The sequence below is a fragment of the Eucyclogobius newberryi genome, unplaced genomic scaffold (assembly GCF_026437365.1).
Source record: "Eucyclogobius newberryi isolate DKJ021-1_F unplaced genomic scaffold, fEucNew1.0.hap1 SCAF_167, whole genome shotgun sequence".
NCBI lineage: Eukaryota > Metazoa > Chordata > Actinopteri > Gobiiformes > Gobiidae > Eucyclogobius > Eucyclogobius newberryi.
This window is the reverse complement of record NW_027315798.1, coordinates 130977-203065: the sequence shown is the minus strand read 5'-3', so window position 1 is coordinate 203065 and position 72089 is coordinate 130977. Positions and strand designations below refer to the sequence as shown.

At 39.9% G+C, this 72089-nt stretch overlaps 1 protein-coding gene across 2 annotated transcripts; it reads right to left on the bottom strand.

The window, feature by feature from the left end:
- Positions 1 to 27717: 27717 nt before the first annotated feature.
- Positions 27718 to 57529, bottom strand: LOC140362376 (TANK-binding kinase 1-binding protein 1-like). Of its 2 annotated transcripts, none has more exons than XM_072448473.1 (9): positions 57270 to 57529; positions 46810 to 46932; positions 44919 to 45023; positions 42758 to 42905; positions 39684 to 39886; positions 37594 to 37658; positions 31066 to 31181; positions 29402 to 30162; positions 27718 to 28593 (listed from the first exon to the last, which is right to left on the bottom strand). In XM_072448473.1, exons 1-9 carry the CDS (start codon positions 57516 to 57518, stop codon positions 28465 to 28467), a joined length of 1899 nt encoding a protein of 632 aa, XP_072304574.1. In that variant the 5' UTR covers positions 57519 to 57529; the 3' UTR covers positions 27718 to 28464. The 2 variants fall into 2 exon arrangements, with proteins under 2 accessions (XP_072304574.1, XP_072304575.1); XM_072448474.1 differs by having other exon boundaries at positions 37594 to 37655.
- Positions 57530 to 72089: the final 14560 nt, after the last annotated feature.

Genomic DNA, 72089 nt, shown 5'->3' with positions numbered 1-72089 from the left:
CAACCCCAGAAACAAACAAGCTGCCACTTCCTTTCGCCTATAATTAGCTGGTAATCAATGCTGGGTGAGTTTCTGTGCCGTCAGACGTCCCGGCAGCCATTCAGGGGCAATACTAGACCCTCAGCTGTACCATTTACCCCTCTCGCATGTCAATCTAACATAAAGACCCCACTCAAAATGGCCCATCAAGAAATCATTGATTGCCAATTAGCATAAAATGAGAATTGATGGTGTTTTTATATTTTAAGATGTTGGAGCATATCCCTGCAACTATGGGCCTTAATTGCAGATATCAATGTGCATCAATTAATCAACTAATAGGACGAGACGCCTTGCGCCAACAAAAACTCTCAAAACTATGATCAGACGTCATAAGACCAAGTATTTATCTGTAAGTTTAAAACACAATTCACTTCCAAATCTCAAACTAACTCACTCCATGCCTTATAATCCACCCTCATAATCACAATAAGGAAAATAAGGTCAACCAAGACTCCTTTGACCAATTAATCGACTAAAAGTCCACTGCCATAAGAGGCATTAATTAATGTGATTATCTATGTTTTTGAACAGTGTAATAAGCAAGAAAAAAACAAATTCACCATCATGTCAAGTTACAGGTCATATCTATGGAGCGGCGACTTTGCTCACAGTAACAACACAAAAACACCTATGATTGACTTAACGCAGCACAGATACGTTTCATGTCATGTCATGGAACATTCCAAGTAAAGCAATAACATTTCCATATATACAAGCAGGTAGCACACCCCCTACCAGAAAAATTACAAAGTGCACCGCTACTTCATTATGGAAGGAAACTCTAAGTAAAAATAGCAATTCATACGTGTCTGCTTCTTGTCACATTACCAGTAGTGTAAGTTTTTCATTGAAATGTCATTGGCACTTGCGGTGTTGTGACCCTTCAGGCACTTGTCACTTTCTCCAGAGCTTGTTTAAGAGGGGAGGAGTGTGATGGAGGGAGAGTAATGGGGCAGCCTGCACTCTCTGCATGGCCTATGAACCTTTGTTAACCCCCATAAACATGAGCAAGACACGGCTGAGCTGCAGAAGACACTACACGAACAGACCCCAGTATTACAAACTATATTATCAGTGTAGCAACTAATATATTAGCATTTTTCTGTCTGAATTTGCGATGCATACTTTGAAGGACATACAAAAAAACTCCATCAACTAAAATGATTGATAAGTTGCAATGAAGGCTACACTGCAGGTCAAATCTGATACATTTCCTTTCCTGACAGTGTAATAAGCCCAAATCAGATTTTTCTTTTCAATTCTGAGCTTTCATTTATGGCACTAAATCAGATGCAATACAATTAAAAAATAAGAAATAATTAAGCAGCAATGAAGCTAGAAAGTGGAAATAAAGTGAGGTTTTAAAATTGATTTGAATTTTGGGGAAGAAAGTGTGATGAAGGTAAAATGTAACGGTGAAATATACAGAAGCATCGAAGGTACATATTGACAAATGGTGGTTGCTGACAAATTTTATTCTAAAAAAGTCCTAAATGAAGCATAAAACAGTGTGTGTCTTGTATTAATTATCATAATTTGCTTCCCTAAATTGAATCCATCTCCCTAAACTTTAAATGCAGCACGGAGGCCAAACTCTAAAATAAACTGGACCGTGGCCTGTGGATAGTGTTACTTTCAGAGCCGTCTTTAACCGTAATAGATGGTGCCCATGTAGGTTCATTCATGCTGGGCTGTGCATCTGGAGCTCGCGGATCCTTGGGAGGTCCTGGGACATGAGCGCACAACACTGCCCCGCTTTATGTTACGGGACAGACAGACAGGCAGAGCAGGGGGCGATCTTAGCAATGACGAAATCAGACAGCTGTGCATTCGCCTGCATTCCTCCGGCTTGCTTCATGAATACAACTGTATAGCCCCGTACCAATCCCCCAAAACATTGTCCGGATTGACTTACAGGACCTCTACTGTACCTCCCAGAATGCACCCCTCAATGACCCCCTCCTGCTCCCTCTTTTCTTGTCCGGGTAACGGCGTAGTTACACGCGGGCAAACTGTCCCAGTGGCTGCATTAAGAAGTCATCAGCCTTGTCAGCTTCACGTTGACCTCAGAGCTAGTGTGGGGTCGGGCGGCCCACTGTCTACTACTACTGTTTGGGGTCGTGTTTCAAGACAATCAAAGGGGCTCCTATTAAGCGAACACAAAAAGAAACAACTGCAGTGTAAATGTAATCTCATAATGACACCAAATTGAGTTTCTTTGTTGGTGTGTGTTGCAACCATTGGCTTTGGTCCAAGAGAGTTTGGTCCAAGAGAGTCTCCTGACAGGAACAGATGTAATATGTGTGGTCATTCCATATTTGTCATTTCTATTTAGCTCAAAATGTAAATTGGGGGTGTTTTTACGCAGAAGTCTATTTTTATTTTATTAGTCAATTCTTAATTTGATCTATACCAGTACCTTATTTTATATATTTTGCTATTATTATCATTATTCAGTGTTACTTGCACCTTCACTGACAATGGCAAAACATTTTTTTCCTGATTCTTCTGATTCTGATTAGTTTTGCCTCAATGCAAGTCTGAAGTTATCTTATAGTGCAGTCAATCACAATATGGGAGCAATACAATTTAATGTTGATTTTATGTCCTTTTAATACTATTTTAAAAGATACAGTAAACATTACCAAACCTTTATAATGATTTCTAAACAATACTGGATCGTAGATTATGAATATTCATCTTGTCTTCTTTAATAGAATAGTTTTGTTTCTTTTGCTATTTCAGACAATGCATTAAAACATCCATCTCTTACTTGTCTGCTATAAGAAAGAACTAAAATATTTGATCATCTCAGTTTAATTGTGCACTGACACAGCATTTGTTGAAAAGTTATTGCCTAAGCGAATACACTGTGTCCCGTTAGTATTAAATGATGAGACGATTTTGAACATACAGTAAAGTACATTCTTTTTCCTGTTTTAGGTTGCTTCTTTTTCTGTTTCTGTACAAAGTAATGTCTCGTATGCTTTTACTTTACGCCTGCTTTGACACTGCCCTGAATGGAAAACAGTATTATTTTTCAGACATTGTAGCCTGAGTTGCCTTTGTCAGCTGTCACTCTGGAAAACGGCGCTTTTAAAGACTCATTATGAGCCATAAATCCTGCTGGACCCGTGTCAGTTCTCACCATTAGACCCTGGAGTTCGTGTCACCTAACCGCACGGACAAAGACACCATAGAGTTTATTCAATAATTCATATGTGACAATAGGCTCAGAGTACTTCACTTTGCATCTTGCCACACAAGTCTGAAGACGGATGAAAAATGATGGTATTATCCTGACGTATATTATGTTACAATGACCACTGTGGGAATGTAAGTTTGCAGCCAAGACTATATGTAACGATTATATGTGCAGTAGCGGGACTTGTTTGAATGCTGGGAAACACAAAATACAATAGAAAGTAGAAAGTTAAAGGTTTAAATGTCTCCTAAAATGTGTCAAGAATGTTTCACAATAAAAACTTGTTGATATTGAATGTTTTATTATGTACGCATTTATTGCTCAAAAATGTGGAAAAACATGTATTCTCACTCTGTATTCTCACCTCTCCACAGATCTGACTTGTTACTTGGCCTGGTGGCATCATGCGCCCGCTCCTCTCCGTGGAGATTCATAACTTTAATGCCTTACCGTGGAACATTCCTGGCACATCAATGACAGAAAGCTTATGGCGGGCCCTCAACCAGAAAAGTGATACAGTACACTTAAAGTTTCACTATTAGTTTGTAAATAAAAACCTAATTGCTTAGTATAATTTGTACTGAGGGCTAAATTCACAAGATTTTAGGTAGATTTGTCATAATGTTTCATTCAGAAGCATTAAACTGTTTGGTGTAAACCTAGAAAAAATGTAATGCATTGGCCTAAACACTTTATTTCATATTGCTAATTCACTTATTTTGTACTAACGACTAAACAAGAACCTTTAAATCAGGCATGTCCAAACTAGGGCCCGGGGGCCAAATGCGGCCCTCAGACCAATTTTTGTTGGCCATCCAGCTTCCTGCTATGTTGGCCCAAACAACAAAAAGTAGTTATTTTTACTGTGAAATTGGTAAGATTCAGACTTATTGATGTTATACCAACCTAATATTAATGTTCTAGGTCTAGTTTAGGTGTGGAGGCTCATCGCAATTACGTGAAATGCAAAATTTCGAATGATTCACTTTGTCAAGTTGTTTGTGGGCCTCTGCCCCGTTTAAGTTTCAAAATGCGGCCCTTGGAGAAAAAAGCTTGGACACTCCTGCTTTAAATAGAGCCACTCTCTTACTCTTGGGGTCACTTTAACTCAAGTGTCCTTGTTTATTCTTCCAAAAGTTATTCCGACCACGCAGTGATCGCATTAACTCAAACTCGGCTCTCTGAAAAGCTCTTCCCTGGAAGGTGCTGCCGATATTTACTTTTGAAGGAAATCTGATCTGAGAGCTGTATTAAAATAATCCAACGGGCTACAAGCGGGATGCTGCGGGCTTTGATATTACAATCACTGTAATAAAGCCAGGTTTGATTGAATGATTGGCACTTCGACACATGTGCCGGGAGTGACCTGAGCCTGAGCCCAGTGCAGTGGACATCAGAGGAATGTGGTGCCTTTTGTACGTGTGTTTATGAATAATATCTACATAAGTGACGCACAAGGCTTGAAATCAGATCAGAATATCTATTTAGCTTTTTAGTAGTTTTGACTAGTTAAGATGTACTGGTATTAAGTTTGTTGCTCTTATGTATATTTTCAAACCTGTTTCAAGATATTTGTTTTGACTGGTGTTAACATATATTTTTTAACATAAAATATATAAAATAATTTTTCGTAAACATAGACAAAAAAATTATAAAAACAGAACACAGAAACACCTTGAGACAGTTAAAAATGTAGATCCACAAAAAAATCTTAAAACTTATATCAAGTTTAGTATTATTCAAGATGCCTGAACTCTCGATTCTCTTTTGCAGTGTAAGTGTCCATTTAAGTTGCACAGTCTGTCTCTTGCTCCTGGGTGCGCGCTGGCATGTGCGGTGTGTGTAACGCGAGTGTATTTGTGTATGCATGGCTTGAATGGCAGCAGTGAGAGGGGCAAAGTGAAGGTTGGTGAGATCACACACGTTTGTTCAGACACACTCTGGGCTTTGAGCTGCGCTTCATCTGACAACAGCTCGCCAACAGAACCCAACCAGCCCCAACTAAAGCCCTATCAGTCCACTGCCATCTCTATCAATCATTAGAAATCATTTATTTTTAGTGGGATGTGGCCTCTCGCCCTCCTCGCTGCCCTTTTGCGCCCCCCCAGTCCCCGGTGGCCCGCAGCCCCTCACTAATGAGTGTCAATCTGCCGCGCTGTGGCACTTTTACTGCGGACACCTTCCCTGACAAACGCAGGGCTTCAGTCAACATGAATCACACAACTAGACGCCGGCTAAACTGACAGTCGAGCCATGTCCCCCGCCTTCCCTCCAGAGCGTTTAAAAAGTTTCCCTCATCCAAACCGCAGCGTTACGGCACCTTCTGTTGTTTTAATAGACGCAGATGATGGACAAAGCCACAAACACAGACAGATTGAAGTTCTTTATCAACACACAAGAGGCCGAACTACATGGTGTTTATGGGATATATTTAAAAAGACAAGATGCACAGTGTTTCAAACAAAAAGTGCAATTCAGAAATGAACAAATTCATAAATGGGAATAAATATTACCTTTCTTGTATGTACATAGTTATGACATAAGATTTTAGCTTCATCTTGTAGGACTTTTAGGACATGTACTTTTTCCACATTTCAGAACGTTTGTCTGTGCTCGTGTGGATGTTGAATGTTTCCCGTCCTAAAACCACAGGCGTCCTGTCTCTAATTCATAATGATTTAAAAATCAATGCATAGTAGGGAGTGACATCACAGCCAGGCTTGTGCAACTAATCTGTTCAATCGGGTTTGGAGGTCAGTAACCGGTCAGCCCAAAACACGACTCCTCTGCCCATAACTAATAATAATATCTAGTTTTAACCATCTCTTTGCACATAACATAGACAAAACAAGTCAATGACATCAAAAGAGGACTAGAACAGAGTCAAACCAAGTGGAACAAAACAGGCATCAACACAAATCAAGAGTGAACACCGCTACAGTGTCACATATGTGTACACTGTACCTCTGTGTCTTTACATTTGCAGCACTGTTGTTTTCTAGTAACCATTGGGACGTCAGTGATCTATTCTGGAGGGTGGATGCGACAGCCGGCCAGCAACAGCAGCAATGCAAGGGGAAGGAATGCTGCGCGACCCGGGCCGAGCGATTGCTGATGCTGGGGGAGGAAGCGGAGATGTGGCTATACTGTTTCAGAGAAAGGCGAGAGAGGAGAGAGGGACAGACAGTGTTGATGAAAGAGCAAAGATGGAGGAGTTAGGAGAGGTGTCCCCGGTGGTGGAGGAGCCGGGGGCGGAGGAGGAGGGTGCTGAAGGCATTTGGTTTGGTGCCAGTGGAGCCAGCTTTTTGGCATGCCGCATTCCTGGAGATCAACACCACGGTATTTCCTTTCAGCCCCCAGCACACGTCCGCCACACAGCAGACACTGACACAGCCAGCACTGATTTCTGTCACAAAACATGTGTATGTAATAATATATTTTCACAAAAAAATAAATAAATATAAGCAACATAGGATTGAAATAACAGTAGGTAGGGCTTATCTCAAATAATCTCAAGCCATATGAAGTTATTTATGAAAATGTATGACATAGATGACAAATAAAGACCTAAGGTGACATTTCAAAGGACAAAACCCCAAACTGCCCCAATGTCGGACTATCAGCACAGGATCTCCACTGGGCTGTGTACTTTCTCCTTTGCTCTTCTCCTTGCTGCACCTCCAGCAACGACTTCTTAAAACTGATCAAGTTTGCGGACGACCTCACTCAACATCGTCGGGCTCATCTCGGACGGGGATGAGTTTGTCTACAGGAGGGAGGTGGACCGGCTGGTGTCCCGGTGAAGCAGTATCGACCTGAAACTCAAAGGCCCAGAAGACAGTGGAGATCTGAGGAACGCCAAAGTGAATTTTGTTCACTGACATTGGAAATAAACCTTTTTCTTGATTCTGATTTTACTATGCAAATGAACGTCACGTTCCTGGAGAAACAATTGATTTGGGAAACATTTGAGAACATTTAAGTTGGTCATTGTAACTTCAAAGGCCATTTTCAGCCCTGAAAGTAGCCCCTACACACACCAAATTTTACACTTTTGCACTTAAAGAGATGTTGATGGATTGAACAGAAGGATTCCTTGACTGTTCAATTTTAACTTTTTTTTTTTCACACACAAAATGGCTTATTTGTATGTGAAAATATTACATGATGAAAAACATCTATATTTATTTAAGTAAACTACAGACCAACAGACTAACCCTAAGTTTCAATTTAATCTTTTTCCTATTCACTTGCAGTGTTTTGCTTTACTAAGCAGACAGTACATTCTCCATTGGAATCCTTACGTAATTGCAACAATATATTTGTGCTTACAATATTTAAAGGAATGCCCAAAAGAAAACTGGGTAGTTTACATACTTGATACTATAACAATCTTTATCCTGTTTATTTATCAAAGCTGAAGCTGAAGGGAAATGACATATTAATTGATCATTACGCCAACTTTTAAACCACTTAATCACTATCAAAGCTATTAACTATTTTGCATTTAATATTGGTGGCAATGAACACAAATTTTCGTCCATATATTTTTCTAAGAGGTGATTATCTTTCTTGTGTTAAATAAACCCCTGTGTGTTTCCCCTGGTCGTGTGGCGCCCTGTCAGCTGAGGTTAACCTGACGCTGTGGCCCCACCCCCGGGCACTGAACCACCCTCTCTCTCATCAGCAGCATTAGGCCTGTGTGCGTGATGGCTGCTGACCGCTGGCACTGCTCTGCTCCGGTAATATGTGTAATATGGTCTGAGCTGGTGTGGACTCCAATAATTAAAAAAAAAAACTAAAGCAAGTCCCTGGCTCAGTTCCTGCCTTCAGCGGCCCCCACTCTGCCCCTGTCACAGAGCAAGTGGAGGGGCAAAGATGGCACGTTGGGTAATTGGTTTTGGGCGTCATCAAGGACACTCTGTTAAAATTGCCCCATGTCTCTGAGTCACAACTAATGGAGGAGATGTGTCAGAAACTATGTGCAAACTTTTAGCACTGCATACAAATATGTAGCAGCACAGAGTTTTAATTACATTTGCAAAAGTGCTTTTCACTAAACATAAAAAGTAAAACATTCCCCTTTTCCAATGAATAAGGATAAATGATAAGCATTTCTTGCAATGTAGCTGTTTGGGTATTTTGTTGTTGTGTTATTGTTTTTTTTTGTCCATATACAATTTGAGTTTCTTTGGCATATACAAACTCACAGATAAAGTAAATGCAGATAAAGGTCGCAACATAATCGAGACACAATGGGTAGAATCCATGCAATTAATATGCAAATCAATGGCATTCTAGCAAGCAGAAGATTTGCTTAAACTAGTAATCTTTTAATTTCCATTCGGCCATGATAACATGGTTATTATTCCTACTGAAAATTTTACACCAAACAATAACATTGAAACTACTTTCTGTCACTGAAACAATAACCTCAAAGCAGAAAAAATCACGAAAACCAATTAAAAAAATTATGTAATGAAAAAACTGCAATATATAAGTTGTTATGGATATAATGAGGCATATATATCTTACTCATTCAACACTTTACAGCTCAAATATTATTGTACTAGAAAAAATAACAAACTTTTCCCCACTATTTCAAAGAAAAATGTACACACAATAATTATTGAACGTATGTATGTATGTATGTATGTGTATGTGTGCGTGTGTGTGTGTGTGTGTGTATGTTACTTTCTTTGCACAGGCCAGTTTGTTTTATGTACATTTTGGTTGTTTTATGTTTAAACAATAAATATAAAACTGTTGCATTTCTCCCTAAACCTTCTAAGAGCAGAGTGTGCATTGCAGGCGGGCAGCAGGTGCACCACAGGGGGGACCAACAGGAAATGACCTCTGCCTCTAAATGAAAACAATGAAGACATAAGAGTTTAGCATCTGCGCAAATATGAAGTGACCGAGGCCAGTTTCTGTGTGGAGATTGACAGGTATAGCCTCAGGGTCAATCAGCTAGGATCTAAAGCCAAAACTAGGTCGGGGGGGCATGGGGGCAAATATCGAGTCAATGCTTGTATTGTTAATAGGACAATAACTACATCTCGGTTATAATTAGGCATTGTTTGGCAAGAAAAAAATGTGTTGGTAAATTAGAGGAGAGACCAATGAGAGAGAACAATGCATTCATAATGCACTGTTTTATATCTTAATGTGAATCCATTTTTAAAGATGAAAGAGTCTTTATTTCTATCCTATTATAGGTCAATATTCTTAGATGTTTTCACATCCACTTGTAGAGTTTTTAATATGTGATATACATACAGAAAAAGAGAAGTAAATACATGTACCAACAATACATATTTAGAATACTGTCTTCCTGTACAGTCAGCTCTTCATTTGGTGGTATTCAAGTACCAAAATCAAAGGAATACATAGGTATTTTTAGCCTTCAAACTGCACAGAATTAATTAAAAAAATACAGTGACCAAAGCTTGTCATAAATATAAAAAAACAAACAATAAAAACACATAAGTTTTAAAAGATCCTGTCAGTATGTCAGTATGACAGTTCATAATGCAACTTCAGTTGAAAGTATTCAGAATACAGTGTAATGCTGCTATTCAGTACTCCATGCATAAATACATTTCTTCCCAATACCCAGTACCAAATCTGTGATCTGAAACGTGAAAAAAATGGCAGATCAGTAACGTGTGTAGAGTCAAATATGATATTTAAATTGTAAAAAAAAATTTGCCTCACAGGAAAACATTCTGGTTCTTGTATTATTTCATTTAGCCTGTTTAACAAACTGGTTGTTAAACTTATACATCTGGGATCATGATGAGATGAACAGCCGCAGAACCCTTTTCCCCAGAGGAGCAAAGGTCTGACCAGTTTCTCTATTTGGCCTGTATTTGTCATGGGCTGACCCGCCATTTAATTAATTAAAATTAGCATGTGTCCCCTTGGCATTGACTTGTTACGTCAGAAGAAATCAGCTTTTGTACTCGGCCCCCAGGCTTACTAGTCTTAATAAGGCATAGGATCCTAATTAGAAGACAGAGGAAGATGATGGTTGGGTGCAAGGGCCGAGAGGAGGGAGAGGGGTCTGAGCAGGGGGCACAGAGGGTCCTGCTGGGATGAACTTGCCCCAAGGCTAACGGGGTATTTATACTCTGACCACCTTAACCGGAGAGGGGGGTGTACAGTCTTTTCTTCCTGCTGTCTTTGTTTGTATTTGCTCCCACAAAGATGTCACTTTCAAACAAGAAAGACGACGTGAGCCGAAACACAACCACAAATAGAAAAAAAGAAAACTATGATATGGTTTGGTTTGGTACAGTAAACTATATATTAAACAAGACCAACTCAACAGAGTTTGAGTCATGTTATAGCACAAATGCTTATTTGTAGTCCCTGAAATGAAAGATGGAACAATCTTTTCTGGGCTCATCATTTACCACATGTACATTTTCTTTGCACCAATGAAAACTGACTTGCATCTCCACAAAATTTACTCATATTTGACTTGGAGGAGGCCTCCTTCTGCTTGTTTCCATGGAAATGTTGTTTCTTGAGCAATACAATTCAATTCAATACAATTTAATTTTTCTTAAAATTGTATATTGTACATTTTGAAAAGGGTTTTCTTGAATTATCAGGCTTTAAGGTTATTGTGTCACTGGCAAAAAATTGTTTCAATTATTGTGATAGCTTTTGTAGAAATACTGTAGATACCACATGAATTTTTTTACTCCCTTCATGCATGACCTAAAATCTAAATTTCTGGATTGCAATTAAGAACAGAGCAGTGGGTGGAAATAGGGGGTAGGTGAAAACAGGAATTTTCTGAGCGCTCAAGCCTCAAATGCAAGACAATCCAAAACTACATAAAGATACATGAATCAATCCAAATAGGGAATACATGCATCTTGTTTTAATCTTGCATTTGGTATTTGATATTTTATATAAAGTATTTAACATATTTTTTAATTATGCAGTTATTATTCCTACCTCTTCCTACTTTGGCCATGTTGGTTGTTGGTTTGTGTCACCTCCTAATCTCCTCCATGGCTGAGGTCGAAGCGGACGGATGTTAGTGTTTGGATGAAGAGGGAATAGGCGATGAATGCAGACAGGACGTGGGCACTGTGCGGGAGCTGAAAGACATGTGTCAGCGAGAAGGTAAGACAGGGAAGGACACTAAAAGACTTGAGACTTAAGTAGTCCTAGAATCCTGTTGTGGAGGCAACATGGAAAATAATGCAAAATCGGAACTAAATAACCAAACTCAAAATCCACAAATGTAAAATTTCTTCATTATTTGTTAGTGATTGCCGTATTCATTTTATGGCTCGAAGTTCTTTTAATGTACATCAATTCCATCTATTGATTTGAATAATTTCACCACTTTCTGATAATAAAAATAATTTCCCTTTTGTTTATTTATACTGACAGAGAAGATGTCCCTGGTTTGTGTTTGTTTCATGAAGATAGGTTCAGTAATTACAGAGATGAACCAGGTCAAGAAGTTTAACAAATAAAACCACTGTGGAAAACTGTTCTTTTACTCAGTTTCAAACTAGACTCTTTTTAAAGTGTGATGTCATGTGAACGCAGTATTATATAGACACAACAGCTTTCTCTCCGGTCAAAAAACCTGCGCCTGGTAATGGAACTGACTTTAAACTGCCCATAGTCAATGAGAGCAAGTGTTTATCAGTCAATATATGCTTCTGGCAGTCCTGCAAAAGCTGGCAACTATCGAGGGGTCAATTGCAATCATAAGGCCTAAAGATAATTGAATAGGCTTCAGTTTCTAACAGAAATTATAATAAATAGCCTCCATACTGAAACTTGCTTTTATGGACATTTCCTGATCATCTTTCTAGTGCAACTCTTGTCTCACAATTTTTGAAAAGAAGAAAAGTTTACAACAACTTGTGACTTTGTGTGGAGTAATGCTGAAAACTTTTTTGAATTTGAGATGCAGTCATCCAGTCAAAATTATTTAATCTTTGTAATCAAGATCTCCACAGCCATCCATCTGATTTGTCAGTGAAAAAAAAATGGTTTGGCGCTCGTTTGTGTTAAATGGCCCTGATTAAAAGTGGATTGTGCTTATGTTTATATTTAGGAAATCACAATTGAAAAAAAAAAAAAAAAAATTCAAAATCCTTTTCAGTCGCAAATCGACATAAAAAAAAAATCAAAGTAGAAAAAAGAAGAAAAAACATATTCAACCGAAGTCAACCTCTATTCAATAAATAATATCACATGTTAAAAAAATTTATGGAAGTGCACAATTTATATACATTATTCTGATAAAAACAAAATGATTCAAATGAATAAATGTGAAGCAATATGATAAACAAACAAGCAGCATGTGTGCACATCCGCCAGCGCCGTGAGGAGCTCCTTAAGCCAGTGGTCCGGTGTCTGTCAGCTGGCAACCGTTCTCAATATAAGCTCTCTAATTGCTCAGAAAATTACACTTAACAATGATCGCACCTGACACGCGCTGACATTACGGTGACAACATGATGCCCCGTGTGCCAACCCTTCCCCCGGATAGCCACCGTCCCAACACCCTCCTCGGCGTGTTGTGCCAGACCCCATTGACCAGAGCGTTGCCCCCGGTGACCGCAGTGTGCCCTCTGTTTGTTGAAGCTGTCCAAAGCAGAGATGTCACAAAGTTCAACCCGCTCCGGCATCGTTTTCTGCCACCCCCCATCTGTCAGGCAAACCGTTTGAACCATGATGCCGGCGTATCCGTGAGCTTTATGCACGGTCTGAGCTCGATAGGTGCATACAGGCATGTGAGCCCACCTATGTTGGTAAATATTGATGTCTTCTTTGCATGTTGTGGGTTGGAAATGGAGTAAGGAATGGGAAATTATTGACTGATATAGTACATTTTGGAAAAAATTCAGTTGTATCATCTGGACTCTGTTTTTTTTTTTTAGAATGACAAAACGTTTTGACTCACATCCAAGAGTCATTCTCAATCTGCAAATTGAGTCTGGGAACTCAGGTTTTATATCCTACTCTGTGTAAGCCCCGCCCACCGAGCAGGACCTCCCGATAGAGGGAGTTTTTGGTTTCACTTGAGACTGCGCTTCTTTATTTTCTAACAGTCCTGTAATGGGCTATCTACAACCTATTGTAACCTGACTTTCGCTCCCTCCTCACTGAGTACCTGATAAGCATCAGAATGTCCCGGGCAGGTAGATACAGAAGAACAGATCACTTATAGGAAGTCTGAAAAACACTTTCAGTAGAAGATCTCCTATAAATAAATAAAAACTCCCATAGACAAATAAATAAATACATAAATACCATTGCATGTGATCACGACAGTAATTGCACATGAATATGTGTCACGACAACACATGAATTGCACATGAATTCCAACAGCAATTGCACATATGACAGAATTGCACATGGTTAGGTCAGTATTGCGAGTGTTCAGTACTAACAGTTTTGTTATAAAGTCTGACAGCAGCAGGAAGGAAAGACCTGCGAAACCTTTCCTTCACACAGCGAGGGTGGATCAGTCTCTCACTGAAGCTGCTCTCCAGAGCGGAGAGAGTGTCCTGCAGGGGGTGACACTCATGGTCCAGCATAGATGTGAATCTAGCCAGGACCCTCCTGTCCCCCACCTCCTGCACCGAGTCCAGAGCACAGCCCAGGACGGAGTTGGACTTCTTGATGACTCTGTCCAGCCTCTTCCTCTCCCTCTCTGTGATGCTGCTGCTCCAGCAGGCCACACCGTACAGGAGGGCTAATGCCACCACAGAGTTGTAGAAGGTCTTCGGGAGTGGCCCTGTCACTCCAAAAGACCTGAGTCTCCTCAGGAGGTAGAGCCGACTCTGGCTCTTCCTGTACAGTGCGTCTGTGTTATGAGTCCAGTCCAGTTTGTGGTTCAGATGAACACCCAGGTACTTGTATGAGTCCACTCTCTCAATGTCCCGTCCCTGGATGTTCACTGGTGAGGGGGCAGTGGGGTGGCGTCTGCGGAAATCCACCACTATCTCCTTGGTCTTCCCCGCGTTGATGAGGAGGTGGTTCCGCTGACACCAGTCCACAAAGTCCTGCGCCAGTCCTCTGTACTCCGCGTCATCGTCGTCCGTGATGAGTCCGATGATGGCAGAGTCATCAGAGAACTTCTGCAGGACACAGCTGTCCGTGTCATGTCTGAAGTCTGCAGTGTAAAGGGTGAAGAGAAAGGGCCCGAGGACAGTGCCCTGGGGCGCCCCCACACTGCAGGTCCGAGTGTCAGACACACAGTTCCGGGCTCTCACAAACTGGGGTCGGTCTGTGAGGTAGTCCAGGATCCACTCTGCCAGGTCATACTCCACACCAGCCGTCTCCAGCTTGTCCCTCAGGAGCAGCGGCTGGATGGTGTTGAAGGCGCTGGAAAGATCGAAGAACAGAATCCTCACAGAGCTGCCAGGCTTTTCCAGGTGAGAGAGAGAGCGGTGCAGCAGGGAGATGACGGCGTCCTCCACTCCGATGCCAGACCGATATGCAAACTGCAGCGGGTCCATGGCTGAGCTCACGGTGGAGCAGAGGTGGTCCAGGACTAGCCGCTCCAGTGTCTTCATCAGGTGGGACGTGAGAGCCACTGGCGTGAAGCTGTTGAGGTCTTTGGGGCGCGGTGTCTTAGGCACAGGTACCAGACAGGAGGTCTTCCAGACCTGTGGTACCACCCTCAGCTTCAGGCTCATGTTGAAGACATGCTCCATAACTCCACACAGTTCATCTGCGCAGGACTTAAGGAGCCTGGGGCTGATGCCGTCAGGTCCTGCTGCCTTCCTCACTTTAATCGTCTTCAGCTCACTCCTCACCTGTGCTGCTGTGACAGTCAGTGGTTGGCAGGGGGACCGTGTGCTGGGGGGATGGGTGAGTCCAGGCGAAGTGGGGAGCTGATGGTCCGGGGCAGATAAGCGAAGAGGAACAGATGCAGGGCATTGTCCAGCTGTGGAAGAGGGAGAATGCAGCTGTGCAGGGGGAGGGGCGGGTGACCGATCAAACCTCAAGAAGTGAGCATTTAAATCATTCACCCACTGTAGATCCCCCTCTGTCTGGGCAGGGGGCCTGCCTGCCTGATCTTCCTCCTCAGCTCCTTCTGCACAGTCCTCAGCTCCTCCTTGTTCCCTGACCTGAAGGCTCTCTTCTTCTCCTTCAGCAGAGCCTTCAGTTCACGGTTAATCCATGGCTTGTTGTTTGGAAAACACCGCACCGTCTGGGAGGGAACAATGTTCTCAAAACAGAAGTTGATGTAGTCCGTGATGCACTCTGTGATGGTGTTGATGTCCTCCCCATGTGGGTCATAAAGCTCAGTCCAGACAGTGGTGCTGAAGCAGTCCCTCAGAGCCTCCTCGCTCTCAGCAGACCACATCCTCACCTCACGGGACACCACAGGCTGCCTGCGCATGATGGGTTCATACACAGGCCTCAGATGTACAAGGTTGTGGTCCGGGGAGGGAGGGGGGAAGAGGAATAAGCCTCCTTGGTGTTGGCAAAAAACAAGTCCAATGTTCTATTCTCTCTGGTGGGGCAGGTAACATACTGGGTGTATGTTGGTAGAACAGAAGAGGGAGAAGCGTGGTTAAAGTCACCCGAGACGAGGAAGAGAGCCTGTGGGTGCTGTGTTTGCAGCCTACAAGTGCAGGAGAGCAGTGTTTCACAAGCATTTTTAGCATTGGCAGACGGGGCCAAATAGACTGCGATCAAAATCACATGTGAGAACTCCCGGGGCAGATAGTATGGCCTCATGCCAATAGCCAATAGTTCAATATCCCTGTTACATAGCTGCTCCCTCACTGTGCAGTGTTCGGGTTTGGACCAGCTCGTGTTCACATACACCGCCAGACCTCCACCTCTTTTCTTCCCGCATTCTCTCGTTCTGTCCGCCCGCAGCAGATGAAAATTGTCCAAACCTAAAATAGAGTCTGGCATTTCTGCTGTTAACCAGGTCTCTGTGAAAATCAAGACGCTGCTGTCCCTATAAATCCTCTGGGACCGCATGAGGCTCGCTATTTCCGTTACCCATGACTACGGCGGGAACCGACTTCCTGTTTCCTCCTCTCTTCTCTCGGAGTTTACGTCTGCCCGTCTGCTTTGTTGCGTTTTCCTTAGGATGTCTGCTGGGATAACGTGACGATCTCCGGATAAGACGACTGTTCTCCGCAGTTTCATGAGTTCCTCCTTTGTGTAAACGCGGTACGGCGCCGGCCGGGGGGCGGGGCTGGAGCCGGGGGACTCAGAGCCAAGGCACATCGCGACGACACAACGAAAACACTCAATCCAGCCGAATAAAGTTAAAACAAGTCAATTTAAAGCGATTCCAGTGCGTGTCCCGATCGTTCGTGAAGTTCCTCTTTCATTTAAACGTGTATATAAACGTGTACCGACGACACGCCGTACTTTAGCGCGGCCGGAGGGCGCGGGGGGCGGGCTGGTGGGCTCGCTCGGAGCTAGCTCACGTCACAACAACACGATGAAAAACGCTCAAATCCAGCCGAAAAAAGTCAAAAACAGTTGAATTAAAAACGATTCCAGCGCGTGTCCCTATCGTACAGTAAAACAGAAGAAATACACAGGAGATAAAGCACAATAAGTGTGAGAAAAAAGAGAGAGCGTTTACACCGGGCTGCTAGCTGTACCAGCGCCTTATATACAATTATATGTTCGGTTGTCCGGTTACCATGTAAATTTATCCTTTTATTTTTTTCATGCTGATTTGGGATTATTATATAATTTGGCCTCCCAGCAATAAACATCACAATAGTTATTTTTTTTTGCTAACAGTGAACAATGTACAAAAAAGATCAGGTTAAGTCTGACTTAAATGACACTAACATAATTGGATTTACTCTCTTGTTAAAATAATTTAAAATGTACATTACATTGTGTATCACTATTAAAAACAGCAAATAAACAACAACAACAGCTGATGCAAAGTTTCTTAAGTATAGTACAGTATATGAGAACATGAGAATAGGGCCTGCATGAGCATGTCCCTGTGTTCATCTACCCAGCAGCCTTTGGGCACAAACATGTCACCTCTTTGTCTTGTCACTGTTAATGTGAGCATGACCAACCAGGCGTGGGGCAGTGACAGAACCTATAGCCCCGCCCACTCTCACCTCCCGTCATCCCCCCTTGTGCAGGCCTCCTCTTTGTCTCTGCCCCACCAGCCTGTGGAGCAGATCCCCTCTGCTGTCGGGCATCCCCTCTGGCACATTGTGCGACCTGTCCGTCATGGGGCCGGGGCTATGATGTTTCACCACCCAAAGAGATGCCCGGTGGGTGGAGCGAGGTGGCACAGACAATCAGTGATGATCGCTGGAAACAACAAAGCAATGCACAGGGGCTCAAGTCATGGCTTATAGCAAGGATGTCAAGGCAAGCTCTCTCTGCAGCGATTTCTTTAACACGTGCCATGAAGACATTTGATTTTGACTTACTAAATACACAGAGGGTATATGTGACTTTTTCTGTTTAGCAATTATAAGTTACATTTGTGTCTGGTAATTCCATTTTATACACTCTCTTGCACTTGCTTTTGAAAGTAAGTAAAAGGAATCTACTTTTCAGTTACGTAACATTTTTCAGTGTATATTTTTTTTAAAGTGAAGACTTGGCTTTTTTGTCTTGTTTGGCCATGTAAATAATCTATAATGTCACCAGTTTGCAACTTCGAAGCACAGCATTTTGGTTGTGTTAGGTAGAGCATATTGACTAAACATAAAATAATTAATTCACACTACTCAAATTGAGAAAAGTCCTCAGGAAAGATTACAGTTAGGGTAATTGTTTTGGTGAGAGGTTAGTTGATATTAAATAAACTTCCCGGTATAAGATAAGATATTCCTTTATTGTCCCACATGGGGAAATTTCATTGGTGCAACGCAGGTAGATACAGAGGTAGATACAGAAGAACTCTTGGCCACTGAAGAACTTTATGATTTTTTTAGCTTGCGTATTTCAATACGTAAAACAGAACTGCATTTTTAACCTTTGCAAAAGGAAAACATGACATGATTCACCACATTTTCAACAACATCAGATGCTAAATACGTTTTGTTATTGAATATTGCTGTACTATGACATAAACTGCAACTTTACACGGTAAGCTTAAGAACGTGACATTTCATGACTTAAAGTTCAATATAAGCCACTATTGTCGGATTGTAAGCTGTTTCCTGACCACATCAGTGTCTGTGGGAGGAACCACGCGGCAGGTATGTGTTTTCTGACATGATTTTCTTGGGTTTACTCAGTGGAAGCCCCTGAGTCAGAGCTGAGGAAGTGTCAAGAGCTCGCTCAACACCTGATCCACTCACTCTGTCACATCAGTCCAGTATGGGACAGGTTTTCTATGATTAAGACACTTGTAGTCATGTTTCCTGTAAGGTTTATGGGTCTTGAATAAAGGCTCAGCTTGTAACATAAAACATATAGATTTCTCTCTTTACAAAGACTTTTTTCTTCTGTCAAATTGAATAAAAAACATTAACTCATGAACATACTGTATTCCTTTCAAATCCCAGTATAAAGTGGGTTGAGAAGAAGCATATAAAAGGTGAATAATTTAAATGTATAAAATTGACATGGGAAGGGCATATGTAAGAAATGTGGGACTGCACTGGAAGAATAAAGCGCTAAGTGAGATGAAGATGAGACTGAGCTGAGTTAGAGGGACATTATTGACACTGAGGTATGTTCGACGAAAAAGAAAGTTAGACCGAAATGACATTAACATTATAAAATATTTTGTAAGAGGATGTGCTGTCACTCTCTTTCTGTGATGGCGGTGTGGTTTGGGGCTGTGTGATCTGTTTTGACAGTGGGGACCGGGGCTGGCGGGCGGTCACCATGCGGCACCATATTGCCAGGCTCCCCGGGGTCCAGGGATCAGCGTGCCATCCTTGCCAAGAAGTGCTAATAGGCGCAACACGTCTTGCTTTCACACATTAAGCAAGCGAAGGGTGACATATCAGAGCTGTGATACTGCCGCCTGTAAGGGGAGAAAAGGCTGCTGCTTTGCCATGTGGTTCAGGCTAATGACAAAAGTCCCCCAGCCTGGCATTATGGCCAAGAATCACTTAGGTTGATCTGTTTATAGACAGAGAGGCCGGCTCTCTATTTTCTGGCACAGACTAGAGACCCATACACTGTCAGCCTCCCCAGACGCTTCCATATTGTAGCTGACAAAAAAGTTCAAAGTGTTGAAGCGAGATCAACACTTTTGTAGGAAAACGTTAGCGCCCGATGCAGTCTGAGGTCAAGTAGGTTGCTCCGGGCAGCGACACCTTGGCCGGTGTGTTACCGGGACCACAGCTTCGGTGCAGTGTGTCTGTACTGTGGGTTTGGCTGCGGAGCTCCTCCACACTCTTGCACTTGTTACTTCCACTTTAAGACACCATATGCTTGATTTGGCAGGTTCTCAAACACCTGCCTCCATTCATTTCCCTCACATGTGACATGGGCCAATTTGAAAAGGTGCGCAAAAACTAGAGAGCCATGTGTTTCTTCACCGAACCGAGGTGGTTATGGTGTAGCTCATGTTCGTTTGATGATTATTTGCTAGGTTGTCTGCTGCAAAAGTGCTCGATTACAATTTTAAACAACTAAATGGGCCAAAGAACATTGCCACAAAGCTAGAATGTTGTCAGGTGTTTCCGTATAGGTGAAAAAAAGGATGAAGGAGCACTGTTTTAGCAAATTACTGAGCCACAAAGACACCATTCAGAGCAAAAGCCTTTAAAGGCAGTCAATTATGCAGGTGAATGGAGGTCCTACTTGAACAAAATGCATCCGAACTCAAGAAAAACATGTGTACTCCACAATCTCAGGAACATCTTACTGGTCAATAACTGTTTCACCATTTTCTTGAGCTAAAGTATCATGTTGATGTTGCATTTACCCCTGAACTAGAGGATTCATGGTTCATGTCGTTGTCGGAGTACTTTTTTTTGTATGAAATGAATTCAGTTTTAGGCTCTCCTGTAGAAACTTGAACACGAATAGTCCCAGGCATTGAAAGAGACTGCGTTATAGTGTACAGAAGGTTTCAGATATGAGTCCGTCTCTCTTCAAAAATCCACCCTTGAATTCATTGGTGCTGTGTGGTAAGTCTGCAGAACTACTCGCTGCCATTTCTTGATCAAATATTAAAGTGAATGGTGTGCTGGTAGTAAAGCCCAGCTCTTCTGATAGCTTTATCTTATCCTACCACACTTACTGTCCAACACTCATAATAAATAATGTGTCATGGACAAGAACATGCTTACTTAGATAGCTACATAGACACCGCATGAAGCTAAATGTTTTATTTCTATAGCCTCCATAAGATAGTGTGGCGCTAATGTAAAATCAGACAATTATACATGAAAACTAGATGAATTATTAATCCAATGATGGTGGCTCACCTCTGTGTCAACTCTGATGTCTGTAGAAGATGACCTCAAATGGAACTCACGTTTTATCAACAACTCACGAAGGAAACTGAAAATATAATCATTCATTAGATTGTTTTTGTCAGATTACATAATTGATTGAATCTGTCATGGTTGTCTATGTACAGGGCATCGATTCATACTCTTTGAAATGAAGAAAAATGAATTGTGAACATGATAATAATAAACCTACAGAAACATAGCATTGTTATAAGCTATTTAAATAAAGTTTTGCCTGTAGGTTTGGATTAAAACAGATCGAAATTTAAAATAGCCTACAAAATAACCTACACAAGTGAATTATTGTCAACACAGAGACGGGAAAAAAGGCTTTCATCAACTTTTCTCCCTCCCTGAGGAAGAGACTTTTTAAATTAAACAATTTTATGCCTTTTAATGATTTTAAAGAACTGATCAAGGACTACCCGCAGTGCCGATGCACTTGTTTTATATAATTTGATCTCATTGTATGTATAGATGTGTTTTTATGTATTGGTTAATTTTATTGAAAGTTGTATGTGTGTTTTAGTATCCTGTGTTTGTTCATTGTTTATTTTGTGTTGTGTTTTGCAGGGTACCCATGAAAAAGAGAACTTTTCTCATTGGCTTTCCCAAAAATAAATAAATACGATTAATCATTGTTTGCCTATATTTGATATAGGATTTACACATCTTTGTATAGTATAGGAAAAATGTGTTATTTTGGTCTACAGAGGTGCAAACGGATGGGCTATTTAAACCGTTCGCCAATTGAGGCATGCAAAATAATTTGAGTTTAAGTTTTTTGCACACCTTTCAAACTCAGATTTCTAAGTAGATTATTATAGCCTATTCATGTGTTTCAGACTTGGACAAAGATTCCTTCCTGATATGAAAGATTTGACATGGCAAAAGTCCTACGTTGTTGTAGCAGTAGTGCAATTCCAACCAAAATACTGTATCTTTTGAATGGGGACATCCTCACACAACCTTTGAAATCAGGAAGGATTCTTTGCTTAAAACCCATGAATATAAATAAATAGGTTGCATTCACGTTCAAGGGTCTGTGACTCTAAGGGGGTTTAGCAATGCACAAATGTTGAAGTTTAACATCCATTTGTATTAATGGGTTAAAGTCCTCTCAACTAATAACAATATTAGCACCACTTTCTAAAATGATTGTGGAAATGATTGTGTTTATGATGGTATTTATGCTGACAGAGAAGATGTTGAACTTTGTGTCGGTTTTTGTTTCACGTGGATAGGCCCAGTAATTGTGTGCACTGCAATTTGACAATTAAAAAGGACATTCTATCACAGAAATCCGGCTTGTTTCAGCTGTTAAACTTTATAGGCCGACCAGAATGTTGTGATGTCACGTAATGTTAAGGCCACATCACAACTGAAACCATTCAATACTTGTCCGAATGGCATCATAGCTGGAGTAATAACCCACAGCGACGTCACCTCCAAACGCGCACCCTTCTCCCTCGGGTCCCTGCTCCACCCTCTCATCCGTTCACCCGGTGCCCCTGCTGCCGCCTCCTGAGTCCTGTCCCCGGGGCCATGCGCACTCTGCTCGGCTGCTGTGCCGCTGTGAGCGCGCTGCGGCCCGGTGCCATCAATACGGGTGAGTTTCAGAGGTCAGCGGTTCATCCACAGTTCAGCGCATCAGCCCGACACTCGCCGCGCCCCAAACCGCCTTATTATACATATGGAGAGCGCCACATCATAGAAAAAAGGCAATGGAATTAAATTGATGATAGTGCTTCTTTATTTATTTATTTATTTATATATTTATTTATTTTTATTTTAACCTCGTATTGGTTGTTCAATGTGCGCGTTTTGGGCTGTCTCCCCGTTGCCAAAATTGCAGTCATAGCATTGCTGTATGTGCAAGGGGTCATCACCCTGGTCTGAATATAAAATAATAAATACAAAATAAAATACATTATCGAACATAGTTTTACAAAAGATATGTAGGCTGCATGACTGTTGTCTTTGCAGAGATAACATTAGTCCAACTTGAAGTAGGCACAGTGTTATAAATAGTTAAAACGTGGTTAAAATAACAGGAAGTTAATGTTAAACGTGTCTCTGTGGTTTTGTGGTTTATGTGGCCATCTAGTGGACTTAAGCAATAACTCCTGTGTGGGAATGGAAAGTAGGAACACAATAGTCATTTCTAATCTGTCTTAACCAGTAAAGTGGTACTTTTATAACTGTCACTCAGTTATAAAAGACACAAGCCCATTGTACATTTTGAATGTGTTTTATTCATTTTTGTTTTAGATGTATCAAGTGTCTGTTTTTAACTTTCTTTTATTATTATTTACGAGTCTTAAGTTAATCAGTTATATATTAACTGATATTGATCTGAAGTGTCTACAACGACTAGGACAGTAAGAGATTTTATTCTTATTGATACAATGCATTTTGTACAATGTGTAAATCATTATTTTATGGTTCTGTAACTGTTCCACTTCAGGTGTTTCTCTATCACTATTTCAGAGCTGCTCCACACCGTCTGTGTGGTCAGACAGTGTGGAGCAGGCCGACGACAACAAGCTGTATTTGGGTTAAACAGCACCAGGACCAGGGAACATTTACCCGAGGTCGCCCTCACAGGCCCATGAGAACCAGACTTGAGCCATGTAGGATTTGTATTTGGGACAGTTAAGGTGCAGCTCTGTGTGTGCTATGGCTCAGTTGACACCTTTAGGCATATGGGTCAGATTAAGCTCGTCAATCATGTTGGTCTGTGAGCCAGATGCATCATCTCGGTACATTTTGTACGGTTAATGGCAATTAGAGAACCAGCTGCATTATAGTCACATAAGCCCCTTAAGGTTTTACCACAAGTCAACCATTTAATTTAATATAGTCCTGGGATTTCCGTGGCTGAGGCTCCTTGACATATGTTTGGCCTAGATCAGTCCAGTCATTTACTTTGGTTTGTGATCCAATTTGGCACAACTGTCAGCCAAAGGAACTTGGCTATCAGGGAGAGACTCAAGCCCTCCAGATTGCGTTGCTGCACAGGTAAAAATAACTTACCGGTATTTTAAAAACAGGGCCAAATGATCTAAGGCTACTTTTCACAGATGCCGACCTTCACCACAAAAATAGTGCATAGAGTTACAGTTTGACGTACTTTATGTAAATGCTTATTGTTATTAAATGGGAGGTTTTTGTTTATAAGAGTTCTTCTATTGAGAGTGTTTTTTAAACTTCCTATAAGTTATCTGTCCTTTTCCTCTGTATCTACCTGCGTTGCAACAATAACATTTACCCATGTGTGGACAATAAAGGATTATCTTACATACATCTTACATATTCATGATCTTCAGTTCAAAGCAACTTTGTACCAATTATAGGAAAGGATGTGCCTTCTAGGAACCCTGTGTAATTCTTGCAGAGGTTGCTGGTATTTTCAGTCCGTATTTGTTTTTGATGAGCAGAAAATGTGTGTTTCATCACTTATTAACAATGTGCATGTGGTTTTTCTCGTGCAAAGGGCTCTGCCTTCAACTGTGTGGGCCTGTGGTATGAGGCCCCGGATGGGAGGTGCGTCTTTCCTGAGGCGCATAAGTTTGGGGTTAGTGACAACCTGCTGAAACTTAAGGAAATAAAAGTTAAAATTATTGGCTTGTTGACTAAGGATAACAAGCAGAAATAATCAATATTTTTGAATATTTATAGTGTACAATAAATAGATACATTCATATTTTAATAGAATAGAATGTTTAAAATGATAAAAAACGAAAACTCACACCTAAGTGCAATTTCCAATATCTTTATTCAAATATTTACAGACAAATGGGAAACATCTTTATACATTTCTTTTTTTTAAGTGTGTACAGGTTTGGAGACTGGACTATGTGCACTTTACCCTGAACTACAGAAATACTCCTGGATGAAGTTGTACAAAGTTGGTTTTCTGTTGAAAGGTAGCCATTTTTAATCCTGAGGAAAGTGACTAGGGGTTGGACTTTTTGGTAATTTCATTTTAATTTCATTTCAAAGCTGCAAGAGAGGTGTGAGTTGGATTTTTTTTTTTTTTTTGAGTGTGGGAATCTCCTGAGTAACAAAATACACAAAAATAAATTCACAAGATGATATTTTGTTCTAAGCAACTTGGGCCCCGAAACAGCCGTCTTTTCTGTTTGTGTGCATGTGTTTTCAGTGGAACACAGATCAGCAGAAGCGTCGGGTGGGGTCACTCGGGGCGACAGAAGCTAAAAACATCCATCTGCGTAAACCACAGAGCAGCGACTTCCACATTCAAACATGCGCAAATTCAGAATACAGGAAATTCACTTCTATTTGTGCACTCTGGAAAGCAATGGTGAGGCTCCAAAGTGCATTTAGCAGGGTTACACATAGTACCGAGAAATATATTTGTGAATTGTGTTGCTTGATTTGTGAAAGTTTTATTGTATTATTTGATATTCCAATTGATGTAGTGACACAAGGGGCCACTACATTTGCTGATCATATTTAGAAAGTCGAATTTGACATTGGCTTATATGAGGAGGAACAGGATGTATTTGATGATACCAGAGGGAAACATATATTTTTATTAGACAACATGTAAAGCACATCATCACAAAACAAGCCAATGCCAGACATATTTAACTGTTCACAGAAACTTAAACTACATTAAAGTCACGATTGAGGGTTTGTGTTTCAATTTGATGGCTGCAGTAAACGGACATGTCAAGATTATACTTTTTTATGACACAAAATTCAGGTATGACTGTTGTTTTATGGTTTGGCTTGGCAGAAATATATAAATCAATATGTTTTTTAGACAATTCAGAATGGGTCGGATGCAAGCCTGCAACATCCACAGCAGTGTTCTTTTAAAATTTTGATGTAAAGAAATCAAAGCGAATAAAATATGTCTGCAAACAAACGTTTCTTTAATTCATGTGCACCGTGATCAACAAGTCCAGTTTAAAAGACAAGACGTCCCTCACTTTTTTTCACTCTGGTGCAACTTAAAAGAGACCGGGCTGTCAGCAGAAGACACACTACTGCTAAAATGTCGGCGTTATATGCGTTTGGGTGCAAGGATTTGTATAGTAATTTACAGTCACTCCAATTTGAAGTTGGATAAAATACATTGAGCATTAGCCGCACACACTTGCAAACATCTGTACACAGCTTATATTTTACAAGGAATCACAAAAATACATGACAGAACTGTGAGTCAGTGGAAAAACTCTGTGACTTCTTTTAGTGGACCTCCGTAAACCCGGCAGATGTGTTTTGGATGCCCTGCTTCCTCTTTAAAACATGGTAACTGAAAGCCTGAGAGTCGCTGACATCACTGTAACGGTTCAAAAAGAGGTTCTTCGAGAGTTTGTGGTAAAAAAACAAAAACGAACCCATGTACGAAACGATATACAGTAATTAATAATACCCTGCAGTACTAACATTGCAAATGATACAACCAACCGGACGTAGCGTTAGGACCACTCACCAGCCAAGTGAATCCCACAGATAATACGTTAAAGGTGGAAAGGTAAAGGCGCACTATGTCACTTTTCTGCTGGTTTGTGTCCAGCACCTGCTTGTCTCCGTGGAGATTGTCATTGTTTTTGCCTGGAATCCAGTGTGACAAGAAACTATCTCCATACAGACGTGATGGCGCCAGGGTGAGTTACAGGTCAGATCTGTGGCGAGGCGACACAGCTCTCAAGGAATGCATGTTTGTCAAGGTATTTTTGAGCTATAAAAACAGCTGTAGTGAGAGAGAGATCAGTGCTGTATCGTGGATTATTACCAGCAAAGTAATAACGTCTCCATGGAGATGAGCAGTTACTAGACCTGTCACAATACCACATTCTGAAGTGCGATATATTTGTTTATCATGATAAACAATAATATCAAAACTACTTCAAGCCAAAATTAACCCAAAATATAGAATAACATTATAAAAACATGAGCTGAAATAAATACAGAATTACAGAATGAAATACTTTAGTACTTATTTAGTATCCATAACAAGTTACTTATTCAACCATTTAAATCTGTATCAATACAAAAAAAATGACAAAACATTCCCCACTTGTGCAAAAAAATAAGTCCCAAAAATATGGTTCCAGCTGTTATTTCTTGATGTCGATATACTGTAGTAATTATCGTGACAGGTCTAGCAGTTACATAGTGCACCTTTAATATTCTGTCTATATAGTTAACATAAAGTTAAGTTTATATGTTGAAATTAGGAAATTAATGGTGTTTTAAAAAGAAGGTGCATGTGCATAATTAATTACTTTTCCATGGCTTTTCTTATTGGGTAGGTGATCCTAACCTTAACCATGGAGTGGACTGTTTAAACAAGTAGTTGTAGGTGGGATTTTTCCTTTTCTTTTTTGTTGGGCGGTCTGGGCAGTCTTGACATCAAACTATTCGAAGGGCAAATGTTTAGGAAGACCAAGCGAAATCCCAGTTCTATTCTCTGTACAGTAAAGTCCTTCTATGTGCCATGGTGGTTCAGACCTTATATGTACAACAAGCGTCTCTGGTGTGAAACGTGTGCGTCATCACTTGCAAAAATATATCTTCATATTTTTTTGCCTCCAAAAATTACAGCTAAACAATATAAATCAATGTTTTACAGAAGAACAGAAAACATTGTATAGGCTATGCTAACGTAAAGTGCTAAGATACTTTTCAACAGGCCGCAAGCATAAAGGTATATCCGGCAAAAAAGGTCCACCTACTTTTAAAGATGATCTAAGCCCTTTCCTGCAGGGCTCTTCAAACTGGCGTTCACTTACTGCTGCTGTGTCTGTTGAAGACGAATGTTATATGCTGTCGTTACTATTTTTCTGTGGCAACTTTTACAGAACTTTTCTCAGTTTAATAATCTTAAAAGGACTCTGAAAAAATCTGAAATATATGTACTAAACAATGTGGTAATAACAGTCTTGTATATGGATGTTCAAACGGAATTTTACCACAGCTTGTATGATTGTGTGGGATTGAAATAATACTAAAATTTGGTGTTACAGTCCAAACATAATAATCCATTTAAAAATGTTTTTGCCTGAAAACCAGTTCACTGTCCTTGGCACTTACTTCTGCTTAATGTACTGAAAGTGAAACATAGAAAACTGTAGCTGCGTGAAAGCTAAGTCGTGACACTTCTGTTCTCCCTGATCATTTGAATTACTTTAATCATACACTGTAAAAAACAAATCTATAAAGATACAGCAAAACACTGGCAGAAAAGGTTATCAGAGCGTTTCTGTAAAATAGGCGACTGAATGTAAAATGCATAATTAATAAACATTGTACATGCATATAAAATAGCCAACGCACCTATTTTACCATTACCCAATCTGAAATTTACTGTAGGCCTACTAAAAAGACGAAATTGTAACTATAAAAAATATCAGTCTGGTTCATAGTCATTGTATATTTTCACAGTAAAAGTTTGGCAACCAGAACTCCCAGTATTTTACTGTACTTTATTTTATTACAGTGTACAGAGCCCCTAAACTTTTTTTTTTTAAAGATACTAACCTCAGCCAAAACACTTTGAAGCAGTAAGACTATACCTGAAACCGCCTGTAACCACACAACAACAAACAGCAGCGCTGACCATAGCATACGTGCAAAAAACCTCCAGAACAAATTTCACTTTTTCTCAAGCAAATAGAAACATCCTTGTACCGTATTTCCTCCTTTAAAACCTCCTCAGTCGTCCTATAGGCCTTTTCCATTGACCTGCCCGTGTGTCTTTTCCCCTCTTATACAATGTGCAGGGCAGGTGTGTGTTTTCCGTTGCCATGGCGATCAGATCTTGCTGTTCTCCAGGTGGGAGTCGATGTGCTTGATGAGCGCGTCGTCCGGGTAACCCACGGGGAAGATGAGCTGACACAGGGGGCAGCTTCGCATGTCGCTCTCCTCCGTCTCCATCCACAACTGAAAACACAAGGCGAGTTCAGTAAATAAATACACACGTTCACAGTGGCAGCACCGTCGTAGTGATTGTACTATTACTCATTCAGTGGGCGTCTGCACTTCACACTTTGACAACTACTTCGATCTAAATACACCTGATTAATTCACGAGAAAACTTCTGGTCGTTTGTGGGCTGTAATTGGGAGAACACAGATTGTAGCTAAGCACTTCTTTAAATGCTGATTCTGAGCCTGTGGAATTCCTAATTTTAGCAAGTGCACTTCGTGTCCTATATGTCTTTTAATATTTTGGATTAACATTAACTCTAGCCAACTTCTAGGTGAATTATAACTTTTAGGGAAATTTGGGCTATGACACATTCTTTTTTTTTGTTATATTTGAGTGATATTTTAAGTTTAGGAGATAAAGAAACAACTTGAACAATTAAAAAACATGTGGACTAGTGCAGAACGTGGACAAATAGCTTATGCGTTTGACACGCAGTAGGGTATTGAAAGCTTTTGAAACATTTTTTAAAATACAAAATTAGCAATAACAATACAATTGACAATAAAAGGCTGCTTAATGGTGGCTTTTGTAATATTTGTACTTATGGTTTCTGACTATTTAAGGTATAGCTAGTTCTGCTTCCACTCCTCTTTGGGACTTTATAGCCTCTGCAGTGCCTCGATAGTCTGTGTCAGCTGCAATGCACATGCAAATATCACAATATTGCAAAATGCAACACCTGCACTATGATATGGCCCAGCTCTAGCCACAGAGGCCAGTGAACAATAAGTTAATGTCAAGTTTCGGTTAGAGCACTCACATTGATGGAGGGCCACGACTGGGCATGCTCCGCAGACATATAGCCCTGGGGGTGGCAGCTGAGGGTGTTGGGCCTCTGGGGGATGGGGAAGACCGTGCAGGAGGCCGGACCCCTCATGGATCCGGGGCCCAATGTGGGACTGAGCACTCCCAGTGTACGTGGCGGGCTTATGGGCTGAGTCCACTCCTCCTCATCCTCGGATGACTGCGGCGGCTGTGGGGCGGGCGTTGAGGGCGGCGGGGGCTCATAATGTAAATGCGCCACCTCCGAGAGCGGGAAGGGCATCTCCCTGGAGTGACGCAGCGAGCTCTCCCCCAGCGACCCGTCCGACAGCGGGCTCTGGATGGGGGACGTGGGGCTCCGCAGCTGATGTCCGTGAGAGGAGCCCAGAGACGGCTGTTTGGGGTAACTCTCGATGTACGGGCGTGGCTTGGGCAGAGTGGACACCGGGTCCAAAGAGAACCTCGGGGGGCAGTGGTACGCAGAGGGGTCCGTCACCTCAGAGTAGCTGCGTCGCCCCTGGAAACTGGCCCGGAGATGCTGGGAGGCGGGGCGGCAGGAGTAGGAGGCGGGGCCGTGGTTGTTGATGTCCAGCAGGGGCGAGCGGCGGTGCATGTCCGGGGACAGGCGCTGCAGGATGGGCGAGCGTCTCTGTTGTAAAGGGGAGTGAGGGGGCAGAGGGGATGGCGAGTGCCGGTGCGAGATGGGGGAGTGTCGCTGGGAGACCGGGGAGTGTCGCTGGATGGGAGAGTGACGCTGGACTGAGGACAAACACACCACAGGGTTAGAGACAGTTTAAGGCTCAGCACTAAAGCTTGTTCACTTTTAGAACAATTATATTTAGAGAGCTCTGTTCCACCTGAAAAGTTATATCAAAGACAGTAACTCTCTGCACACAAAGCAAACGTCCTAGTTATATAACGTTTCAAGGTTGCACAAAACAAACCATTTCCTTTTGTTTAAAACTTTTTGTAGGTTTTGGGTGGCCAGACTATTGCATCTTCACATCATGCCTGCGATGTGAATACAGTCTGTTTTGTACCTTCTCTCACGCCCAAACAAACAATGCAAAAGTTGTGCTTTAGGTGCTTATAACACAATAAAATGGTTGATACATAATTTAACAGTATCTATTCCATTTGGATGAAGTTGTAGTAGTTGATACCTTCAATGTGTTTTCGGACATCTTCACTAGTGATGTACATACAGTGTGATAATGGAGCGGTATCAAAGTATAAATTCTCATCAAAAAAACGATTACCGGTATTTTTAAATATGTGTTTTATAAATACTTATTTGATTAAACAATGAAATACATATTATGTATTTTAATTGGTCTCATCTGCTGTACGCCAAGGTAAAATTCTTTAAAATGCATTTTAATACTAAACTTAAATACATGTCAGTGTCAGATTGATGTCGTGATACTTGACATAGTATAACTTAAAAATAACTAGCATGGCCCATTATCACTATAATCTTTACTCAGTATTTTTCACTTTCTCAGTTTGAGCGCTGACTGAAACTCAAACGGATACAAAGTGTGCACACGTGATATTTGCTACTTCTGCAGACAGAGAAAAATAAAATATGTCTGTCTGTCATGGATTATTTCCTTAAAACAACTGTGTGCGTTGACATTTCCAGTTCCGGGACTTACAGACCTGGACTGGCCTGCTCCTGCGAGGCCTTCCTCAGGATCTCGTTCTGTTTGGAGCTCAAAGCCTGGAGACGACTCAGCTCCTCAGTGAGCTCTGTGTAGGCCAGCGCCAGGTTTACCCTAAGAACAGACAAGAGGTGAGATGCTTATGTTAGTTGTCCCATAGTGTGGTTTCTGATGCAAAAGGTTGTTTTTTCTTTAGTTGTTATTATGCTTCCAGTCTACAACAAATGAATAAGATAAAAATATTTCCTTTAGTTGGAAACATTAGTTTATAGGCTTAAAGGATTACAGGAATATCTTAAATATCTTGTGAAATACTGAATAAAAACTATGCCAATGTTGCCACAGTTACTCAAGAGCTGCAAGATTCATCGCAATTGAATCAATATCGTAATTTGAATCATTGCAATTAGAAAATCATAACGACTGTCATTTTTGAAGTACTATTATTTCCTTACACAACAACTTAATATCTGTTTTATTCTGCATGAAAACAGCCAAGTTTAGATCCGTACAAACATGCTCAATAACACATAGTTTGTACTCTGTGATTAAAATGTAAACTTTGAATAGGAAAAAACAAATAGCAATTTTAATTCGTGTCAGAAAAATAACTGCAATTATGTTTACATTTTGGAAAGTCAATATATTATTAATCCAGCCAATTCTTCTCTCTCTCTTCTTTTTTTTTTTTTCTTTAAACATGTATTATGTATATATTAAACATGTATCATATTTGTTTCATGCAACATTTAACTTTTGCATCCCGAGCTATTTCGCAAATCATCAATTATCTCATCTGCTGAATGACTTGGGTAGTGCAAGCATCACCTCCTCATCGCCGCCTTTCTAATTGAGGAGCACATATTCTTACAGTATTTTTAGAGATGTCACAGTCACGCTGCATAATTGCCGTTTATAAAATCACACCATTCCATGCAAGATGTGCCTTCTCTGTTCACAGGGGCTCGACTGACAGAGCAAGTCTATTTTTAAAGGGCCATAAACGACGCATGTTTTTTTTTGTTTGGGCTTTTTTGCGAGGCTTGTGTGTGTCGTGACCATGGCAACGACTGACTTTTTTGTCTCAAGTCATTAGCTCAAGAGCGGACGCTTTTAATGCCATGACGTAAATGCCAGAAAAGGCTATAATCCAGTGAATCTCTAATTGTGGCGATCCGGTCCTTTTGTTGAAATGCTAGGAACGCTTTGTGATTTCTGTGGATAAATATTTGAAACAAACACTCAAAATAATGCAGTTGCCAAAAAGAGAACTTCACATAAAATAAGTTAAATCCTAGATCTGCTTGCATTTTATTACGTGCATGTGTTTGGCTTGTTAATAATAATAATAATAATAATGTGATACAACATGAAATATAAACTATAACCAATAAAGGCATGCGTGAAATAAGGTGTAGTTTTGGTTAACAGATTTTTCTCTTGTCTGCAGGTTATGGAACAACAAGATTAGCCCAGTAGACAATCAACCTTAGTTATGGCTTTGTTAATTTGTCAATCTTTAGATAGTCTTGCTTTAAAATGGCTGTGTTTGGGGTGTTGATTGCACTACTGAATCATGACTTCAAAATATATAAAACATATCTTCTGTGGCAGTACATTTGCAGAACCACTGATCAGCACATGCAGAAAAGAGAAGCTGCACTTGTATACACCTTGATAAACTAAGATGGGTTTGCAGATATGTAGCGTGTGCGGTTAAGAGGTGAATTCTGAAACGCAGGGAAACAGCAGAAAGGAGATGCAGAAAATAGGAAGTCATACAGTCGCTGCATACAGCCTCAGATCTGATAAGCTTATCTCAAATGTATAACCAATTTTCTATAAACCGCCCGCTCTCTGCCTGGAATAGACTCATTTCATATCTAGATTAGAAAATTAATTAAAGACAAAGATAACGTGAAGACTTAAAACGTAATGTGATCTTGATATCTTCTAAATAGTGAGCGCTTTAACCAAAAAAAAACACATTGAATTAACTGTAATATTCGTAGCTGTCACGGCTAATTTTGCAGCCGTTCGATAACCAATTTTGATCCTGAAACTTTTCTCCAGTTGATGGCAGGAGATAAAAAATGGCAAACAACAGTTCTCCTATATCCCTGGGTTTTCACTGGAAATATACGACCGTCTATTACTCAGGCACTTTCCAAACACATAACTCCTGCCTACACCGCCAACCACCAAATATGCTGCCGGGATGTTCCCACTTTCTGTGCATTTCTTAGTCGCCTGCATATTCTTCACCCCCATGTGTGAAGGCAGCCTATGATCTGTACAACGCAAGAGACCATTTGGAAACACATTCATATATAATCACATCGCTTAGCAAGGTTAGATGACTGGATCGCTGCTAGTTTTGAATTTGTTTTACGATAAAACTAATGTCATCATGTCTTACTTTTATTTTCATTTTTATCCGAGCATCTTTTTTTTATGTAAGGGCAATCAAAGCGCAGTTAGAGTCAAAAGGGCACGTCTAAAATAGGCTTTGCGTCCTGATTTTGCAGCAGTGGGGAAATCAAAGCAGTTAAAATTAGGCTTAGAACAGTTATTAATCAAGATTTTTAGCAAGGACTGAACTGGAAAGTAATTTGAGCAGAATATAGGCTATTTTAACATGACGCTAAAAGACAGTTGTTTATTGTGTGTGTGTGTGTGTGTGTGTGTGTGTGTGTGTGTGTGTGTGTGTTTCTAATGGTTCAAACAAATAATCAGAGCTAAAAATCAGAGCAATTACACTCGCAAAAAAACAAACAATCACAGAGATATTTCTTGTAAATTGTAGACTAAACAGATGTGCCCACCAAGATTTCCACCAGTGTGACTCAGAGCCCCCCGTCTGAGTCTCCCACAACATCCCTCCTAATTTCATTTTCGAAGCCTGACATGCAAATTTGTATCTTTTTCATTTTCATCTTGAACACGCAGACGCTAACTGTCTCGTAAATTCTGCCCCGAAGAGATAAATAGTAAATTTATGGAGCCTCGGAGAAACAACAATATCTTTTTTACTTACAAACGTGGGTGTAGCATATGTTACTCTATATTACCAAAGTGACAATAAATATTTTATAGCTTGTAGCTGAGATCCACAATTAGAGGTGGTAATATCTATTTTCCTTTTATGTAACTTTTATGAAGGTGCCTGCTTGTCAGATGATGCCAGCCGGCCAGGTTGCAGGTCAGATCTGCGGAGAGGCGACAGCATTCACAATGAAAAGCAGTTCTGTTAAAAACTGGATAACAATGATTATTTTAAAAGTGAGCAAGATATATCAAATTTAGATAAGATGCAAAATGTGAATAGTGAGTATATCGTTTAGTAAAAAATACTACAAAAAGAGCTGACTAAAAATAAAAAACGTTTAAAAAAAAGTTTTTATAGTGTAAGGAGATATTTCTGCACTTTTGTGATTGATTATATAGACATTTCACATTTGTTTGATAATTAAACCTCAATTAATACGTTCAAACACGCTTCTCTGTTGTATTGAGATTGTATCGTCTGAAAATCTTCATTTGGAGGCAACAAGAAATACGGAGATGTTCATTTTGAATTTTAATGCCCACTTACTGATTATTTGACAAAAAAGTGTCCTAAATGTGTGCGTTCTGAATTAAATATAAGCTTGAATATCTAACTAATGCATTGTGTATCCATTTGTTGTTTGTCGTGTTTTGTGCAATCTTTTTATAGCTTCATCTCACTGACCTGCACAGAACGACTGTTAAAGACCAACGCCTCACACTAAAGGGCTTTTCACACTTTTTTCACGGTTTGAAAATGACTTTCTTTTAGGGAAATGCACAGAGGTGTTAAACGCTCCTCACATAAGACACACTACAAATAAGCAACCATGCAATGTAGTCCATTATTATTAGTATTATTTGTCTTATGCCATCTATTTTTATTATTATTATTATTATTGTATTTTATTGTATTTTAATTTTTAATTTTCCCTATTAAGATATGAGAGTTAATAGTTTTGTTAATAAGAGGTTTTGTTCATAAGAGTTTTTCGATTATAAGTTATCTGTCTTCTCCCCCTGTATCTACTGCGTTGTAACCAAAATTTCCCCATGTGTGGACAATAAAGGAATATCTTATCTTATCTTATTATATTCTTCATATCCTTACACCCAAAGTAATTTTATGGCAAATGCTTTCTTTTAACTATCTTTGACTAGTGATAATAACACTAATAACATTGATAAATATGAATATGAAATTTCCCCATGTGTGGACAATATCTTATCTTATTTTAAATCTCGACAATTATTTCTCCTGATTACTTAAAAGTGGCCATTTATTGTAAACTGGTCTCTTTTCAAAACGTGGAGGAGGTGAGTCAGAGGCAGTGCCATGTGGCAGCGACTTTCCAAAACTGTGGCGCTTGTGGTCTTAGTATGACTCTAAAAACATAGTAGTTATCGGTTGATTGGCTCTAGTTTACTGAGATTTGAGGTAATTAAGTTTGGGCAGTCGAATACAAAAACACCTAATGCAACCAATGTCATTTACAGATTTGAAAACTTTTGTACTATCAATGTTATTGGCGTCAAAAGGTGATTTACAATAATTTGGCTAAAATGTTACGACAGTTTTACACTATTGTCCATAAACTAAATAAAACTGATTTTCAAGTCTGATGAAATAACAATACAAAAAAGTGTAAAATCTCTCCACACAACTATTTATTTTGTTGTCAACTGAAAGCAATTTATTCATTATATTGAATTTGTTTGCTTGTGCATATACAAAAAATAACTATCATCAAAAACTATCAAGCATTTTTCCTAACATTTTATGCTTTTTCTGTATTGATAACTTTGACACTGCACAGAAATGAATAATGACATAGAGGAGTTACATTTCAACAGCCCTTTTAAAAAAACAACCCTTGCAGTTTACTCTAAATGGGACAATTACAAGAAAAAGCTTTGCCAGATGAAAAATAGACACTGTAGGTTTGTGTGGCAGGTGTGATTGATATTGTTGACTAAAACTAAGAGGTGACCAAGGTTTGGAAACAGCAGTGGGTATCCACCGCTGTGTGTCAGTGTCTGAAGTTTTTGTTTCACTTTGTACCAATTGAAACATTTGTGGGCTTTGACTGTGTGGGTGGGAACAGCCCGACGTGCCGCAGTACACTCACATCTACGGCGCAAAAGCACCATTCTTACGTTCTGATTACATTTTCATAACCACCACTCCTATTAGCGAAAGGCTCACCTCAGATCATGCCTGATTTTAAAATGTCATCAATCATGTCCTCATAACAGAAATATTAGTATTTATTTAAATGTGTGTAGATTTGTATCTATTACATTATGTTGCCTTGCTGATTTTACCTTTTCAATTAAACAAAAAAAACAAACAATTCTTCATGTTAAATCTTATCCACACTAAAAAGTTGCTGTACTAAAGTACTGCAGTCTGTGCATGACAGTGAGGCAGGTCACGTTGTGCTTACACTGCCACCTACTGTTGCCAAGAGTCACTTCCCCTGAGTCAGTGTGAAATGTCAGTTTTATAGGACTTAAATAGCTCTTTGTTTTTATTTTATTCTGCACAAATGTTGCCATTAAAAAAAAAAAAATCTGCTTTTGCAGTTTTGATGAATCCATTATGATAATGAATTAAAGGAGACGTGTTTCAGGTGCTTAGTATCCAACTATAACATTAGTAGATTCACATTTTACAATTTGTTATTTATAAAAAACAACAATAATCTAAAATGGCTTAGCAATAGAATCAGGTCCATAGAATTCCTGTTCAAATTTGCAGAATTGTCATAAAATCCGCCTCCTCTTCATAGAAACGTTTCAACATTACAAGCAGCAGATTGTCATTAGCCTGTTTTATATTTGAAAAGTGACTTTGTGACATCTTAGAACCAGACATGTATGACTCGGAGTCTTAATTTTGTACTGGGATGTGGACAGGGATAGGGGGTAGGTGAAAATAGGAATTTTATGAGCGTCCGAGCCTCAATTGCAGAAAAATACAGTATTACTCAAATATACACAAATCAATAGATGAGGAAACACTGATGTGACAAGGTTGATTTAGCACAATACACCCCCTTTAAAGAAGCTATTGCTGACACATTTACATAGTGAGTGCACGCCACCACCAGAATGAACTCAAAACACAAAGATGAATCATGATTTATCAATGCTAAAACTTAAAGATCCAACGGCTTGAACGTAATACCACTTAAATCGTATTTTTCATGATGAACCTAATCTTGTTCACCTTGACGATAATGTTTTGTTGCCTCCACCACTGCTTCATGGTGCTCAGTGGACCCCTGTTGTTGTCTTCCAGTTATTCTCTGTCCACATGGAAAGGGTTCTCCTCGCCTCCTTTGTGATCACTTCTGACAACCATCTCCGCTCCTGGGATCCTGTCTCCATCGTCTCTTATTCAATTGCACTTTGAACCTCCAACCCCCCTTCTCGCCCCTCTTCCCACCTACCTCCACAATGCACCGGTACTTACTGTTCGTCTCCAACCTTCTTTATCCACTCCACATCGCACTGCTTGCACGGCGAAGTCATTTCCTGCTAAAATAGAGCGTGAAATTAGATTAGTATGCACGGGCAGGTAGGAAATATTGGACACAATTTGACAGCTGAAGCCTATTGAGAGAACATGGTTGGCAGAAGCTTGATGGGCTCAGATTGTTCGGGGGTCAATAGCTGCTGATGTGTATTTTTTTCCAGCGAGTGATGTGTTTAGTTGCAAGCAGCGCCGATACCGTAGCATACTGTTTTAATTGATTGTCTTGACCTCTTTAAGTTGCAATCACAAATACATTAGCCCCGTGTTAATACTTAGCATCGGTGAATTGAGGCCTGCAGTTTCCATTCCAGCTCAGTGCCAACGCTAAGCTGACAAGGTTAGAAGCACATTTCCCAATAAGGACAGCTCCGTTTAACACTGTCCCTCTGGTGCTGGTAAACTGTCTGTCATGGGGCTGTGCTGTACAGGCCCACAGTATCGGTACAAAAAAGGCAATAGAGAAGCAGACGATAAAACCTCATTTGTAGTTAGTAATAATTAATAGATATAAGGTACAATTTGGAATGTTGTTGTTGTGTCTTTAGGCAAGGAATGTCGGCCACCGTGCCATATGAATGTGGTGTGTACGGTGAGTGGGAATGTGGTGCAGGAGTCGACAGGCAGTCGTTTGCTGGTAAGGCAAGTTTATTTGTAGAGCCTAATTTGTACACAAGGCAGTTCAAAGTGCTTCACACAACATAAAACAATGCACAAAGACATGTCAGAAATCACAAAACAGTTTGGAGTACAGCCCACAGTGAGCTATACAGCTTTCGTCCAAAAGATGGCAGTAGCAACGAGTGTGTGACTCACTATAGACCCATAAATAATCAAGATATGGTCATTGTCAATGATATGCTTATGTCTTTTGAATCGGTCAGTAAACATGTAAAAACATGTGGTTTGGAGTAGTTTTCTGCCTGGTAAATCCACAATGATATCAATATAAAGAAAAAAGATCACAGATGACTTCTACAGAGTAAAAGAACGAAGCATAAAACACTGTTATTCTGGGGTGAGAGAAGTTTATCATTTATTCTAAATGATCCATGACCATGAACTAGTTTCATGTGCCTGAGTCACAGAAAAAAAAAAAAAAATGCACGATACTCTTTGAGTTTGACTCAAGGTGCGACAGAGGGCCTAATGACTAGTAAAAAAAAATAAAAAGTGTGCATTCTGGATCCCAGGCACAAGAGTTTGGACTTTCAAGAAGTAAATTGGACTATTTTCTTGTGTTTAAGGACACTGAATAAAAGCAAGTACATTCCAATCCAAAATTGTGATTGATCAAAATGATTTATTTTCCAGACCGCCCAACTATACAGGCATTGTCAAATTAAGCCTCAATACTTGATAATGTGGTACAGTTCAAATCTTCCATTTTGAGTATTTTTACTATTTTAAATTGCTCTCGCGCACACTCTTTCTCTCTCCTAGTTTTAATTAAAGGCTTATTTAATAATGATTGAGAAGTCATTTTACGCTTGACGCGATCTAAATGGTAGAAATTATTGGACAATAATATCTCATTCATTTGCAATAGACCTGGAAGACTATTAAAGTTTCAGGCAGAATTAATTTAGAAAAAGTGCACTTACAAAGCCGCCCTCAGAAAGGTCACTCTGTAATTACACGCTAATGGCTAAACGTGGCTAAACCAAACTTCAGTCATGTTGCTATCCATCTTCATTCACTGAATTGACAAGAGCCTTCTGAATAAAATATTGCAAATAGCCATCACATGCCAATAATCAGTCTTTTCTACTATCCATCCTGCAAAAATTGGCCTATATTTATGTTATTGTTGTTAATGTCTGATCACATACTGCTTTAAAAAAATCAGTAATGGCTTTTTACGTTAAAGTGACATATTGCTATCGTAAGTGTGTAAAGATGCATTCACACTTGGGCCTAAATTTAGCCTATATTAGCCCTGATGTGAACTTTTTTATTCCTCTATAAAAAACAAAATATCCCGTGTTTTTATGGAACAAAAATGGTGACCTTATAGTCTCAGCACTGACCCTTTCTCGCTGGTCGTTCTGCATTCGTCTGATGTCCTCCTTCAATCTCTCACACTCTGCCTTTTGCTCCTCCTCCCGCTGACACGCCCCTTGAGCCTCATGACGCGCCCCTTCAAGCTCCGCCTCCAGGCGCTGGAGTTTCAGGTCCGACAACGCGTCCAAGCTACGGGAGCTCTGCAGGGTCATTGCAGGGCAGTCCAGCACTAAGAGAGGACACACACAAACAATCAATAGACCCAAAATACTCAATTAGAATAAGAATAGTCAAAAGTCCAGAATGGAGGCGGCTTGAGGCAAAAATGAAGAGGACCATTAAACATTTTCAAGTATTAACTTTTATTTAACTGGACAATACTAATGGTTTTAAGTCTTCACAAGAACAAAAATAAGCAAACAATTTGATATATATATATATATATATATATATATATAATGTATGTATGTATGTATGTAAAAAGAATATACATAACAAAACACAACCAGAGAGCGAGAATTAAAATAAAAATACCAATAGACAATAAACTGAACATCCCAAAAAACACTATAATGGATGGCACATTTAGATTTAAAAAGTTATGTTTTTTTTCCTCCTGCCAAAAGTATGTTCCAAATATATCTGTTATTTGTGTCCATGGAGTTTTGAGGAAGTACATAGTTCTAAAACTGAGTGGGATGTCAAAAACAGTTTGCAGTGCTTTTTAAATTTCTGTCCAATATTTATGAGCAACAGGACATGAAAAAAATCAATTTTCCAGCCACAAAATAGTTTTTGAGCTTCAAAATAGTATAATTTGTGGTAAAGTTTGTAAAGTTTCCTGTAGTGTCTTTCATAATCTATAAATAAATAAACAAATACTGTATTTTCCGGACTATAAATCACACCGGAGTATAAGTCGCACCAACCAAAAAATGCACAATAGCGAAGAAGAAAACATATATAAGTTGCACTGGAGTATGAAATGCATGTGAAAATAACAAATAATATCACATATAAGTCGCTCCGGAGTATAAATATAAGTATATAAGTATAAATATAAGTATAAGTCGCACCCCGGCCAAAATTATTAAAAAAAGGTGCGACTTAAAGTCCGGAAAATACGATAATGTAAAATACAACATTAATAGGGTGCACGGTGGCAGATAATCTCTGTGGAATTTGAATATTATAAAAAGAAATTTGCATGACAGGACCAGCGCTTTAATATCCTGCCACAAGGGGTCAGTAATGGAACAATTATAGTAAATTATTTAACTCTGAAACATTATGGCTGTGGTGAAGAATAATTTAACAAGAAACTTAAAGGTTAATGATGTAACTTTTCTGGTAGATGTACTAGCTTATTTCCATAGTGATGTTATTGCCTTGCCAAGAATGTTCCACAGTGAGACTCATCTCCATGGAGCCTGCTCACGATTAGAATGTGCGTTTTCAAGGCATTTCTGATCAATTAAAACACCAGCCACCATTAACAAAATGCTTGATATGTTAAATGTCATACCGTGGAACTTTCCATGGAAACAAGCAGGCGTATACAATACCAGAAAAGTTATGCAGTGCCCCAATAAAAGCAAATCTGTTCAGGGTGATTCATGCATTTCACGAAAACTGTAAATATGTATAAAGTTTAGTTTTATTGTCTAAGCTTCTTTCTGACGCCGCTGCTGCCGTTACTGTACAACAAAAGCACTGACTTCTTCCAAGGCCGGTGTCTTTCAGCTTGTACCTGGGTTCTGTGATCCGCGTGGGCATACTATGATTCAGCCGCTTACACATTACGTCCTTGAGCCAGGAAACACTGCACCAATGTGGAAAATAAATCACATTTTTCTCCTTTTTTATCAAGCTTTCAACCTGTACTTATCCAGCAGTGCAGTTAATCTCAAGGAAGGGATTAATCAACATCATAAAATAGCCTACGCATCTATTAAAGTCTTTTAAATCGATGTAACGCCTATGCAAAACGTCTTTTTGCCACCAATCGAGGCATCTGTTGAGGTGGCGTTGACGTGTTTTCTGATTTTTTCATGAGCCTCCCACTGCCTCAACAAGGACATAACACTGTTCAATGTTCTGAACTGAGAAGAGCTTAAAGAAACATGGAGTTAGCATGTGGTGCAGAGGAGAGCAGGTTTTACGGCCATGCTTTTGCTGACTGTGTGGAATACGTAAACAGCAACATAACTCATCAGATGTGCGTTTAGTGCAGGAGGTTTTGCTTTAGGAACATGACTCACTTTCAATTACATTTTTAAATCTAGTAAATCACATAAATGAAGATCCAAATGTCTTGGTAATATTTTTTCTGTTGTTGAACAAATAGTCGCTGTGATTTTCTAGATGCTGACAAGATGACCTTTATCAAATTGATTTACACCATTTTTATCTGTCAAGCATTTTGCTTACATTTAAGACAGAGTGCAGAAATAGACTTTACGCTACATAATCATAGTCACACTTATTGTGCATAATTTTATTTATTTATACACTTACAAGCTATTTATTCTGTCCATTTAGACTTAGCCAGTTATAGTAAATTTGTATTGGTTATTATATTTATTTCCTACCTGCACCGTCTGTGTTAGATTTAATTCTACCTTTAATAGTTATTTATCTTGATTTGTAGGACAAATAAAGGTTCTCTAATCTTATATAATCTTATTTCATCTTACATTTTCTAATTAGAAAACACCTTTGGTATCTATCAAATGATAAAGTAACACAGGGAATTCAATAAACAATGGTCGTCACTATGGCGTCATTCTTTAATTTACCAGTAGTTAAATTACCGGTAAATTAAAGTAATATTAGGAAACATATTTGAAAAACTTAACAATTTTTCCAAAAGATTGTATACATTTTTCTGATAAATAACCTATAGCCATTAGATTTGCAATGCCTGGATTCTGAGTACAATACTGTGTGCAGGAGCAGGAACCATTTAGACAAGTACGTCTTCCACCGTTACGTTTCGATTACTGGAACAATCCATATGAATCTTGCAGCCCTAATCCTGATTTCGAGATGACCAGTGGAGTGATGTTCAGAGTAAAGAGGCCTCGGCGGTGGTTCTTACTGTGAGCGTCGGGGCCGGCGTGCAGCTGCAGGTATTGCATGTCTTTGCTGTGCAGTTGGATGTTGAGTTTTTGGAGTGAGTTGTCTCTTTGTCTCAGAGCAGACTCCAGACCCAGGATCCGCTCCACGTGTTTCTCCACCAGGCTCGTCTGAAAATGTGGGAAACACGTCGTAATCTCCTCTCAGCTTAAGATGTTTGTAATTATTTAATATATCAATATGTATTATATGCAGAGCGGATTAAGAAAGCAAAAGCCTAATCCAATGAGGTTTTACATTGTATTCCAAAGCAGCACACTCGACAACAGTAACAAGCAACGGGATTATGATGTTAAAGCTTGCAGTTCTTATGATGATTTATGTTATTCTCACAAACTAGTAGTATATCCCAGCAATATGGCAGATGTTACTAATTCAAATCATACGTAACTGCAGAGTTTATTGAATTTTTTTGGATTATCGTTTTTCTACTTTTGTCCTTCTATTTGTCCGCCACTAATATGACGTGTAGGTATTTATTTGACAATCTTGCCCAACCTAACATAACCCTTTTCAATTGGGACTGGCACAAAACGTGGTGGTTTATGATTTTTGTCACCTCTATGACTCTAAAATCATAGGAATTCTGCCACTTATCTTTGAAATGACATTATAATACAGGTTTACAAGGCAAACTTTAAGACGCACAGGCCTCTTTATCAGAAGTTTTCCCAAATTGAATCAACAGAAGTCAATGCGTCTCAGGATGAGCGGAAGTCAATGTGTCTGGAGCGGGAGATGGCCGATGTTAATGAGTGCGGCCTCAGTCTGGAGGCGACATTGACACTGTGTCACTTGGCAGTCATCCGTCAGTCCTGGACTAAACCCCGTCCTTTTAAATCAGTCCAAGCCTCCCCCCTTTAAATCTGTCCAGGCTAAAAACTGCTGAGTCTGCACCAAACAGAACTCAATGGACTTTAGGGACGATCACAAACATTATCTAAGGAACTGGAGCCACAAAGTCTGTCCACGCACAGGGACCAAACTTGGTGTGAGACGCATTTAAAACAGTCTGGATTCTGTGTGGCAAAAGCGTACTAATCTTTGCAAAGTTCGGAAAGTAATAAAAGTTTTTTTTCAAAAGGAAATTACTTTTTAATGGGCAAGAGGAACAGAAATAGTAACGTGAACTAATGTAGTATGTCTAATGTTTTCTGTCATGCGCGCCGCCAGCATTTTAAAAAGGAATCCACGTCATATTTTCATCTGAAGCAGCGTTTTGAACCTTGTGTCTAGCGTAAACGTGACTTGTTGTTCTTTCTGTTGTTGTCCATGCCTTCAGTGTTTGTGTTTTCTGCCCACTTATTTATTGTATTGTTTACATTTTTTGTAAATTTGTAAATGTAATTATTATGTTTACATTAATTAGCGTGACCGTTAACAAGAAACCGCAGATGGAACATTTTTAATTGGCTACTCTCATAAATGCAATAATACTGTCACTAAATAACAAAATTAATAGACATACCAAGGATCTACAGCAAAACATTATGGGAGATTTTTGGTGAATAAAGATGTATTTCTTCTATGTTGTCCAACACTCGCACTTCCAGACACGAAAAAAAAAAGTAAGTAAGTAAGTAAGTAAATAAATAAGTAAATAAATAAATAAATACATACATAAATAAATAAATAAATAAAACAAGTCTGTTAATTTAAAGTTTTACATAAATATAATGCTGCAACTAATTCATATTTTAAGAAGTCAAATCTTTTTTTTTTGTCAATTATTCAATCAAACGATGAGACCTACATTTTAACCAACTAAAAATGGAAATATTATGTTAATGAATATTTACAACAGTGTGGCTTATTATAGAAACAATCTGAAATTGTTTTATTATTATTAAAGGTCATTTGTCGTGTGTTTTAGAATCTGTATAGTCCAGATAATGAAAACGATTAACAAAATACAATCAAGATTATTTTAATACTCGACAATTATTCTGATATATTTCCTTATATTACCATTATATTCACACAAGACACAGTGACAGGGGGCAACAGGAGTCGAACCCCCTGCCTTTTCGTTACCGGGGGAACACATCTACAGATCTAATGCCACTTGTCGGCCTAAACTGATGCGTCGACACTGAACACAAGCGTTTGAATGTCTCTCTCACCATCTTGTCCAGGTCTCTTTGGAGGTTGCTCTTCTCCAGGTGGATTTTTTCATACGCCTGGATCACGTCCTCCAGCTGCTCCTCGCGCTCCTTCCTCTTCTGGAGCTGTACCACACGATAAAAACCTGACTTCAACTTTTTCACACTTCAAGACAGTGATGGGGAAATCGAACTTTCAGAAGACGTTTTTAGATGTGTCTTTTAAAAGGTAAAAATGGCTTCACTTTTGACATTGCAATTCAAAACAATAATTTAAAGAAGCTCCTATTCCTCCTCTTTTTTCTCTTTTTTTATGCTCGTTATCCTGCCGGTTTAGTCTCCACAGAGTAATTATAGTGTTACTTCCCCTGGATGCTATAATCACATGTTATTTGACAGAGCAGAGGGCAGTGCAGGAAGTCAACCTAATGATAGAAATAGGGAGATAAATTAGAACATGTCGCCATAAAAGGATTTGCAGTAGGCGAGTTATACGTGCAGAGATAAGTACAAGTACAATTGAGCATGTGAAGCAGAACAAAACTTTCTGTAGAGACTGTTGCCAAGGTGAGCTGCATTCATCAACAACAATATGGCAGAAGAGACAGAACTTGGCAGGTACATTTATGCAGTTTTAGAACAAATAAATCTATAAATATGAATGTAGATAATTGTTTTAATTAACGGTACAAAAAGTGGTAAATCTGCATAAAATGTATCTGCCAACCATTAGTAATTGTTATTTCAGTTAATCAAACTCTAACCACATTTACCATCCTTCTATCTAACTAGCGAGTTTAGTGATTATTGGCGAGTACTGTGCATATTAGTTAAAGCCAAAATTGCAGTTATAAAGTTGCACTATGTAACTTTCCTGGTTTGGATTCTGTCACCTGCTTTTCTCCTTTGCAATATTATGAATTTGACTTCATCTTCATCTTCATCAACTACAATTCCGTAGTTTGGCATTACTGTTTTAATAAAAAATACCTTGAAAAACCTGCATTCTTACTCCACAGATCTGAACTTGATCAAATAAAATTATCCATTCAATTGATACTTAATAAATGACAAAGAAATCTGTTAAATCTATTATGGCTATTGCATTTTATGGATTGTTAAATTAATTATCGCGCAATGGAAATTCCCTCAAGGCGTCTTGCAAAGATGAAAGCCAAACTTCAGCTGCCAACACGTCACCATTTTAGCACTTTGTTTACATGAGAGGTAGTTTATGTATGTTTTCAGTCTCTTCTCTATGTTACACGCCATTCCATGCATTTAAAAAAATCTATATTTGTCCTTAACACATTTAGACATAGCAGATTCTTGAACTTTAAAAAGCCCTTTTCATAGAGATAAAATTATGGCTAAATACTTTACAGTTCATTAAAAACACACGCACATCCCACACAACCAAAGATAAGTTGATCCCAGTTATGTTTTATGTTAAAGCCGGCTCGATGATCCCATGTCACAGCGCTAATGTAGATTTTCCTGAAACACAGTCACACATATTCTGCTTAGGCTGCTCCTTTTAATTAGTCCTGGACAGTTCTGCTGTGCACTGTATCCACCAGGACTGACCTAATTTAATTACTCCCAAGTTCCTACGCAAAAAAATAAAATAAATGATGTTGTAAACTTTCTTCTTAACAAACGGCCAATGTTGTTTTAGTCCATTTTGTGCCCATTTGATAGAGGAGAATGTGCGACAGGAAACAGAAAACAGAAACTCTCGTCAATTACCACTTTATACAAACATACACATCTCCTATAACACTACGTTCTGAACGATTCCCGTGTGTAAACTTCCTTTTTTGTCTTTAGCAAATATTCTTTGATTTGTACTTGTATTTTCACCCTAGATGCAGATATTAATGCAGGATCTTGGTGTATTTTGAAGAAGTACCTCGTGTGTCAGGACGTTAACCCTCTCCACCAGATTCCCATTTTCAGACTGAAGCAGAGCCGTCTCTTTGCTCTCGAAGGAACAGTACGAGTTATCTTCTCCAAACTCACTGATCATCGGAAACTGCAAAGAAAAACAAAAACACGAACAATGAAAAATCAAGCGACTGTGTGTTTTTCCCGACTTAATACAATTCCTGTTTTGTTGCGTGATTACATTTGCAATTTCCCTGCCGCTTTTCCCACAAACGTCTGTAATTTTTGATGAGTTCACACTGGCATCATGAAAAATGCAGCTCTCATCAACTGTAACTGTGTGCGCCCCAGATATCATGCCGTACTATTGATGGCATTATACTCATTTTTAATACATTGGCGGTTTTGTACTACAACTGCAGAAAGAGCAGGAAGCAGCAGCAGCAGATTTTTATAGTTTGAATATGTTTTGAAAGCTACTTTATGTCCCACATATACTTTGCAGAAGCAGTTTTTATAGGTCAACACTCTTGTTTTATTGTTTTCCTGTAATGTTCCGTAGTATGGCATTAAACTTTTTCATTATCATGGAGACAGGTCAGATCTGCTAATAGTAAGAATATTTTAGTTTTTTTTTGTTTTTTTTAACAATACAAACACCTGTAATCGAAATAAATGCATGATAAGTTTAATGCCATACTATGGAACATTCCAGGCAACCATCAACAAGTCTAAATTTGGTAAAATTTGTATACAATTTACACTCCCTTATTTTTGGAGAACTAATTACAATATGGCACATTTTTTTCTTCTTCTTGACAGCATTAAAAATACATAACTTAATACTGAACTGAATTTTTTAACCTAGTATTAAAATGTTTAACAATGTGAAGCTGACACATTTTTGTATCCCAAACCTAAAATGTCCATAGAGTGAATGTATTTTTCTTGCAGTTTGGCTGAAGTGAGTTCATTTAGAGGTGAAACCGTTGCACAGTTACATAAGGACATTTAAGATCGATACGTGGCTCTGAAGGACCTCTGAGGCCTGCAGTGTTTTGTATTCTTCAGGTGGGCCTCATTAGCATTACATAACATCAACAGCAAATTAATCCAAGTATATGTGGTCTATAATTGGTCTCTTGCTTGGTTTCTAAAGGCAACATTCTATAGTTATGTAGTGTTCAATTAAAAAACTAAATAGACTGCTTATTCACTGATTTTGAGGCAACGTTTGATAAATATTGCAGCATTATGCACAAAGTCACTCAAATCAATTATGCGTTTCAACACGTTTGGATTTTTCTTATGATTTTATATGAAAATGCTCCCCTTTATTCATATTCTGTTTCAGAGTGATGTCAAATTAATTCAATTCATTTTTGTAACGCCCAAAATCACAACAGTGGTTGTTTCGGAGGGCGACAGTGAAGAACGGAGTAAACAATGTCCAAATTAAGAAACGATCAATTCAAAACAATATGGTCTTTTTCTTCTTGAATGGTCCTAAAAGAGGGTTCCATAATAGTCTTCATCAACTACAAACTTCATTTACAAATCAAAATCAAAATTAAATTAAAGCCGCAAGCGGCATCCAACGGCCCTCGCGGGCCGCCGGCCTTCCGACTCTGCGCTTTCGACTTGATAAAGATGGCGCCCTTATTGTGTTGAATTAAAAAAGAACTTGACAGACGGCGACACATTGGACATGGCCAATCCAGTGCAAATGAACACAAGTGTCAGTCAAATTTGCTGCGCCGCCGCACAGAGACCGTAGCACTTAGAATATAAATATGGATAACTTTTGATGCCCCGCTTGTGTAGATGATATTTCCCAAAGTAAAGCTTGATCGAGCTATTGCCCACGGAGGAGTTTGTTAAAGTTTGAAGCGTAAAAATGTGGTGATTTGAGCAATTCAACGATTTTCCCATAAGGATATCATGGGATGTTTCTGTCATCGCTACGGTTACGCCGTACAAAATATGACTTTGGCTGTCATACTTTTATGATCAGGATGGCAAATTAGAATTTAGTGCAAAATGTCATGTTATTTGGAAAAACTTTATTGTTTATAGGCCACTCTGAAGGCCAAATAGTCCAAATTCTGGGTAAAGTTTGTGGCTCCGTCGCACAGAGACCGTAAATGTTATCCTTAAAATTTGGATAACTTTAGATGCCCCACTTGTCTAAAGGACGTACACCGATTTTGAGGTCGGTGGGCAAAACGCACTAGGAGGAGTTTGTTAAAGTGTAAAACATAAAAATATGGTAATTTGAGAGATTTTGCTGTTTTCCCATTTGTGACATATATTTGCGGGTCAGCCACACAGAGACCGTAGCACTTAGAATCAAAATATGGATAACTTTTGATGCCTCGCTTGTGTAGATGATTTTCCCCAAATATGAACTTGATCGGACAATCGCCCTAGGAGGAGTTCGTTAAAGTGTGAAGCGTAAAAATGTGGTCATTTTAGAGATTCCGCTGTTTTCCCATTTGTGACATATATTTGCGGGTCAGCCACACAGAGACCGTAGCACTTAGAATCAAAATATGGATAACTTTTGATGCCCCGCTTGTGTAGATGATTTTCCCCAAATATGAGTTTGATCAGACAATCGCCCTAGGAGGAGTTCGTTAAAGTGTGAAGCGTAAAAATGTGGTGATTTGAGCAATTTCGCGAATTTCCCATAAGGATATCATGGGATGTTTCTGTCATCGTTACGGTTACGCCGTACAAAATATGACTTTGACTCTCATACTTTTATGATCAGGATTGCAAATTAGAATTTTGTGCAAAATATAATGTCATTTGGAAAAACTCAAATAGTCAGAATTCAGGGAAAAGTTTGCGGCTCCGTCGCACAGAGACCGTAAAAGCTATCCTTAAAATTTGGATAACTTTAGATGCCCCACTTGTCTAGAGGACGTACACCGATTTTGAGGTTCGTGGGCAAAACGCACTAGGAGGACTTCGTTAAAGTGTAAAACATAAAAATGTGGATATTCGAGAGATTTTGTGGTTTTCCCATAGGGATAACATGGGAGGTTTATGTCATCGCTACGACTACGCCGTAAAAAATTAGGAATTTTTGTGATTGGCTTTTGTGATTGGGACGGCAAAGTAGAATTTTGGGTAAAGTTTAGACAATTTTGGTAAAACTAATTTTTGACCTTCAATGTTAATTTAAAGGTCACTCTGTAGGGGGCGCTATCGCGCCCATTTCAATTTTGTCAGCCTAAACTGGTCCAAACTAGAAAGTTTAACAACTGATTCAAATTTGGTCCTAATCGGACTGGTTTTGATCAAATGGGAACAATTTTTAGATCTGCAATATTCCAAAATAAGTTGTCCAACTTTGCGGCTGCGCCGCACACAGACCGTAAAAGGTATCTCAAAAAATTGGATAACTTTAGATGTCCCACTTGTCCAGAGGATGTACGCCGATTTTGAAGTCGGTGGGCAAAACGCCCTAGGAGGAGTTCGTCAAAGTTTGACGTAAACAAAATGGCTAACTCAGCTTGTTTTCATTTTCAAAGGAAGATGGCGGCCATAGGGTAAGTCTGGGGGCGTGGCCACAATAATATTTTTTTTTTGTCCTCACGAGAGGAATGCGTGTCCCGAATTTCGTAGCTTTACGACAAAGTTGACCTCGGGGCGTCTCCCATAGGCGCAATGTATTTTGACTTTTGTCGGTGGCGCTGTCGCGCCATTTTTTAACGAAAAAAAAAATGGCCCAGAAAAAATCAAATTTTTCGCCGATTCTGAATTTTGGGCAGAGTTTGGTGAGTTTTTGAGCATGTTCAGGGGGTCAAATTAGAGCTCAAAAAGCAGAAGAACAAGAAAAATAAAAATAAAAATAATAATATTTTTAGCAAAAACAATATAGCCGTTTCCACTATAACAACAAATTATACATCGTTTGAAAGCTCTAAGCCTTCCCCATGCCGCCATGGGGTGGAATCATCATTACGAGCGCTTACGCGCTCGTCACTCCCCATTCCGTCGGGATGCCCCGCCCACTCCCCATAGACTTCCATTGATTTGAGCAGATACAAGCATGGCCCATGCCTGCGGCATGGATTCTCGCGTACAGGACGATGCCAAGAGGGTTTTTGGAGGAATGCAGCGCTTCGCGCTGCTGTTGTCAACAATTTGTGAATGGGCTATGCCCATTCACAAATTGTTGACTATTTCTGTCATAGCAGGAGTAAGTATGCATGATCCATGCCTTCGGCATGGGCTAGTTCACTGTACTTGCCATGGGCGAAGGGGCACCGACAGTTGCAACGCTGCCTTCCGCAGCGTTGCGGGAGCAATAGGCCCTCCGCCCTGCTGGGGCTCGGGCCTAAAAAAAGAAAGAAAATGTTTTTGTAACATTAACCATTCTCCCATTACATTTGTCCGACTACACCACAAATGCATATTAATAATAGACATTTCACCCACTGTCAACACAACATGCAGGCATTCAGATTATTGTGGTGTTGTCTGAAACCCAGCGATACGCTTGTGACAGATTATACAACCGTAATACATGTAGCGCTAATGGGCCGTGCAATATTTAGCACGGTTTTGTCAAGTAAGCTTTTTCCCAGTTAGAGCAGATGCAAAGGTTAGGCTGCTAAATGGCTGTTTGTTAGCAGAGACAGTGATGGAGGAACACAAGATCACTTATATAACTCGGCACATTTACATTTAAAGTGCTGCAGGCTTTTTCTCCCTTTTAAAGTCAGTGGAAGTGAAGTCATTTTCGTTTTGAGCACCAAACAACCATTTTCCATTTAGCTGCACACCTCTTTGCTCAGTATAGCAGTCAGTGTTAGCGACACTGGTGTTTGCACTGAGGAGACTGCGGGCGGGGCCCTCAGTGCTCCAAGTGTTCCAAAGCACCACAAAGAACATCAAGTGTCTTCAATGAAAGAATGTCATGTTTTCCACAAATACATTATTATTTATTAATTGCTTTAGTAATAATAATCTTTTTTTTGCTTTTTTGTGTATAATCTGATTTATATATATATTTATTTAATGTATATATGTTTGATGTATATCTTGTTTAGATTTATATTTCATTTTCTACAAGGAAAAAAAGTAAGCAACAATATTTACACTTTTTTCACACATTTTCCTGTAAAACAATTGTGCTTAATAGATCAACATGTAAAAAAACACACATTACAGTTATCAAAAAGCTACAAAATATAGCACACAACATAATTTCAATGAAGTTGAACTGGTCGATGGAAAAGGAGGCCTTTCACTAGCAAGGACCACGCCACAACAATGGAATATGAGAGAATGTTTAATGATAATAGTGATGATGGATCGATGATGGATCGATGATGGCTCCATTAGAGTTGGCTGGGTATAAACTCAGGATGGGGGCTCCGTCTTAGCCCAGCTCAGCCGATTCAGAATCGAACCCCCAAAGATGATTTAAAATGAGCAAAGTTGATCTCAACCTCAAGATCGAAGAAGAGGAATGGGACGGTTGTCGAAGTTCGGTGCTGAGCGTCAGATTTTGGGACAGGAGGCCTCACAATTGAGGAGGAGAGCTCATGTGTCCTGTTGGCTGTCTAGTAGAGGTCGGTGTGTGTATGTGTAGACACCCAAGAGGTAGAGGTTGGAGGAGGAGGCGCTTGTGGAGCAGATGGCGTACGGGTGTGTGAGCGGCAGAGGGGGGACCTGCGTTGCTGAGGCCTCTAAGGAATGTGACTACAGGAGGATGCAACTGACTGAAAGTTCAGACTGGGAACAGGTCAGAATCTATAAGATAGCGGCTTGTGATCCTCGTTCAAACGAAGGCGCTCACTGACTGATTGTCTCTCAATCGAGAGAGCAGAGACAGCAAGAGGTGCTGGGATAGGCCTGTATAAATAGGACTTCTGGGTAATTAAAGGTGTGGTTAAAGAGTGGAGGCTTGGTTGCTGGAGGAGGAGTAGAAGATTGAGGCATGGTCCACCTCCTGAACCTCAGTCAATGATTCATCAACTACATTTATTTGGAATGGGAGGCCGTATTTTCAATATAATACTTAAACTATAAAACATAAATCAAAATCACTGATTATTTCAAATGAATATGCCCCCCCTTCAAATAAATGAAAAATATAAAAGTGGCATATTATAAAGGTATACCATGTAACTTTTCTGGTGAATTGTCCACCATATGCTTGTCTCCTGAAATGTTCCACACTGGTTCTTTAAAGGCCAAGTAACATGTTAAATCCACACCACACACAGTGGCACACATAGTGCACAAGGCTAAGATGCATTCATTTTCTATAACAATCAGCAGTTTTTCCAAATCCATTCCTTTTGGTAGTAAACACATTTGTATTTAGCTCTCTTGATGAAAGACGTATATTTGAAAAGCACAGGTGTGACGGCCCAAACAAAGCGACATCTGCACAGCTCGCACCTGACGACGGGTAGATCCGCGAGACGCCATGTGGGACAGAACTCACCGCCAGTGAGTCAACAGCAGTCTGCAGCCTTAGCCAACAGCTGTTAGCTTCAAACCATCAGGACTTTAACTCTCACACTGAGGGGAAACAACTGTTACCTAGCAACCGTATTGCAATTAGGGCCAAAAGTATACAATAATTAGGATTTGCTAAATCATTTTATTGATTATAACTGGGGGATGATAGAGGGATTCAGATTTAGAACTCAGCTCTACATGCGGTAAATTGCTATTTTTCTTTTTTTCTTTTCAAACTGTCACAAGCTCTAATATTTCATTGGACCACCTTCTCCAGCTCGTCCCAAACACTCACTGGGGTTCAGATCTGTAGTAGATTAGTTTCTACTTCTCCTCAGATGATTTCTCTGCTTGATGCTAATGATACCAATGACAGGATTTGTCCATTTTGACGAGAATTCACTCACTGCATGAGTTGGTTGAAACTTATGTTGCCGCTGAAGTACAGTCACCTTAAGTAATTATCCAATGGGCTCATACCCGTTTGCTCAGTTGGTGACATTTTTTTTTGGTCAGGTAATCCCACCAAACTAAGTAATTGTTATCAGAAAAACACAATATCTTGTTGACACTTTAAATGGAGTTAGTAGCCTGTGCAAACCCAACAATACTTCTTACAACCTCTTGAGTTGTAGGAACACAAATAAATTACACAAAAAGCCGCACCTTGGACTCTTCATAAGGATAAAATCACACGTCAAGGTATTTCGTTTATTTTTAAAAGTATTTTATGTTATTTTAATTTCAATTTCACTTAAAGTCATCCCTGAAATCATTCTATAGTTTGATCCTAAAACAGATACACATCTTTGCCTAACATTAGTTCTTAGTTTATTAAATTCAAATTAAAGTAAACCACTGAGGTTATAGTGACTATTTCATAATTTAAAGAAAGATAATTAACAAATAGTTTGTTAAAAATGATTCAAGACTAATGAAAATGTTGTCATTATAAAGTGTTACCCATTTCTTCCCCTCTAATTCTAAATATATAAAACATCTAAGTTCTTGTGACAGGCGAATAGACAAACACACTGTATTTTTAATATCTTGATATTTCAAACCTCGTTGCTCTTCCTCAGGCTCTTACGTAACAAAAGCCTCTCTGTATTCCATGTAGACCATAATGCTGCAACAGCTTGTATCTTCTTGGTTCACGTTTTCCTCCAGAACAACGAGTCTGGTAGGCTATTGTCATTTTGAAACATTTTGTTCTTTGCTGTCATGCACACTATGTTCTTTTAAGTCTGTGGTTGGAGAACAAACGGTATCGGCGGTCGTTTTTATGCAAGTACACAACATCATTTAATATTATAATTTCAGATAATGACTTTTAAGTATTCACAGTTTTGAAAGGAAAAAAAAACCCTGTCTGTCCCTGATAACAATGACATCTTTGTAATTCTACCAGTTATTGACTCAACAGTAAAAATTATTTTAGTTATTTTGTGCTGACAATGACTTTGAACTTTCTGCCAGTTTTTGTTTCATGTGAAGGTAAGTACGAACTTATTAATCACACGGGACAAAATGTCTGTATTTCAACAGAAATGATACAATTCTAACCAGCCCTCTACTTCAATTTCAAACAACACAATGTATATGATGAACAGATGAGAACATGGGAACAAGCAGGTGATCAAGTGGTCAAGTTACAGGTAAGAGCTGTGGAGAAGCGACCCCGCTCGGAGTTAGAATGCATGTATTTGAAGGTATTTCCAAGCAATAAAAACACCTGCAATTGACCAAAAGTACTTCAAAGCTATACTGTGGAACATTGGCAGACTTTGAAAGGTACAAAGTGCACCTTTAGGCGAATTTAAACCCATTAGAATATAGCATACAAATCTGGAGCATAATCTTCCTTTTGTCTATAACTTCTGCTTCAGCACGCTCCCATACTTTGTATTATCTAATCTTCTGCCCTCAGGCTGTGTGCTGGTGTGCATGTGTGTAATGGGCTCTCATCTTGTATCCCTGTTGCTGCACGATGCTTTTCTGCCTCACCAGTTCAGTAATCCATCCAGAAATGGTTTGATCACCACAACATTTGCCTCTCCAGCCGTGCACAATGTTCCCAATGATACTGATATACAGGGCCAACGCAATAGATGTTTTGGTGGGTTTTTACTTGCACATAAACATAATAATGAAATATTTGAGGCTTTTTGAATGCTGAAAGGCGTATTAGCTCATGGGGACATTGTACTTTTGATCTATTGATATTATTTGAGAAAAATTCTTTAAAAAAATTGGCCCATGCGTTAACATCAAGTCATGAAAGCTGAGATTATATCCTCCTTTTATGGTTGTTCATTGATGTATTTATTATTACAAAGTACACAAGAGCAAATATTTTTACAGATTCAATATTTGGAAGCCAATTTCCATCTGCCGGCCTTGTGAATTTTACTTGAGTTTATTAGAATACTGATTATGTTTGAGTTTTATCTTGTACTTATTTATTTGAGAGCAGACTGGCCCACTCTCTTCTCCCCTGTGTATGATGTGGCGCTTACTTTTGTTAAAATGCAGATTAGTTTCTTTATTCGAATAATGTCCCCGTGCAGGATCAAAGCCGGCCAGAGCGTCCTCCTCGTTTGTATATCTTTGTGTACAGTCTCTTTGCTGGTGAAAGAGAACAAGCTCAGGACCACCGCACTGCCCAAAATAGACGCCACAGATCGTTCTGAGCGTTTACAAGGGTTTGTCACTCAATTCTGTGCACACTGGTCAATGTCAAGACAGAAAGATCCGGAAAAATAAGATAAATCTACTCAAGTGGCCCATTACAAAAGATTTCATGAAAATTCAATCATAGCAAGTTGAGTTAACTAAAGCTGTGTTAAGTCTCCGTCACACTTAAACCCAAAAAGGAAAAGAGCGAACAGACAAATAAGATAAAACAGTGGAAACAAACTCTAAATAATACTTTGATTTCTTTATTTTTCACCCTGTTTTACGATACTACTAAAGTGAATAAATGGGTCAATACAACTCCAGTAAGTGCAAGCCAAAACAGTGTCTATAAACTTACTTTCTGGGTACTTTTAGAGTATAACTTATGTCCATTGTTTATGTGGTTGTTTTAATGTTTTGCTGTTTTTCCAATATGGTTTTAAACTGTAACTGGCAAATAAACTAAACTCCATTGATATAATATGATATAATGCTTCTTTTCTTGTTTGCAAAGCACTTTGAATTTGAGCTCGACAAATAAACTTGCCTTGTGTAGTGCCAGAACAGTCAGTGGTGTGAAAACACTTAAAATTAATTCACTTTGGGTCAGTGGTTATCAAAATCTTTATCCCAAAAAATGAGGTAGCACATTTATCATTTTTGTGATGCAAGATTTTGCACATTCTTTAATGTTTTCACCTTCAAATTACATGAATTTTAATTTACAAGTCATTATGTTATGTCCAGATACTTACTCTTACTTTGCATACTAGTTTCCCCAAATATGTTTTTACTCCTATAGCCCTTAAGTAATTACTTACTTACTAAGTATTTGCTACTAAAAAGTAGTGACCCAAATATTTACTCAAGTATGGGTAAAAAAGTATTTGGAGAAACTACAACTTGAGTTCTGAGTAACAACATGTGATTTATGAGTTACAATTTAATGGAAAAAAACTAAACATTAAATAATTCACAAATTCTGGAATTTTCAAAGAATAGACACAACTGAAGTTATGGTGTATTAAGTGCAAATGTTGGAATCATTTAATATTGTCATTTAATATTGTCAACATAAAGCCAGGTAAATTACTTTAGTCATTTATTGGGCAACTACTTTGTACTTCTTTGCGAGTAAAATTATTTAGTAGTAACAGAACTCTTACTTGAGTAAAATGTCTGGCTACCCATCTCTGCCCAAAAATCACCCCTGTAAATGAGAAAAATCTAAAAAGTCTAGTGTCCCATCTAAGTGTTATTACCCTGCTTTAATGTCAAGTGCAGGTTATTTATAATACTTATAATAAAGTCCGCGCTCACCTTGATCTCATAAATCTTGAGTTTCCTCTTGATGCTGGTGTTCTCCCGCTCCAGGCAGACCAGCCGCGTCTTGATGTCCTGATAGGCCGAGATGAGGGTGAAGTGGGAGGCGGAGTACACGTCATCGTTGGACACCGACGAGGAGCGCCACATCATGGAGCCACAGTCGTCCTTCAGGCCACCTCCCGCGTCGCCCCCGCCGCCGCCGCCCAGCAGCTCCAGCTCGCCCCCGCCGAAAAGAGACTGCATCGCTCACAGCATCAACCTGGGACGAGCGCACAGACAGACAGACATCAATTATTCAAAGTGTACAATAAAGGAGAGGAGACACCCTACTTGGTTATCTGGGCTTTGCATGAAGTCAAAAGGCCGCAGTGTGCTGGAAGGGCGGAAAGTCAGTTTAAATAATTCAAAACTAAAGTGCATGACATAAATGAAATCATATGGGACCAAGTAGCCTGATTTAAACTTTATTGTGTACCAGACTTTGGAGAGAGGAGCGAGATTACAGACTGTGGCGCTGAGGAAAGTACAGGAGACTTTAGACGCTCCTCGTGTCGCGCCTACTTCTCTTCACTTTCTATGTTCGGTAACGATTTAGGCGCAAATGAAAAACATTCTCCGTTTGCTATTGTGAGCGGCAGCTATCCAAGGTCGTTTTTTAACACGGAAATTAAACTTTTCGCTTTAGACCAATATTGCAATTTAAGATACAACATAATGATCCACAGGAATTGTAGATTTTATAGAAGACGAAAAGCACAATAGGTGTTCTTTAAGAAAATTAGATTAATGATTGCACAAAAGACTTTTCGGGACATTTTGAGAGAAAAAGTTGCATTTCTACTATACAATAAGTCTCTGGTTGTCAAGTCTCAAAGCTACATATTCATTTAATTCAAGAATTGATACTGGATCTCATAAAATAAGATTTGTTTAGCTCTATGTTAGAACCATAATACCACCTGGTAATATTAATGACACTTCAGATATTAGAGTTGAAAACAGTTTTTAATATTATTGCGGTGTAGGTATCAAGCTTAATATCAATACCGACGTTGAAAATTACAATTAGACAATTATCCTCACACAATATTGGAATGGACCTTACCAAATGCAGAGTTAATATCACACAGAGAGACATGGATATTGGCTAGATTGTAAGACAAGAGCGAGCAGATGCTTGGTGATGGCAATGTAAGAGAACATGATGAATGAGGGTAGATCATTTGCTGTGGTGACCCCTGAAAGGGAACAGTCAAAAACATGAGCTTTATCAAACCATAAAAATCTTATCTCAGATTATAAGAGAAGATAGCTCAATTAACAGAAAAGTAATTTCATAAGGATGACGGGAAGATTCATGGATACCCTATATTTGTCCTTTTATGTAGTTGTAAGCGATGACTTCTGGCACAACTTTTGCAACTAACGGTAATTTAAAATGATCATCATGAATACAATTTGATCAGCAGACGGTCACGCTACAGGAATCTTGTATTTTTCTCTGCAGCTTTTTCACTGACAACACATAAAACTGTTATATTTGCAGAGCAGCCATTAGCCATTTATGACTCAAGCATTTATTTTAACTGCTTAGTCACATTTACCTTAAATAACACCAAAATAAAAGCAGTTGTTGAGGTCACACACTATAAAAATTAACATTACATCTATACTTATACTGAAATTGACTTATACTGAAATGGCTGCTTGAGATATAGTGTCTCAAATGCCTGTTTATAATTCTTCCTGATACATAGAGCCACACTTTTGTACGTGCTGATGTTGGATTTCTTTGGCCTTAATAAAACATGAGCTATGACATCTCATACGTTCTTGGAGGGCTGTGATGAATGAGCGCGGGGCTTAACTGACCATTCACAGCCAGCTTGGCCTTGGCCTATCCCCCTTCCGCCCGGGACACTGTCGGCGGAACTGTCACAAATGATGACAGTTCCGCCGCACCTTTTCAAGCCACCAACGTCTCCTTATCCGACTAAACCGTGAGGGCATGAAGTGGTGGCTGTGTAGTTTTGAGTTTGCATTATACAACAACTTGATTATATGTATGCCGGAGAACTGGATGGCTCTCTGACTCGGAGCAATGCCTTATGAGTCAGCCGTTGCCTACTGAGCTATTTTGATCCGTTCCCTTCCTCTTCGCTTTGCTGCTTTTCCTGGTGTTTCTGGAGAGAGAAGAGGGGCTGAAGCCTGGAGATCCACAGCCAGCGCACAAAGACCCTCCCACACACACACACACGCACGCAAGCACACACACACACACGCACGCACACACACACACACACACACACACGCACACACGCACACACACGCACACACGCACACACGCACACACACACACGCACACACGCACACACGCACACACGCACGCACACCCACACGCACGCACACACGCACACACACGCGCACACGCGCACGCACGCACACACGCGCACGCACGCACACACGCACGCACGCACACACACACACACACTCACACATACACACGTACACACGCACACACGCACGCACACACACACACGCACGCACACACACACACACACACACACACTCACACACGCACACACACACACACACACATACACACGTACACACGCACACACGCACGCACACACACACACGCACGCACACACACACACACACACACACAGCACACACACACACACACACACTCACACACGCACACACTCACACACGCACACACACACACACACACACACGCACGCACACACACACACACACACACACAGCACACACACACACACACACACTCACACACGCACACACTCACACACGCACACACACACACACACGCACGCAAGCACACACACACACACGCACGCACACACACACACACACACACACACGCACACACGCACACACACGCACACACGCACACACGCACACACACACACGCACACACGCACACACGCACACACGCACGCACACCCACACGCACGCACACACGCACACACACGCGCACACGCGCACGCACGCACACACGCGCACGCACGCACACACGCACGCACGCACACACACACACACACTCACACATACACACGTACACACGCACACACGCACGCACACACACACACGCACGCACACACACACACACACACACACACTCACACACGCACACACACACACACACACATACACACGTACACACGCACACACGCACGCACACACACACACGCACGCACACACACACACACACACACACACACAGCACACACACACACACACTCACACACGCACACACTCACACACGCACACACACACACACGCATAAAGACCAATCCAAAACCGAGGAGGATGAGACGAAGCACATGTGGATCAGACACTTGCAGCACGCTGTAAAACTCAACATTTTGATCTAATTAAAATAAAGAGCAGCTCACCCCAATCCAATATTTGTCTTCTTCTGTCCATTGGTTTGAAGCTAACGTTTCACATAAGTCACTTTGAACTAAATTTGCCGTTTGTACAAAATAGATAATCTTTTAAACATTGTTTTTGTGGCTTTGGCTCAACACAGAGTAATAAGATGGAATAGGGTGATACCATCCATCCATCCATCCATCCATCTTCTGCCGCTTTATCCGGGGCCGGGTCGCGGGGGCAGCAGTCTGAGCAGGGACTCCCAGACTTCCTTCTCCCCAGACACTTCCTCCAACTCCTCCGGGGGGATCCCGAGGCGTTCCCAGGCCAGCCGAGAGACATAGTCTCTCCAGCGTGTCCTGGGTCTTCCCCGGGGCCTCTTCCCGGTGGGACATGCCTGAAACACCTCCCGAGGGAGGCGCCCAGGAGGCATCCGGAACAGATGCCCGAGCCACCTCAGCTGGCTCCTCTCGACGTGGAGGAGCAGCGGCTCTACTCCGAGCTCCCCCCGTGTGGCCGAGCTCCTCACCTTATCTCTAAGGGAGCGCCCAGCCACACGGCGGAGGAAACTCATTTCGACCGCTTGTATCCGCGATCTTGTTCTTTCGGTCACTGCCCAAAGCTCATGACCATAGGTGAGGTCAGAACGTAGACCGACCGGTAAATAGAGAGCTTTGCCTTTCGGCTCAGCTCCCTCTTCACCACAACGGTCCAATGCAGCGACTGCATCACTGCAGTCGCTGCACCGATCCGCCTGTCGATCTCACGCTCCATCCTTCCCTCACTCGTGAACAAGACCCTGAGATACTTGAACTCCTCCACTTGGGGCAAGGACACCCCACCCACCTGGAGAGGACAAGCCACCTTTTTCCGGTCGAGAACCATGGGCTCGGATTTGGAGGTGCTGATTCTCATCCCAGCCGCTTCACACTCGGCTGCAAACCGTCCCAGTGCATGCTGCAGGTCCGGATTTGATGGAGCCATCAGGACAACATTGTCTGCAAACAGCAGAGATGAGATCCTGTGGTCCCCAAACCGGACCCCCTCCGACCCCTGACTGCGCCTAGAAATTCTGTCCATAAAAACTATGAACAGAAGCGGTGACAAAGGGCAGCCCTGGCGGAGTCCAACATGCACTGGGAACAGGTCTGACTTACTGCCAGCAATGCGAACACAGCTCCTGCTCCGGTCATACAGGGACCGGACAGCCCTGAGCAAAGGGCCCCGGACCCCGTACTCCCGGAGCACCCCCCAAAGGACATCCCGAGGGACACGGTCGAAAGCCTTCTCCAGATCCACAAAGCACATGTGTATATGGTTAACATATATACTCATATATGTTATAACTACCAGGCAAAGAGGAAGCTTTGTGAGGAAATGATATTGTAACAAGAAGCAAATGTTTCTGGTTGTGGTCAAATTAACCAAACTTTGAAGAAAGCAAATCAAAAGTTATGCTGAAATACTCCCGATGTTCAGACTATGTCCATGACTTGTACACAGTCACTATCAAGCATTAGCATCAGCACAACCAACATTAGCTAAACAAGACCAAAAGTAGGACAAAGAAAACAACAAGATTTTTCTTTACGTGAAGAAAAATAAATGGTTTGAAGCTTAAGTTTTGTTTCCTTGAATGTCTCAAAATAATTTTCTTGCTTTAATTGCCTCTGAGTCAAGACTGTGGGAAAGAGGTCTAAAGAATGAAGTCTAAAGAATAAAGTCTAAAGAATAAAGTCTGAAGTCTAACGGACTACGACAGAGTCTGAGGACTACGAAACGTCTGAGGAATAAAGTCTGGCGTTAATGCAACACTCGGATGCCAACCGCCATAAAACAACAACAACAACAACAATAAAGTCTGGCGGTAATGCAACACTCGGATGCCAACCGCCATAAAACAACAACAACAACAACAATAAAGTCTGGCGGTAATGCAACACTCGGATGCCAACCGCCATAAAACAACAACAACAACAACAACAAGTCTGAAGTTTAAAGAATAAAGTCTGAAGTCTAAGACGTACAACTACAGTAGGGGGCGGTAATGTAACACTTGGATACCAAAAGCCATAAAATACAGAAGATGATGATGAAGAAGAAGAAGAAGAAGAAGAAGAAGAAGAAGCAGAAGCAGAAGCAGAAGAAGAAGCAGAAGAAGAAGAAGAAGAAGAAGAAGAAGACGTTCCCTTAAATCAACGTGTGAATTTATCTCTCAATTCTCTTTTATAAACAAGCAAACAAAATGAAAAAGTGTCTAGCCTTAGGAGACAATAATCCTCTTGTTCAAAAGGTTAATTTAACCACCAACCCTGATTACTGGGCAATGCACTTCAGCTCCTGTGCCACTGGATGGATAAAGCAATATAAGCGCCTTAAACTAGAAAAAACAACTAAAAACAAAGCCATAAGCAAGATACAACACCTGCAGCTGCCTCAGGACATTGTTTGCTGTGAGTGTGAAAGACAGAGCTGTAGTGTCACTTCGATTAACTAACCTTTATAAATAACAATGTTTTGTCAATGTGTTTTTTCCACCGACATAAGAGCGTTTCCCCGAGTTCCCGTGCTTGTGAGCCTATAGACTTCCCTTCGCACATTACGTACCCACATGCATTAATATTTCATGTCAGACATTTCAATGTTTCATAGTTTTAAATGAAAAGTCTTGTACGAATATAGCAAGATTTGATGGTTATGTTAAGACAAGAAGAGTTGTGATAAATAATGAAATAAGATAAGATAAGATAAGATATTCCTTTATTGTCCCACATGGGGAAATTTCATTGGTGCAACGCAGGTAGATACAGAGGTAGATACAGAAGAACAGATCACTTATAGGAAGTCCGAAAAACACTTTCAGTAGAAGATCTCCTATAAATAAACAAAAACTCCCACGGACAAATAAATACATAAATACCATGTCATGTGATCACGACAGTAATTGCACATGAATATGTGTCTCGACAGCACATAGATTGCACATGAATTTCACAGTAATTGCACATGAATTGCACATGAATTCCAACAGCAATTGCACATATGACATAATTGCACATCAGTATTAGGTTAGGTCAGTATTGCGACGGGATAACGTGACGATCTCCGGGTAAGACGACTGTTCTCCGCAGTTTCATGAGTTCCTCCTTTGTGTAAACGCGGTACGGCGCCGGGCGGGGGGCGGAGCCGGGGGACTCAGAGCCAAGACACATCGCAACGACACGACGAAAACACTCAATCCAGCCGAATAAAGTCAAATAAGGAGAAAGTCATTGGTGGTTTTACATTTTCACCACGAAACAAACCAGAGCCGTTTGTTTTGTTACTTAATGTGTGAAAACAGGATTTTGGCATTTACAGGGAGAGATAAAGCATCAAATGGACCTGAACAAAGCCATTTTAGTTCTGCCGAAATAAGAAATACTGATTGAAATAAGCTATGTCAGCCTAAACTCACCCATGTGGTAATAACAGTGATGAACTATAACATAATTGTAATTTATGAGATCTGCACAAGATGTAATGATGCGTTACACTTAAGTTTGAATTATACTTTTACTTTACTGAGTGCTCTTACTGCTTCTGCAATCAAAGCATTAACATTGGATGCTAAAAGGCTTCAATATTGCAAATCCAGACGACTCAGTGAACAGTTCAGTGCACTTTTGGACAAGGACAGAGGCCCTTGGTTAACACTGACATGAAGTGTGGTTGCAATTGCTATTTTATTTTTACAACAAGCGATCATATAAACACTACAGCATTTATGAAGTAAATAAACGTGGCAGTGGGTCAGTGATTAAAACGTTCACCCAAGTATGAAATTGTGAAGCTACACGAGACTAATGCATTACTATTATTATTAAGAGTCCCTTGCAGTGTTTGTAAAAAGAACGTGCACATTTGAATGGCTGGTACTGTTCCATATATTGGCTCGAATGCATTTACAATTATTTCAATAGCATTAGCCTCCAAACATAGCAAACTATGAAAAACAAGGGCATTTTTGAACACTTGACAACACATGAGTGACATTGTTGCCTCGATAGCAAACGTGTAGCACTATTTTGAATAAATATGTATATTATACTGGGCAATAATGTACTAAGAACAATTTGACATTTTTGTTTTATTACATCGAGCGCCACAAACCTTGCAAACATCGGTGAACTTTAAAAGCTGTAGCTGGAAGTTAGATATTGACTGATATTACTCGCTACTAATTACTTGCCAGTGTTTTCCTTTCAGTCCAAAGCTCTTTACATTTGTGGCATGTAAAAAGCTATTTCAAGCAACAGCGTAATAACACAGCGACCAGCAGCCAGTGCACAAGAGCCTGTTCGAGCACTCTTGAGTAGGGGAAGCGCTGACCTTGTTGGTGCTGGTTGGTCAAAAAGGTCCTTATTATGGTGCATAAAGAGCCAGATGTTTACTTCAGCATCTCGAAGTGTGCTTGCTTTCTCTGCCTTCGATCTCATGAATACTTTGGCACCAGTGTTGTATGTAGTAACAACATCTCCATCAATATTCCATGGAAACCGCAGCCTCCATCTGCCTACATATAGTCTGAGTACATGATTATGCATGAAGCGAAACTCAGGGAAACCATGTAGATTTGATGCTATTACATTGGGGGAATGTGTGTATTTGACACAATTTCATGTTATTTTTCTACCAGGGGAAAAAAAGAAGCCTTGTGAGAAAATGATAAGCAAACAGTTGTTCTGGTTCTGGAAGAAAGCTAATAAAAAATGATGCTACATTTCCTATGTTCAAATTGTGTCCATAAACTATGACTTGTATACAATCACTATTAAACTATTTTAGATATAGCATTAGCATCAACAGAACCAAATTTGGGCAAACAAGACCAATACTTTTAGTCAAGATTGTAACTTCCAAAGTACATATAAAACCTACTCAAGTACAAGCAGGTTGGTCCATCAGGTTGTTACAGGTCAGATCTGTGGTGAGGCGACACATCTCAAAGTCAGAATGCATGTTTTTAATGTATTTTGAGCAATAAAATCACCTGCATGCTATGAATGAAATGTAATAAATAAAGGTTCCATAGTGCACCTTTAAATCGAGTTATGAACTGAAAATAATTGACAACTAAGGGTGTTCCAAACAACTAAAGCAGGATCATGAGAGGATTAAACAACAAAACAGGATATTAACCCTTTAATAACCAGTTTATCATCAAAACAAGTCCCAAGTGACAAGCGCTCACTGAGTTCCACACTTAGACATGCTCTGGTCCTCAGCTTATACACAACAAGTACTCTTTCACACTATAAAATAATGAGAGGGAAGCATGCAGCGACATGCATTTCATCTGCAGCCGTTTCCCCGATCCTACATTTATCAGCCACATGCACGGACACACCACACCTGTCTCCATCCGCGCTCCTCCTGCTCCATCTCCTCCATCTACTCCATCTCCCGGACCAGGGGGCTCATTTGCACTGCTCAGAGAGGGGCTTGTCGGGCCTCAGCACTACCTTCATTACTGCAATTACAGCGAAGACTCATACATTACAGCCAGAGCCACGTGGCGAGGACTAATCCACAGAGGCCGGAATCCTTTTATATCTTCCCCTTTTTTCTGTCCATTTTCATCACATTTCTCTAGAGATTGCACCATCATTTCTATCCATACATCCGGCTATATACTTGCTGCTTCACATAAATCTATAATATGCTTAGTTTAGTGAATAAAATAAAAGAAGTGGAAACAACAAATGGCACCACATGCTGTGATGCAGGAGAGATGAAGAAGAATGACTGAATGTGAACAAACTTAATTTTTATTTACTGTTACATGATCTTAAAGGCAAGGCAAGGCAAGGCAAGTTTATTTGTAGAGCACATTTCATACACAAGGCAATTCAAAGTGATTCACACAGCAGGAAAAATGCATTAAAATCACAAAGAAATTACAGAAATACAATAAAATTAACTAAATTAAAAATTATCAATCCAACTGATTTTCTAAACTAATAAAATCACAAACAAAAGAGAAGAGTGCAAAGATAAAAATTAACTACAATAAAATTAACTAAATTAAAAAATTATCAATCCAACTGATTTTCTAAACTAATAAAATCACAAACAAAAGAGAAGAGTGCAAAGAAAAAATCCTTTCAGTCATATGTGCAGCTAAACAAAACTGTTTTTAGCTTAGATTTGAACATTGTCAGAGTAGAAGCCTGTCTCACATCTTCAGGAAGACTGTTCCAGATTTTAGCTGCATAAAACTGAAACGCAGATTCCCCATGTTTTGTCCTGACTCTGGGCACCAGCAGGAGGCCGGTCCCTGAGGTCCTCAGAGTCCGAGATGGTTCATATGGCACTAACATATCCAAGATGTACTTTGGTGCTAGGCCATGGAGAGACTTGTACACAAGCAGAGCTGCTTTAAAGTCTATTCTCTGAGCCACAGGGAGCCAGTGCAGAGACCTGAGAACAGGACTAATGTGATCATACTTCCTGGTTCTGGTCAGGACCCGAGCAGCAGCGTTCTGGATGTACTGCAGCTGTTTTACAGCTCGTTTGGAGAGGCCAGTGAGCAGGCCGTTACAGTAGTCTAATCTACTGGAGACAAACGCATGGATAAGTCTCTCTAAATCTGGTTTTGACACTATATTTTTGATTTTGGCAATGTTTTTTAGATGGTAAAAAGCTGCTGATGTTATTGATTTGACGTGGCTATTAAAGTTCAAGTCTGAGTCCATTATTACCCCCAGATTTCTAATTTGGTTTGTAGGTTTTAGAGCGAGACTCTGGAGGTGACCGCTAACACTTTCTCTTTGTTTCTGTGGGCCAAAAACGATTATTTCAGTCTTGTCTGAGTTCAGCTGGAGAAAGTTGTTTTGCATCCACAAACTGATCTGTTGGATGCAGTGACAGAGTGAATCTACTGGTCCATAGTCACCTGCCGATAGTGAAACAGATCTGAGTGTCGTCTGCATAATTGTGATAGGACACATTTTCACTGCGTATCAACTGACCTAACGGCAGCATGTAGAGGTTGAACAGAAGGGGACCCAGGACTGACCCTTGGGGCACTCCACAGGTCAGGGTCATGTGGTCTGAGACACAGCTACCAATTTCAACAAAGTACTTCCTGTCTTCCAGATAGGACCTTAACCAGTTTAGGGCAGTGCCAGTGATGCCCACCCAGTCCTCTAGTCTCTGTAAGAGGATCCCATGATCGACAGTGTCAAAAGCAGCACTCAGATCTAACAGAATTAAGACTGAGGCTTTGCCCGTGTCAGTGTTCAGGCGGATGTCATTTGTCACCTTGACAAGAGCAGTCTCAGTGCTGTGATGAGGTCTAAAACCTGACTGAAAAACATCAAATGAGTTGTTTATTAAGAGGAAATCTGTGAGCTGTTGGTAAACAACCTTTTCAAGGACTTTGCCCCAAAATGGTAGATTAGAGATGGGCCGGTAATGACTCAGTACTGCGGCATCAAGACTGCTCTTCTTTAGGAGAGGCTTTAGTAAATATCACACTATAGTTTTATAGATGGATCAATGTGATTCCTTGATCAAAGGAAAAAAGTAACAATGTGATAAAGTAAAAATAATGTTGTACTTCAGTATATTTTTCTGTTTCTGTACTTTCTTATAGTCTTCTACATTTTTCAACTGAGCTGAAAATTAAAAAGTACTTTTCATATGGTTTGAGGGGTTCTTTTCCGCATGTTCCTGATGACATTCTTCCTGAAGGGGTTCAGTTAAAATCTTGGGAACTGCAGGAGAAACTTTGACTTTTTACTCTATAAGTAAAATGAAAAAAATCACAATGGTACTCTCTGTAGACTGTAAAGAGTTTAAATGTGGGTTATAATTATTTACTACAATGAGGATTGTAGATGTTCATCCTAATCCCATTTTGTGCTTAATCCTTTATTGAATACACAGTACAATATCCAGCTCAAACTGTGTGGCTTCAGTTATGCACATATTTTCCACCACACACTTTCCACATAGAGGTGTTCATCCTACAAAGGAAGCAGCAGAAATCATTCCAGTCGGGTCAGAGCCGAGGATCAAAGAGGAAACTGGGTGAGCGAGGCTCTCCTGGGAGTAGGATCTCTAACAGGAGGGGATTGCACCTACTTTATACTACCTTTGTGAGTAGATTTCCTTAAATCTATGAGGAGAAACATGTTCATAAATGATCAGCACAGCGTAGAGAATAAGACAAAATGTAATAAATATAAATTGTATTGTATTAGTTGCCCATTTAGGAATAACACAGACTTTAAGGCTGTGATATGCTCATAAAGTCGTAACTAATAGACCCCTTGTTGTTAACCCTAACCACTTTTAGTCTCTTCGTTGTGTTCAGTGGTGATGTTGATGAATTTTCTTACACTGTTGGTGATGTCTTTTCTGTGTGTTGAAACATGTGACCCTGGGAGACAATCAAGTATTATCTTATCTCAATCTTAGAACCATGATTAATATACCAATTTTATCACAATTCATGCGCACATCTTTATCTTGCCTTTAAGAGCTACCAAAAGTCATCTTCCCACTTCGCTATGATTGGTTTAAATGCGGCTGTCACTCACGCGGAGCATGACGGCGGCTGACCAACAGGAGAAAAAGGGTCTGTGATGCAGTGAATCGATATGACATGATCATTATAAATAGCATTATGTCCCTAGCCGATATATATTTTTTGTCATCCAATCAGAGAAATGCACGGCCCATTTGTATCCACACAAACTTGCTGCTTGCAATGGGAAAAATAGCACCCATTTTCTGATTCTTTACAATCAATTTTCCTTTTCAGAAATCCATTTGGCCCTAACACCCCCTCTGACTGGACGTTTTGCCTCTAATTCACATCCACAGCCAACACTTTGCTGTCTGTTCCAGTCCTGAAACTAGTACAAATGATCTAAAATGCCCCGCTTTGCTCCGCTGCACCTGTTCACTCTGCACTCTCTCTCCACAAGGCCAAAAACCATCCAACACACACTGAGAGCCCATTAACACACTGGCAGGTGAAGGCTGGCTTGGGTCTTTTAGGGAGGAAAGCATGGGTGGTGCATATCAATGTAGAGCGCCACATCAGTGTAAGAATATAGAAATGAGCACAAAGACAGCGTGTGCGTAATCCGGGGCCAAACAAGGATAAGGCGTCAGCAGCGGGAGGAGCTAACGGCTAATAACGTCAAAGATGGATCACGCGGGAGGAGGTTTGGATGGTAATTTATGACACTGAATTCACGGTTCAGTTCGACATTGAAGTCATGGGGATTTGATAATATGTTCTGCAGTGTGCGAAATGGTAACATTTTGTTGCAGACAGAGGCAGAGTGGTTCGCAGGGGCAGTCTTATTGATTTATTTTTCAGAGTCCTGCAGATGAATCAGAAAATAGATATTGGACAAAAAGTAAAGAGCTTGCATTGTTGTGATCATTGCTCTATCTATAGGCTACTAAATAAATGTAAATAAATGATTCATTCTGAGGGATGTCATGATATCAAATATTAGTGTTATGATTATTGTGAAAATAAACATCACAATTTTACAAGTTGGTGTTACCCCTCATTCGTCCAGGAGTGTTCCATAGTAGCCATCTGGACACATGGAATGTCATTCTCAATCTGCAGATCTAGTCTGAGAACTCTGATATTTATCATACTCAAAGCTGCGTAAGCCCTGCCCTCCAGGCTGAACCTCCTGATAATAGCCTGTCCTGTTTATCTATACACAGTTTTAAGTTTCCTCTGAAACTAATCTTCTTTGTTCCCCTAAGAGTCCTGTAATGGACCATAGAAGTCCTGTCTTAGGACAGTTAGGTGATGATTTCAAGATAGATGAGAGTTAGGGAGGCTATGTTTGTTAAAAAAGGAGATCCCTCTTTAAACAGAAACAGAGTTTTAAGATTAAATTGAATTAATTCAATTGAACATAAAACAACCTTTTGAAGCCATGGGGCAATATCAGCCCTGGTCATTCAGATGCTAATCATGTACCCATCAGTAATGAGGGAGTTTCAACGAGAAAACAATATATGGCCCATTACACAGTTGTAATGGTAACAAAGAAGATTAGGTCCAAGAGAAACTTAAAACAGTGCAAACAAACAGATAAACAGTAGTTGTCAGGAGGCTCCGCCTGGTGGGCAGGACTTATATATCCGAGTTCTCTGCGTAGATCCGCAGATTGAGATTGACTCTTGGATGAGAGTCAAAATGTCTTGTGTGTCTTGTTTTCTACAATCACAATTATGAATATTTACAACTAAGGTTGTATTGATAATTGTGATTATTCAGGAGACAATATAATCGTAAGAAGTAAAAACTAATAATGATGACTATTTTGACGCAAAGATAAGTAATTTCAGTTCCATCTGTACCCAAAATGAACACCTAAATATATAGTGTATGTGGCTGTTTATGTCACAATAACTTTACTTTTGTATTCAGAAAGTTGGAAATCATAAAGCCACATACACATGGTCACATACTATTACAATAGTAAATGTAACAGAATATGTCAATAATCATAAATAATCATTATTTTGTCATCCTTCTTCTCAAAATAATCGTGACAATAAAAGTTGATATTGATGTCCAAACATCATTGAAACCCCTAATTTGCTATCTTTCACAAGTTTGGCTTCATGAAATCAAACTTTCTGAATGAAAAGGTAATTATATTCCTTCATAAAACAGATAAAAAATTTTGTTAATTGCTGCATGCAGTACTCATTATTATTTTAGTTTTTACAATTATATTGTGACCTGCATAATCACGATCTTCCATTAACCAAATAATCTTTACAACCCTTCCTGTGACACACATCAAATTACTGCAAGAGCCCTCCTGTCCTCTTTGACTCTCCGTTAAAAAGCACGGCGCTGCTCTGTCGTGGATAATAAAGCACAATATTTTCACATCAATGTCAGCGTCTTTGTCATATTTCTTTAAACACTTTCTAAACATCTACAGTAGGTGTTTCAGTGTTGTGCTCAAAGAAGCTTGACAAACACTTTAAGTTGACAATAAACAGGTCTAAAACTTACAACCTACATTAATCTCTGACACAGTAAACCTGACGTTACCTCGGCTGACACATGTCCCATTAGCTCAACGCAACTCACTAATGCTAAACAATCCGCTCGCAAACAACTACAAAGACGAAGCAGCCCAGCCTCTGCACTGACCTATTTAGAAACTCACGTTGTAAAAGTCATTTTGATACTGTCTGACGTGAACTATGGGGAGAGTTGTGAGAGTCATGAGATAGTGGTGCCATAATAAGCCATCACAAAGGACTAAATGCCAGACAAAACAGGCTCACGGGGAAATGGTCGGTGCGTGGCAGCAGACTCTCTGGCATCGGGCGGATTGAACAAAGAGCAACGATGCGCCACAAACA

What these genes read in the sequence shown, in the direction of transcription:
- LOC140362376 (XM_072448473.1), bottom strand. Translation starts at nt 57,518, where the DNA reads ATGCAGTCTCTTTTCGGCGGGGGCGAGCTGGAGCTGCTGGGCGGCGGC. An exon ending in AAGAAGGTTGGAGACGAACA is followed by an intron (nt 31,182 to 37,593) that starts GTAAGTACCGGT and finishes GTCTGTTCTTAG; the next exon opens with GGTAAACCTGGCGCTGGCCT. An exon ending in GCAGGAGCAGGCCAGTCCAG is followed by an intron (nt 30,163 to 31,065) that starts GTCTGTAAGTCC and finishes GTTTGTCCTCAG; the next exon opens with TCCAGCGTCACTCTCCCATC.